The 67357-nt window shown below is 41.3% G+C and overlaps 1 protein-coding gene and 1 long non-coding RNA gene across 2 annotated transcripts; one reads left to right on the top strand and one right to left on the bottom strand.

The window, feature by feature from the left end:
* Nucleotides 1–40220: 40220 nt before the first annotated feature.
* On the top strand, nucleotides 40221–41402 carry LOC135706700 (NADH-quinone oxidoreductase subunit B 2-like). Its single transcript, XM_065228353.1, has 2 exons — nucleotides 40221–40307; nucleotides 40373–41402. The coding sequence occupies exon 2, from the start codon at nucleotides 40382–40384 to the stop codon at nucleotides 41012–41014; it is 633 nt and encodes a 210-aa protein (XP_065084425.1). The 5' UTR covers nucleotides 40221–40307; nucleotides 40373–40381; the 3' UTR covers nucleotides 41015–41402.
* Nucleotides 41308–60739, bottom strand: LOC135706701 (uncharacterized). The gene is made up of 3 exons (XR_010518183.1): nucleotides 60700–60739; nucleotides 60274–60645; nucleotides 41308–41396 (listed from the first exon to the last, which is right to left on the bottom strand). It is a non-coding gene; the product is annotated as an uncharacterized LOC135706701 (long non-coding RNA).
* Between the last annotated feature and the right edge of the window lie 6618 nt (nucleotides 60740–67357).

The following is a 67357-nucleotide window of genomic DNA, read 5'->3' on the forward strand; positions in this document are numbered from 1 at the left end:
GCTATTATTCAACGTTTGATCAACTCAGGTGTTTTATAAGAGCTCCCAATGGTTTGTTTTGATGCGTTTATTCCACATCCTGTATGGCTCCTGTCAAACAGTTTAACCGAACGTAAACAATCATTTAAGAGTGCTCCAAGCAGCTTTTGAAGCGTTTAACCAAAAAGGCAATACAACTACATTCTTGTACAACTCTGGAAGCTATTATTCAACGTTTGATCAACTCAGGTGTTGTATAAGAGCTCCCAATGGTTTGTTTTGATGCGTTTATTCCACATACTATATGGCTCCTGTCAAACAGTTTAACCGAACGTAAACAATCATTTAAGAGTGCTCCAAGCAGCTTTTGAAGCGTTTAACCAAAAAGGCAATACAACTACATTCTTGTACAACTCTGGAAGCTATTATTCAACGTTTGATCAACTCAGGTGTTTTATAAGAGCTCCCAATGGTTTGTTTTGATGCGTTTATTCCACATCCTGTATGGCTCCTGTCAAACAGTTTAACCGAACGTAAACAATCATTTAAGAGTGCTCCAAGCAGCTTTTGAAGCGTTTAACCAAAAAGGCAATACAACTACATTCTTGTACAACTCTGGAAGCTATTATTCAACGTTTGATCAACTCAGGTGTTGTATAAGAGCTCCCAATGGTTTGTTTTGATGCGTTTATTCCACATACTATATGGCTCCTGTCAAACAGTTTAACCGAACGTAAACAATCATTTAAGAGTGCTCCAAGCAGCTTTTGAAGCGTTTAACCAAAAAGGCAATACAACTACATTCTTGTACAACTCTGGAAGCTATTATTCAACGTTTGATCAACTCAGGTGTTGTATAAGAGCTCCCAATAGTTTGTTTTGATGCGTTTATTCCACATACTATATGGCTCCTGTCAAACAGTTTAACCGAACGTAAACAATCATTTAAGAGTGCTCCAAGCAGCTTTTGAAGCGTTTAACCAAAAAGGCAATACAACTACATTCTTGTACAACTCTGGAAGCTATTATTCAACGTTTGATCAACTCAGGTGTTTTATAAGAGCTCCCAATGGTTTGTTTTGATGCGTTTATTCCACATCCTGTATGGCTCCTGTCAAACAGTTTAACCGAACGTAAACAATCATTTAAGAGTGCTCCAAGCAGCTTTTGAAGCGTTTAACCAAAAAGGCAATACAACTACATTCTTGTACAACTCTGGAAGCTATTATTCAACGTTTGATCAACTCAGGTGTTTTATAAGAGCTCCCAATGGTTTGTTTTGATGCGTTTATTCCACATCCTGTATGGCTCCTGTCAAACAGTTTAACCGAACGTAAACAATCATTTAAGAGTGCTCCAAGCAGCTTTTGAAGCGTTTAACCAAAAAGGCAATACAACTACATTCTTGTACAACTCTGGAAGCTATTATTCAACGTTTGATCAACTCAGGTGTTTTATAAGAGCTCCCAATGGTTTGTTTTGATGCGTTTATTCCACGTTCTGTATAGCTCTTGTGAATCAGTTTAACTAAGGTGCTATAAAAGTTAGACCTACGATAACTATAAAGCATATAGTTAAACCGAACGTAAACAATCATTTAAGAGTGCTCCAACAGCTTTTAAAACTTTTAATCAAATGGCAATACAACTACATTCTTGTTCAACTCTGGAAGCTATTATTCAACGTTTGATCAACTCAGGTGTTTTATAAGAGCTCTCAATTGTTTGTTGGGTTAAGCATTAACTTTAACTTTAACATAACGTTAAGATAACCTAAACTTAACTTAAACTTATCTTAAACTTAACTTAAACTTAACTTAACTTAAATTTAACTTAAACTTAACTTAAACTTAACTTAACTTTAACTAAACTTTAACTTAACTTTAAATAAACTTTAACATAACCTTAACTTTATTTTGACTTAAATTTAACATAACTTAAATTTTAACATAACTTTAACCGAACATTAACTTAACCTTAAATTTTAACTTAAATTTAACATAACTTTAACATTAACATAACTTTAACTCAAACCGAACATTAACTTAACATAACTTTAACTTAACTTTAACTAAACGTAATTTTAACTTAAATTTAACATAACTTTATCCTAAAATTTACTGAACTTTAACTTAACTTTAAGCATCAACTTTAACTTTAACATAACGTTAACTAAACTTAACTTAAATTTAACTTAACTTTAACTTACCTATAGCATAACTTTAACTTAAATTTACTGGAACATAATTTTAGCAAAACTTCACCTTAAATTGAAACAAATTCAACATAAATTTAATTTATTTTTAGCATAACTTTAACTTTAAATTTAAATTAATTATAACTTTATAATGTTAACTTTAACATAACTCATACATAAATTTGAATAAACTTCACCTTAACATAATTTTAACTTACCATTAACTTAACGTTAACTTAAATTTTACTTAACTTTAACTTAACGTTAACTTAACTTCAACATAACTTTAACTTACCTTTAACTTAACTTTATCTTAAACATAAAGTAACTTAACTTTATCTTAACATAAACATAACTGTAACTTACCTTTAACTTAACTTAAACATAACCTTAACTTAACTCTAGCTTAACTTTAACGTAACATTAACTAAATTTTAACTTTTGTTTTAACAAATGTTTATCTTACTATTAACAGAACTTTAAATTTAACATAACATTAACTTAACTTTTACTTTACTTTAACATAATTGTAGCATGAAATTAACATAACTCTAACTTAATTAGCCGAACTTTAACTTAACTTCAACATAATTTTAACTTTAATTTAGTTGTTACATACTTAATTTAACTTAACATTGAAATAACTTTAACTTTTACTTAATTTTAATAAAAATTTAACTTAACTTTACCTTAAACATAAACATCGGGATCCGGCATCGGCATGCGTTGCATCTGTAAAGATGCTTAACTCAGCCGGATTCCTCCAGCGGATCAGTGGAAGCAGCCGGCTGAAAAAAAGTATTTTAAAAAATCATCAAATTTTTTATCTGTCTGTTAGAATTTGTAATTACTTTCCAATATTGATCCGTTGGAGGAATCCGGTTGAGTTATGTATCCTAACTGATGCAACGCATCAATAAGGATGCTCAACTCAGCCGGATTCCTCCAGCGGATCAATTTTGAAAAACAATTACATCAAAATTGATCCGCCGGAGGAATCCGGATGAATTAAACATCCTTATTGATGCGTTGCATCAGTAAGAATGCTTAACTTAGCCGGATTCCTCCAGCGGATCAATTTTCAAAAATATGTCAATTAATAACACAAACAGTTTAATACTTACCCTATTCAACTTCTTGTCGCCAGCTCTACCTCCGATAATCCGGAATTGTACTGGATCTGGCTGGAAAAAAAATGTCAATATCAATTATCATGCACAATTTGCATGCAGAATATTTACCATATTTACCTTCCATATTCCATTAGCTGCTCTCCCAAGATGGCCATCGGAGGCCATTTTCGTGGCGCGGATAAAAAAAAAACACTTCTCCACTCGCACGATATGAAAAGATGACTGACAGCCGCCGCGAAAAAAAATCACAAAAAAATGGCTAAGTTCCATCCGCTATTTGGTAGCCCGGCGCATGAAATTACTCTAGCGGGGCGAGTCGCCTTTTGTCCGGATCCCGGAGCGCCATTTGGTCGCCCGGCGGATGAAATTACACTAGCGGGGCGAGTCGCCTTTCGTTCGGTTCCCGGAGCGCCATTTGGTCGCCCGGCGGATGAAATTACTCTAGCGGGGCGAGTCGCCCTTCGTCCGCATTCCGAACAAAGGGCGAACGATCAGTCTTCAAGTCGCTCAATGTCAAATGACGTCACTTTTTCGCCGGCAATTCGTGTGGGGTAGAGTCGGTGTATAATGAGTCACGCCAAGAGAAAAACAGTTGAACTCACATCACGGTTTTCTAAAGATTCCCTTTCTTTCAACTTGGCAACAGAGGACTTCTGCATCAACTTCAAATGACTTCTAGCGAGGAAAAAAATTAACGGCTGTAGTAAATCATTATATCAGCGATTTTGTCGAATTATCTTAAGGAAAAATAGTAGAAATTGTCATTACTGATCATTACAAAACGTATCCCATGACAAATGTAATGCTCACTGCGTGTATATGATCATTTCTTCGGTTATATTTAATATTTAATTGCAATACCTTTCGTGGACCTTTCATAGCATCGTAATGCTTGTTTACTTTGCACGATAGGTAGCCGATTTGACAGTTCAATAGGTAGACTTGGCTTCACTCTTGGCGTGACTCATTATACACCGACTCTAGTGTGGGGTAGTTTGCATTTAAGCACGGCAAAAAAAATTACCCATCGCTAAGTTATTTTCAATTTTTTCTACCCAAAATTAAGTTCAATTAACTCAAATTTGGGTATATCGCATATTACTCAATTTTGGCTTCTCGTACGGAACTAGACGGTTGAGTCGAATCTTTCGTTCTATTTTTGACAACAATAGCGAGAGGAAATGAAACGGGCAGAGGTCAAATAACTCAAATTTGAGTTTAAAAAACCCAAGCGGTGGGTAGTTTTGTTTTTCTGTGTACGTTATTATGACATTTTGTATTTTTAAGTTACAAGAGGACGTTGCAAGGGATGAGTTTGACGTATGAAACCTGTGCATTTAGTTTTCAGAGAGTCGTAATCAGCGAATTATTCATTAAATCACTTATGGCTGTAAGCTCCAATCGGTATTATCCTCGGATTAAATCCCGATCAAGAATGTCCGGCTGCTTTGATGTCGACATCAGAGTTATTCAACACGATGCGATGCAAACAATTCGCAGATCATCCAAACAGGGACGGTATTAAAAGTTAATCCGAGTTGGAGCTTACCGCCATTATTGCGGCTAAATGGTTTAAAAATGGAACCTAAATCCAAAATTTCATAAATTTTGGTTCACATGAACTATGATAAATCAGTGTTATTACATTTGCAAACATCACCATTTTAGCGGCCCTCGCCATAGAGCGAACTGTCATTCAAAAGGATATTAATGTCATCTAATGCAATTTATCGACAATTTAAATCTTGGTTTACAAATCGAGATGAATGTCTATGGGAACGATAAAAATATATTTGTGCTCAGAAAACGAAGCTCGTTCAGATGATGTATAAAAATTTGTTTGTTTTTCGAAATTATACAACCCAATTCCAGGTTTTCCACACGAAACGAAAACTAATGGATACGTATTCGGTTTCCCCATAGGGATACGTATTCGGTTTCCCCATCAGGATCCGTATTCGGTTTCCCCATCGGGATTCGTATTCGGTTTCCCCATCAGGATCCATATTCGGTTTCCCCATCAGGATTCGTATTCGGTTTCCCCATCAGGATCCGTATTCGGTTTCCCCATCGGGATCCGTCTACGGAATCCCCATCGGGATCCGTATTCGGTTTCCCCACTGGGATCCGTATTCGGTTTTCCCATCGGGATCCGTATTCGGTTTCCCATCGGGATCCGTATTCGGTTTTCCTATCGGGATCCGTATTCGGTTTCCCCATCGGGATCCGTCTACGGAATACCCATCGGGATCCGTCTACGGAATACCCATCGGGATCCGTATTCGGTTTCCCCATTGGGACCCGTATTCGGTTTTTCCATCGGGATCCGTATTCGGTTTCCCCATTGGGACCCGTATTCGGTTTTCCCATCGGGATCCGTATTCGGTTTCCCCATCGGGATCCGTATTCGGTTTCCCCATTGGGACCCGTATTCGGTTTTCCCATCGGGATCCATATTCGGTTTCCCCATCGGGATCCGTATTCGGTTTTCCCATCGGAATCCGTATTCGGTTTCCCCGTCGGGATCCGTCTACGGAATCCTCATCGGGATCCATCTACGGAATCCCCATCGGGATCCGTATTCGGTTTTCCCACTGGGACCCGTATTTGGTTTTCCCATCGGGATCCGTATTCGGTTTTCCCATCGGGATCCATATTCGGTTTCCCCATTGGGATCTGTCTACGGAATCCCCATCGGGATCCGTCTACGGAATCCCCATCGGGATCCGTATTCGGTTTCCCCATTGGGACCCGTATTCGGTTTTCCCATCGGGATCCGTATTCGGTTTCCCCATCAGGATACGTATTCGGTTTCCTCATTGGGCCCCGTATTCGGTTTTCACATCGGGATACGTATTCGGTTACTCCATGGGGATCCGTATTCGGTTTTCACATCGGGATACGTATTCGGTTTCCCCATCGGGATCCGTATTCGGTTTTCCCATCGGAATCCGTATTCGGTTTCCCCGTCGGGATCCGTCTACGGAATCCCCATCGGGATCCGTATTCGGTTTCCCCATTGGGATCCGTATTCGGTTTTCCCACCGGGATCCGTATTCGGTTTTCCCATCGGGATCCGTATTCGGTTTCCCCATCGGGATCCGTATTCGGTTTCCCCGTCGGGATCCGTCTACGGAATCCCCATCGGGATCCGTATTCGGTTTCCCCATTGGGACCCGTATTCGGTTTCCCCATTGGGATCCGTATTCGGTTTCCCCATTGGGATCCGTATTCGGTTTTCCCATCGGGATCCGTATTCGGTTTCCCCATCGGGATCCGTATTCGGTTTCCCCGTCGGGATCCGTCTACGGAATCCCCATCGGGATCCGTATTCGGTTTCCCCATTGGGACCCGTATTCGGTTTCCCCATTGGGATCCGTATTCGGTTTTCCCATCGGGATCCGTATTCGGTTTCCCCATCGGGATCCGTATTCGGTTTCCCCATCGGGATCCGTATTCGGTTTCCCCATCGGGATCCGTATTCGGTTTCCCCATTGGGACCCGTATTCGGTTTTCCCATCGGGATTCGTATTCGGTTTCCCCATCGGGATCCGTATTCGGTTTCCCCATTGGGACCCGTATTTGGTTTTCCCATTGGGATCCGTATTCGGTTTTCCCATCGGGATCCGTATTCGGTTTCCCCATTGGGACCCGTATTTGGTTTTCCCATTGGGATCCGTATTCGGTTTTCCCATCGGGATCCGTATTCGGTTTCCCCGTCGGGATCCGTATTCGGTTTTCCCCGTCGGGATCCGTCTACGGAATCCCCATCAGGATACGTATTCGGTTTCCTCATTGGGACCCGTATTCGGTTTTCCCATCGGGATACATATTCGGTTACTCCATGGGGATCCGTGTTCGGTTTCCCCATTGGGATCCGTATTCGGTTTCCCATCGGGATCCGTATTCGGTTTTCCCATCGGGATCCGTATTCGGTTTCCCCATCGGGATCCGTATTCGGTTTCCCCGTCGGGATTCGTCTACGGAATCCCCATCGGGATCCGTATTCGGTTTCCCCATCGGGATCCGTATTCGGTTTCCCCGTCGGGATCCGTCTACGGAATCCCCATCGGGATCCGTATTCGGTTTCCCCATTGGGACCCGTATTCGGTTTCCCCATTGGGATCCGTATTCGGTTTTCCCATCGGGATCCGTATTCGGTTTCCCCATCGGGATCCGTATTCGGTTTCCCCATCGGGATCCGTATTCGGTTTCCCCATCGGGATCCGTATTCGGTTTCCCCATTGGGACCCGTATTCGGTTTTCCCATCGGGATTCGTATTCGGTTTCCCCATCGGGATCCGTATTCGGTTTCCCCATTGGGACCCGTATTTGGTTTTCCCATTGGGATCCGTATTCGGTTTTCCCATCGGGATCCGTATTCGGTTTCCCCATTGGGACCCGTATTTGGTTTTCCCATTGGGATCCGTATTCGGTTTTCCCATCGGGATCCGTATTCGGTTTCCCCATCGGGATCCGTATTCGGTTTCCCCATCGGGATCCGTATTCGGTTTCCCCATTGGGACCCGTATTCGGTTTTCCCATCGGGATTCGTATTCGGTTTCCCCATCGGGATCCGTCTACGGAATCCCCATCGGGATCCGTATTCGGTTTCCCCATTGGGACCCGTATTCGGTTTTCCCATCGGGATCCGTCTACGGAATCCCCATCGGGCTCCGTTTACGGAACCCGTCATCGGGCTTGTAGCTTTTAGTAAATACACTGACTAACCTGCAAAGAGATCTGGCTGCAAACTCCCCGCCCGGGATCCAGCTTCGGTTTCCCTACCGGGATTCGGCTTGCTGGTACACTTTCCTAAAAAAAAAAAACATAATTACATTACATTAAATTAATAAATTCACATTTACTTACCAGAAAAACATTGCATCGCAACCAAAACTCGCGACGGACACATTCACGGACAGAAAATTGTTTGCATTGAACCAAACAAAACTTTAGTTGTATTTAAACAAACAATTCCGGTTGAAATTATATTGCATTTTGTTGTTTCAATAATACTTATTCATATAAATTCAAAGTAGGATTTTTTTTGTTTTAATAAGCCACTTTTCAACTGCAACTATTGTAAAAATAACTATATTCTATTATTAATCCAACAATAGTTCATTTTAATTTAGCATTTATTTGCTGTGTCCATTCCCCGGGCCATGAATGCAAAAATAACTACCAACCATTCCCTCGTTTTCACCCGGACAAAAGTGTAAACAATAACAAAACTTGTGAATTTCGGGAAATAAGTGCAAAATTTCCGAAAATCTTGAGACTTGAGGTAAGTAAGTATGCTGCAGTTCAAGCTGCAGTTGCTAAATATAATCAATTTTCTGTTTTTTTTCCTTGATTTTTTTTTCGTCGATCTTGTTTTCCGTACTGAGTACCAATGCTCCTGACGCCAGGAAGGCAGCTCCCACACCTGGACCGTACATATCGACCCATCAACTAATTAACCGGGGACCAACGGCTTTACTTCCTACGGATGATCAGTGAAAAAGATAACAAAACATAAAAAAATGCCATATTATTTCCGGAGTGATTTGAGATTTGGGCGTAATTGCATTTGTAAACAAATACGTCAATCACCGATTTCTCGCGAATAAAAGCTCAATCTCGAAAAGTATTAACACTATGCGGTAGAGGAATGATTCCTCTATCATTTGGTATAGTTTGTTTGTGAGATTGAGCTTTTATTCAAAAGAAATCAGTGATTGACGTGTTTGTTTTCAAAAGCAATTACACCCAAATCTCAAATCACCCCGGATTTTTGAATCAATCATCATGTTTTTATTTCTACTGCGTGAATTTTCAGACTTCATAAAATAAATATGATTGAATCAACAAGAAATCTCTTTTAAAAACAAACATATTTTTATTGTTGACCCAGCTGCCAAATTTGACAGCTTACGTCAAAACCATGAAAGCTCTTGTAAATTCGAAAAGATTTTCTTTTTGATTTAACAATCCATGGGTTTTGAGGAACAAAAATACTGGATTGTTGAAACAATAATGATTTCTTTTTGCAGCCAAAACAAAATGAAATTCTTATTGATTTTACGTCAAATATTATTACGTTTAATATATTTTTTTCTGCGTGTTATTGGCACTTTCCCGGGCTAATTCGTAAACAAATCAAACTTTTCCCACTGCGAAAAAAAACTGTACACGGCCAATGAGATCAACGCAAATTTGAGTACAGTGTACTCAATATCGAAAAAAGTGCAGGATGAGTAAATTTGCCGCATGTTTTCCTGTGGAAAACCTCAAAAATCTGCCCTAAAATAAGGAAAATTTACGAGAATCCAGAGAATCCAATCTTTGCTTTTCTCATATTCGGAACATGAGGGAAATTAATTCAAAACTGAGTTCCTGCACTTTTTGCGATTTATGAGTGAACTAACCTCAAATTTGGTTCGTTCTCATTCGCCGTGTAGTGCTGACTCAGGACAAAACAAACTTTGCATGCGGCGAGAGACCGAGGGACAACAATTTACATCGTGATGAACTTTGATTCTAATGTAACGTTTGGTTCTGTTGTCATTGGATGTATTCTGATGTTTTATGCGTGCAACAAATTACATCGTGATGATGTTTGATTCTAATGTAACGTTAAGTTCTGTTGTCATTGGATGTATTCTGATGTTTTATGCGTGCAACAAATTACATCGTGATGAAGTTTGATTCTAATGTAACGTTAGGTTCTGTTGTCATTGGATGTATTCTGATGTTTTATGCGTGCAACAAATTACATCGTGATGAACTTTGATTCTAATGTAACGTTAGGTTCTGTTGTCATTGGATGTATTCTGATGTTTTATGCGTGCAACAAATTACATCGTGGTGATGTTTGATTCTAATGTAACGTTAGGTTCTGTTGTCATTGGATGTATTCTGATGTCAAATTTTACATCGTCAAGACGTTTGATTCTGATGTAACGTTTGAGGCTAATGTATTTTTATGTACTTGGACGTCACACTGAAGTCTGAATACATTAAGGTTACAGCAATACACGTTAAAATATAATGTATTGAAGATGTCTGCTGATGTTTCCTACATTACAATTTCTATTCGGGTGTTCTACTCCTAATTAATTTAAATCGTAATCATACATCGTATCACTCACGACAACCAATTCATAGATCTATCGAAAAGAATAGCATCCTTTCCATTGAAATTAGAGCGATGGAGAGGTAACGTTGGTCTAATGTTAAACAACTACGAATGAATTAATCATTCTCACATCTTCTTGAATTAGCTAGAGTTACGGCTGGAAGCGCTGATAGGTTTTCAGATTCAAGCTTTTATTGCTTATTTAGCTGCTCATATGATGTATCTAGGATAGCTCAGATGGCAAGGCAAGCGGCTGGTGATCGGAAGGTTATGGTTCGAATCCCATATAATGACATGTGTGTGTATGTATGTATATGTAATAAATTCGACAGAAATAATGACACAACAATCACTAACGAGAACAACCCTGCTCTGTGCCGTTCTTATTTTCGGATTAATTATCCCGTAGTTGAATAATCGTTTAATAAATGTATAATAGCGTCTAATTAAACATTATTTCACATGAGATTCAAGCGTCTATACACCTTTATACCATCGCTGTTTAAGGAAGTAAAGATGGTCTAATAAACGCTGAATAATCAAAAATTTGATCGAATAAGCTCTGTTTACAACTCTTGTAAGTCAAATAAAAGCCTCTCGACATACCTTATTCAACACCAAATATTTCGATGTTGTGGTTGAATAAATTCTCCAGATTTGTGTGAACAAAGCCTGAACAGAAGTTATTATTAAAAATAGTACAAGTATTATTAAGCATGAAGTGGAATAAAATCGTCAAGAAGTCGTTTCTTCAATAGGCAATTGTTTGTTGGGCAGTCACTTTCGAATATATGGGAATGGTAGAAAACCATTTGGAAATGCATGAACATTTTCAGTTTTTATTCATTATCGTCTTTATGAGCAGTTTGGCAGTTGTCACAAATGACATCAAGATGCCTAGCCGGAGTAAATTTTGTTCTGAATAGTTTTCAATCCGACAAGTAGGCTTACTCAGATTGGGCTTTTCCGCTTTTCGCGCTGCCGTTCCGCTTCCGCTGTAATTGCGTAATAAATAATAAAGCGGAATGAAACGATGCAAAATGGAAAGCAGAATCAAAACAAAACCGCAAATAAGGCTACCAGAAACTCAAATTTCTAATGGTCATAGGGTTACAAGAAGTTCAAAATAAAAATAAACCCTGTTAATATGCACGAAGTGTCATTCAGATAAGCGGGGGTCCACAGTATTGTACACGGACAGAAAATCGTTTGCATTGAACCAAACAAAACTTTAGTTGTATTTAAACAAACAATTCCGGTTGAAATTATACTGCAATTTGTTGTTTCAATAATACTTATTCATATAAATTCAAAATAGGATTCTTTTTGTTTTAATAAGCCACTTTTCAACTGCAACTATTGTAAAAATAACAATATTCTATTATTAATCCAACAATAGTTCATTTTAATTTAGCATTTATATGCTGTGTCCATTCCCCGGGCCATGAATGCAAAAATAACTACCAACCATTCCCTCGTTTTCACCCGGACAAAAATGTAAACAATAACAAAACTTGTGAATTTCGGGAAATAAGTGCAAAATTTCCGAAAACCTTGAGACTTGAGGTAAGTAAGTATGCTGCAGTTCGAGCTGCAGTTGCTAAACATAATCAATTTTCTGTTTTTTTACTTGATTTTTTTTTCCGTCGATCTTGTTTTCCGTACTGAGCACCAATGCTTCTGACGCCAGGAAGGCAGCTCCCACACCTGGACCCTACATATAACCCATCAACTAATTAACCGGGTACCAACGGCTTTACTTCTTTTCCGAATGATGATCAGTGGAAAAGAAAACAAAACAAAAAAATTGGCCATATTATTTCCGGACTGATTTGAGATTTGGGCGAAATTGCATTTGTAAACAAATACGTCAATCACTGATTTCTCGCGAATAAAAGCTCAATATCGAAAAGTAATAACACTATGAGGTAGAGGAATGATTCCTCTATCATTTGGTATAGTTTGTTTGTGAGATTGAGCTTTTATTCAAGAGAAATCAGTGATTGATGTGTTTGTTTTTAAAAGCAATTACACCCAAATCTCAAATCACTCCGGATTTTTGAATCAATGAACATATTTTTATTTCTACTGCGTGAATTGTCAGACTTCATATAATAAATATAATTGTATCAACAAGAAATCTCTTTTAAAAACAAACATATTTTTGTTGTTGACCCAGCTGCCAAATTTGACAGCTTACGTCAAAACCATGAAAGCTCTTGTAAATTCGAAAAGATTTTCTTTTTGATTTAACAATCCATAGGTTTTGAGGAACAAAAATAATGGATTGTTGAAACAATAATGATTTCTTTTCGCAGCCAAAACAAAATGAAATTCTTATTGATTTTACGTCAAATAATATTACGTTTAAAATATTTTTTTCTGCGTGTACACACTAAGATTTTTTTACAGTATACTGTAATTTTTTACCGAATATGGAACAGCTGAACATTCGGTAATCCATTCGGTAATTATTTTTTTACAATCCGTTCTGTAAATTTTCTTCGCTTGTGGGCTGTCAAAATTAACTGACCTGGACTGTAAATTTTACTGAAAGATCGGTAAAGTTTACCATGGCGTTCAGTATAATTTTTACCAAGTTTTCTGTACTTTATTTTCAGAATAAATCATAAATTTTGTAATTTCTATTGATTAATTAACTGTTTTTTTCTTTCACCAAACCAAAATATTCATCCCTTTTAACCATATATTTTTGAAGAGGCATTTTCATCTTGCGTTGGTACAGAAAATTATTAAAACAAAATAAGTGAAGAACCCGGACGAGGTTATTGACTCAGTAGCAAACCGTGCTAAAATACAGTTTCTGCGGTAGAGGAGGACATTGAGTTGCCTAAAACGTCCATGGCGTCTGAAAGAAATTGGCCCAGAAATGAAAACTAATTATATTTTCAGCATAAATTGCACGGAATCTAGTAAAAAAGTAAAGTATTTACGTACCACAACGTAGAACTGAAGGACACTCAATATCGAATTGGCAGCCAATGTTCAGTTTGAGAGTACGAAATTTTACAGAATTCGGTACTTTATTGCTGCTTGTTTTTGTAAAAGATTATTTTTACAGTACATTCGTCACAATGTTTACAGAATTGCGGATTCGCAGCCTTTTACAGTTTCGATCTGCAAATTTTATTTGCAGTTTTCGGTAAAATTATGCAAATTACGGAAATTCAGCAGTTCTGATTGCGGAAAATTGGTAAAATAATATGTTTTACAAAGCATTCGGTAAAAATTACATTTTACCGATCAAATCCAGCAAAAAAAGTACCGAACAAGATTTAAGAAATTTGGTGTGTAGGATATTTGGACACCGCAAAAATCTCCCTTTTATACCTGCACCATTCTAAACATGCGATTATAAACATTTCCCCAGAATTTGGGTACATTTTACTCATCGTAATAAAACTGCTTTACTCAGATTCTGCCAACTCCTTACTGCACATAAGAATGGGTACCGTCTACCCAGTCTCAGAGTACACAGAAAATGAAACCTACCCAAAGCTTGAGTTTAAACAACTCAAATTTAAGTAAAACCGCAGTAAACTCAGCACGGAAAACACGATCGACGGAAAACAATCAAGAAAAAAAATCTCTGTTAAATCTATATAGTATTTCGTACTTACGACCACTTTAAATTTCCGACGATTGCACATAAAAACTCTCCATAGTATAGTCCACAACACTCAATTTTATCGTTTTTGTTTTGAGTTATGAAGGTTTTGACGTATGATAGAGAAAGCTAGTAAGTAGAGAAACATGTAAAAAAAGCCTATTTACCAAATGTAAACAATAACTTTGAACGATTTCTCATGGGTATTGACTCAATCTGGCAAACTGACACCAACATCTGAGAGATAACTTACTCTATCAGATGATATAGTTAGTTTGAGTGGGCATGTTGCAATTCGGGAACAACCGACGTTTAAATGCATTGCATACATTTGGCTTGTACGCCTTTGCACATGTTGCTGCATGGAGAACGAGGTACTCAACACGCTAACTTGAAAGTACCCATTTATAAGTAAAAAAAGGTCAATTTTGAAGAAAAGTGACTAAACTAGTTTTAGTAGTTTTTTACCCATTAATGAGTAACTGTTATCCATTAATGGGTAACAGATACTCATTAATGGGTAAAAATTGCTAATTTAATGGTAAGTCACTTATCTTTAAAATTTATATTTTTCACCCAATAATGGGTACTTTAAAGTTAGTTAAAAATTGAGTTCACTTTCACTCATCATGTGGCTTTCATGAGGCTAGCTTAAATTAAATAAATTATGAAAACTAAATTTTGAGAAATCCTCATCAATAATCCATTCAGTGAAAATAACCTACACGGATAGAAATCTCCTTATACTTTTTGACAAATTTCCATTGCTGATTATTCATAAAATGTATAAGTCAACTAATAAGCAGACGCCTTGCAAAAAGTTAATAAAGATCATGTGTCAAATGAAATGTATAAGCGGTCACACATACCTTTTATGCATTCTAATAGGACCTATGTGGTTTGTCTTATGGAATGTATAAGGCTGATGCTTTGGCAAAAATGTATAAGTGAAACACATGAATTAAATAATTGATTTTCGTTTCGTGTAACCATCAATTGGGTTCTTTAGGGGTATTGAGGTAATTGCATATTCGTAATCTGCATTACAAATGGAATCGAAATCCAAAATTTCATCAATTTTGGAGCACTGGAACTAATTTAAATAAGTGTGATTACATAAGCAAAAATCAACATCTTAGCGCCCCTAGTTCCCGTACTTCGTATGGGAACGAGCTGTCAGTTTATAAGTTTAGTGTCAAGCAGTGAAGTGATTATTTTGCTTTTAATCTTGATTTAAAAATTGAGATGGAAGTAAATGGGATCGAAAAAAAATATCATTGTGCTCAGAAAACGACTCCCTTTCAGATGATGTATGAAAACCAACATATTTTTCAAAATTAAAGAACCCAATTGAATGCAATTGGCGCACACAGCGACTCTGTAGCTCTTTACTCCTATGTTAAAATCTATAAATAAACTTCAGACTGTGCGTGAAACATGGTGGACTTCGTGATAGTACGAATAGTACCGGTGGAAACTAACGATTTTAAATTGATTCACTACTTGAATTGCCTATTGGTCCCAAGCAAATCGATTAACGTACCCTATTCTTGTCAAAATTCTAATACTACACTATGTTTGTTTTGATTCTGTATGGAAGTTTGACAGATAAAACGAGGGGTTCGTTTCGAGGAGTGCATCGATTAGCTTGGGACCGAAGATAGTACCAGAACTGAGCCAAAAAGTTGAGCACATTTTTTCGGGACCTTCTGGTCTTAGAATTACCTCTATGGTACTATCCTTTCACTTAACTGAAAAATCCCTTAAGAAACTGTCAATCATTTCTAGAAGAGACCTGAGTGGTGCGGAGAAACACGAAATGGTTGTCAAAAAGAATCCAACTGGAGCTGTCAAAAAGAATCCAACAATCTAGAGCTGCTAAAAGTGATACTTTTCTCATACAAACTCGTCGGCAGAGAAAGTATTGTGGTCAATGTTGAAAATATTGTCATTTCGGCATTTTTTTACTAATATTCTTCAACAAAAAACTTGCTCAAATACTCGGATGTAAACAATGTAACGAACGAACGAACCTGCACGAACTGCTGAAGGAAGAATGCAAACAAACTTTATAAGAGTCATGTGGGTAGGTGCACTCCCAACACCATGTACACGTTATTTATGGAGCAAAGGGTGAACTTTCGACAGCATGTATATGCAAATTGTGAGCAGTGCATTAGCAAAACAATTTGTGATATCGGAAAATTTTCAAGTTGTTTCCTGCTGACTTGCAAAACAAAAACGGCTGTGTTCGCAGTACCCAGGAAGAGACCATTTTTCGACGGTGCCGTCAACGCCAATAAACAAACATAGTGTAGTAATAGAATTTCAACTAGAATAGGGTACGTTAATCGTTTGCTTGGGACCAATAGGCTACTAAAGTGGTGAGCCAATTTAAAATCGTTAGTTTCGTATTGATTGTTGGTAGTAGTGTTGCCATGTGGTACAATCTAGTAGTAGTGGTGTTGCCATGTGGTACACTGAAAAATTGCAATAGCAGGTTAGTCACCAAAGTTTTCGAGCCGCTCCGTCTGTCACTTCGTTTGTGCTACTACTAGATTGAACTAGCATTTTAACCGAATGTACTAGAATGTTTTGGTTCTATCTCTTTCACTCTACTCAAAACTGAAATGCATAAAAAAATGACAAAATGATACGCACTCTTTGCACACTGTCAAAGAATCATTGTACACAAAATCAACTTTGTTCAAATCAAAACAAAAAAACTAACCCATCTGGTGGATGATGGCACAAGCTTCCAAGAAAATTCTATTACAGTGAACCACATTATTTTAATGGATTTCTTCGCCAGTAAGTCGTCTGTCACTTCGTTTGTGCTGTAAACCATGAAAAAGCAGCCTGTTTGTGAGTTTTTGTCTCTTTTGAAGTAAGGAGTTATCATAAAATTACAAATCGCCAGCTGATATTTCCGGCGACTTCACAAAAGAATACAATCAAGCAAAATTATCATGCAAAAATAACTAGGATTTGTTTTACTTCGTATTTCGCAAATTTGCTTTCGAGCGTTATGACCACAAACGAAGTGACAGACGGAGCGGCTCGAAAATTTTGTTGACTAACCTGCTATTGCAATTTTTCAGTGTACCACATGGCTACCCCACTACTAGCAACAATCAATACGAAACTAACGATTTTAAATTGGCTCACCACTTTAGTAGCCTATTGGTCCCAAGCAAACGATTAACGTACCCTATTCTAGTCGAAATTCTAGTACTACGCAATGTTTGTTTTGATTCGCTATGAAAGTTTGACAGATAAAATGAGGGGTTATTGGTTTTACCTATGTTTCGAGGGGTGATTCGACAAGCTTGGGACCGAAGATAGTACCAGAGGTGAGCCAAAAAGTTGAGCACGTTTCTTCGGGACCTACTTGTCTTAGAGTTACCTCTATGCTACTAGTGGATTGTACCACATGGCAACACTACTACTGGATTGAACTAGCATTTTCACCGAATGTACTAGAATGTTTTGGTTCTATCTCTTTCACTCTACTCAAAACTGGAATGCATAAAAAAATGGCAAAATGATATACACTCTTTGCACACTGTCAAAGAATCATTGTACACAAAATCAACTTCGTGCAAAACCAAAACAAAAATACTATCCCATCTGGTGGATGATGGCACAAGCTTCTAAGAAAATTCTATTACAGCGAACCACATTATTTTAATTGATTTCTTCGCCAGTAAGTCGTCTGTCACTTCGTTTGTGGTTATGACGTCGTCACCATCGTCTCCCGCAAAGTTTACATTTTTTCCTCTTCCAACACAAACGTCAGGGCTAGATCTCCACACCTTGTATAGACCAGGTTGGTTTGCTCCTCCGTTTTTGACAACATTAAAAGGAGAAAAGGAGACAAACTAGTCAAAAGTAGAGTCGGTGTATAATGAGTCACGCCAAGAGTGAAGCCAAGTCTACCTATTGAACTGTCAAACCGGCTACCTATCGCGCAAAGTACACAAACATTACGATGCTATGAAAGATCCACGAAAGGTATTGCAATAAAATATAAAATATAATCGAAGAAATGATCATAAACACGCAGTGAGCAATAAATTGTCATGGGATACGTTTGGTAATGATCACTTATGAGAATTTCTACTATTTTTGGTAAAGATAATTTCAGTGCTAACATTTGAAAACGGCGCAAAAGCCATTTGTAAACAAATGGTTTGTGGGCCCTTTACTCGCTACCCGAAGAACGCCCACGCAAACCAACAGCATCGTCAGGAAGGGGAAAATTTCCCCTACCCGATGTTGCTGTTGTGTCGCGTGGGTGTACTTCAAGTAGTGAGTAAAGGGCCCACAAACCATTTGTTTACAAATGGCTTTTGTGCCGTTTTCAAATGTTAGCACTGATTTGACTAAATCACTGATATAATGATTTACTAAAGCAGCTATATTTTTTTCTCACTGGAAGTCATTTGAAGTTGATGTAGAAGTCCTCTGTTGCAAAGTGAAAAGAAAGGGAATCTTTCGAAAACCGTGATGCGAGTTCAACTGTTTTTCTCTTGGCGTGACTCATTATACACCGACTCTAGTCAAAAGTAGGTAAAAGTGAACTTTCCGTTGGTTCGGGAACTTTTTTCTTACCGTGTAGATGTTGTCCATTTAGAATTCTCGCGTAACTTTAAAAAAGGTCTCAAGTAATAAATGTAAACAAATCGAGTTAATCGATACAAACTATTGCTCTTCTAACATTGTTAATATGTCAGTGCCAACATTTCAAAGGGGCGTAATTGCATTTGTAAACAATGGCTTTAGCCTTCGATTTCTCATGAATAAAAGCTCACTCATGAAAGTTATTTACACCACCAAGTAGGGGAACGTTTCCTCTACCATCTAGCATTATTAATTTGAAGAGGTGAGCTTTCAGTTGCGAGAAATCGACAGCTAAAGCCATTGTTTACAAAAGCAATTACGCCCCTTTGAAATGTTGGCACTGATGTGATGCAAAAACACCCATCCAAATTTACTTTAATTAATTCTAGATAAACATTTCAAAAGGTCCTATCTGACATTTGTAAACAAATCGAGTTTAATACCACAGACAGACATACAAATTATTACCGTTCTACCATGGAGGTAAAGGCCCAAACGCAATGTGGGCGGAAGCGGAACGGAAACGGAAAGTTTGACAGTTGTCACTAATGACATCAAGATGCCTAACCGCAGTCGATTTGGATTTAACTAGTTTTCAATCCGACAAGTAGGCTTACTCAGATCGGGCTTTTCCGCTGCCGTTGCCGTTCCGCTTCCGCCGTCATTGCGCTTGGGCCTTTAAGGTCGGCGCACAATGCATACGTTTTCGGGTTTTTTGGCAGATAATGCATGTGCTAACTGTCAAAAAACCTGAAAACGTATCTATTGTGCGCCAGCCTTAACTCTAATACCTTGTACAGACATACAAAGTACACTGCTGTACTACCACCGGTTGGAAACTAACGATTTTAAATTGGTTCACTACTTGACTAGCCTATTGGTCCCGAGGGTGAATTGGCCTTTTCGGGGTAGGTGGATTCTACAAATAAACACTGGTCATAATTGTCTCTATTAAGGCTGTGAACCATTTGCCGAGATAAATTTAACTCGTGGTTAAAAGTGACATTTCGAAAGTTATTTTCTATGTTCGAAAATCCCCGTGCTGTCGATCGACCGGTTTTCGAGCCACGGTTGTCAAAATTTAACTTCTTGTCTGTCAGAAATAACCATGCTCGGATAGCAGGGTTAATCGATAACTTTTCATCTGTCAAATTTTAACCAAAAGTTAAAATAATCCACCAAATGGTTCAGAGCCTAAATAGTTTGAACTCTACATCTTTCTTCTTCTCCGGGAAAAATATACAGCAGATATTTGTAAAACTGATTTTATTTCTATTACTGATGTCATGTGGAAAACAAATCCAAACAAAAAGAACAGCAGAGGCACCCCTACACGTATCTTGCTGGGACCTTCTTTTCTCGTTTCTGTCCGTGCAGTATGGTCAACCGGTCAACACCCGTGTTTATTTCAGTTACACGATTTTCATTCGAATAATTGACAAATCCATGTTTCAATCGACCACCGTGACGCTCCAATCGCAGGGGTGATAAGTCCGAAATAATGTGTCAAACTGAAAACATTTTTGAAATTTCAACCAAAAAACTATTATTTTCTAGCGAGTTTCTGTGGAAGTCAAAACCGAGGTCAAAACATGATCCGAGTAAAAAAGTACCCGACCAACCATTTCGTTAATTTTCTTTAATTTTCTATACATCGATCTTCAAAGCCATTCATAAGAAAAATCGATAGCGATCGTCACCATTTCATGAATAATTGTAAAGATGCTAAAAGTCTAATCGTGAATCGTTTATAAAGATCTTTTTCAAAATATTGCTACCAATCGTTACCAATATTAAAATATCGATTGTGTTGCCAGCTCAAAATATCGATTTCTGTTGTAAAATCAAAATATCGATACACAGCTGCAGATTTTATTTGCGATTTTTTATCTGCATAATTTCTAGTTTCGATCCCATGCCATCTGGGGTACTGATTTCGTTGTTGGTTGCTAATCCTCGGGTCCACGGCTACTGTTGATGAGCTTATCAACGACAGACAAACACACTCTAGTATGTGGTTTATTGAAATTTCTGTAAATCTTTTCATACATGAATTCAATATTTATTTGTCATAACCATCAACCAGTCAGCCATGTAGGTGTAATAGAGGTCAAAAAGGTATCAATTTTCCTCATTGCTTTCCAAATGCCGAGAATCCCACCACGCATGCTATCATGGGTTATTAAATATATAGATGTAAACTTGAAGAACTACAATGGTAAACATTTGCTGCGTCGCGCAGGAGTTTAAGTTGGATTTCAAAATTGAGAAATCCAACTTAAACTCCTGCGTGCCTGGTGGCAGGAATAAGCACTAACCGACGGTGATAAGTCTGTGACAGCCCTTGACAATTTCATTGATTGTTTGCAAAATTGTTTAATTTCAATGTAATTTCATGCAAATTTCTTGTCAGCATGGATGAACCTTGTACAAAATGCATAAAATTATTTTGTAATGCATTGTTCCTAAATAAAAAGCTACTTCAAGACAGTTAAATTACAGAAAACATGTTAAGGTTTGAAATCATCTGCTGATTAAACAGCAGACAAAGTTGGCCGACTAAATCCATCGACGAAAAACTATTAAATAGGAAGATTGCTCGGTGTAGCACCAGACGAAAAACGATTTAATCTGCTGATTAATACACCGACTGAAATTAATTGGGAAATTGATTTTGGGTGAATTTAACCCATATTTGGGTGTTTTTTTTTTCATTTATGCTTTTGAACATTTATCGAATTAATAAAAAATACAAAAATAAATTGCATCAACTTATATTTAAATCAAATGCAATCTCGTCACCAATAAATCCAAGCCAATGTACTGGTACTTAACTAGATCCAGCTTTAGCAGGAATAGAATTTGCGCCACAACGCTAGTCGCCGTGAGGGTATTACCTTCCGGTTGAATACTGTCGGCAAGGGTAGTGGCATCATTCAGAATTTCATCCTTTTCGCTCTGACTTTTGCCGGCCAAGAAAGTTCCTCAGCTCAATGTCCTCATTCTCATCTTATTCCTCCTGTTCGTCCATATCTTCGTCGGATGCACACAGTTTCTCCGGCTGTGAAAACAAAGGGAAAGTATCTTCCAAAATACTTACCAATAATGTGATTCTGAGCCGGGTTCGAGGGCGGCAACTCTATCTACGATGCAGGAAAAACTGTGTTTTGCTGTGGTTAGCTGCACGCACGCTGAGTAGATATGAAGAAGATTGATGACGATTTTGAAGATTTCTTGCAAAAAGATGATGCGCGATGCAAATGGATGCGAGAAACTAAAGATTTTTTGAAGTTTGATTCGCTACCCGAATAGAAATTGTAATGTAGGAAACATCAGCAGACATCTTCAATACATTAAATTTTAATGTGTATTGCTGTACCCTTAATGTATTCAGACTTCAGTGTGACATCCAAGTACATAAAAATACATTAGCCTCAAACGTTACATCAGAATCAAACGTCTTGACGATGTAAAATTTGACATCAGAATACATCCAATGACAACAGAACCAAACGTTACATAAGAATCAAACTTCATCACGATGTAATTTGTTGCACGCATAAAACATCAGAATACATCCAATTACAACAGAACCTAACGTTACATTAGAATCAAACTTCATCACGATGTAAATTGTTGTCCTTCGGTCCCTCGCCGCATGCAAAGTTTGTTTTGTCCTGAGTCAGCACTACACGGCGAATGAGAACACCCAAATTTGAGTTTAGTTCACTCATAAATCGCAAAAAGTACAGGAACTCAGTTTTGAGTTAATTTCCCTCTGTTTTTCCAGGTTTTCTAGGTTTTCCAGTAAAATTTTTTCGAATATAAGAAAAGTAAAGATTGGATTCTGTGGATTTTCGTCAATCCTAATTTTCCGGAAGATTTTTGAAGTTTTCCACCGGAAAACATGAGGCAAATCTCGAGGCAAATTTACTCATCGCTGCGTTCCTGCATTTTTTGCGATTTTGAGTACACTGTATTCAAATTTGGGTTGATCACATTGACCGTGTACAGTTTTTTTTTCGCGGTGTCCGTCGCGAGTTTTGGTGGCGATTCGGTGTCCGACGTTGCGACAAATCCTTTGGTTTGTTTTTTTCCGTCGATCTTGCTTTCCGTGCTGAGCACCAATGCTACCGACGTGCCAGGAAGGCAGCTCCCACACCTGGACCCCCGCCAGTTTCGAAGATTGCGAGTCCCGCGATCGCCCTTGGAAAAGGAAGGCTGTTTTTCAGGTAAGTAAAATTTAAAATTTTAAATTAATGTACTGTAATTATGTTTTTTTTTAGGAAAGTGCACCAGTGCGAAGCCGGATCCCGGTAGGGAGTCCGAAGCTGGATCCCGGCGGGGAATTCGAAGCCGGATCTCTTGCAGGTTAGTGAATGTGTTTATTGTTATTTTTTTTATTTGATTGACGAATAAATAAATAAATAGGGGGAAGAGGGGCATAGTGAGCATCCCGCAGTTTGGCTTTGGATCTCCAGCTGCATGAAACAAATCAACTGGTAGTAGGTTCAATATCATTATGATATTGATCCTACCACCAACCATTTTTTTTCCGAACAGCCGGAAGTTCAAGCTGGATGCTCACTATGCCCCACCTGTTCACTATGCCCCTCTTACCCCTACTAAAAGCTAAAATAAAGTGGAAAATGACGGGTTCCGTAGGCGGATCCCGATGACGGGTTCCGTAGACGGATCCCGATGACGGGTTCCATCGACAGATCCCGATGGGGAAACCGAATACGGGTCCCGATGGGGATTTCCGTAGACGGATCCCGATGGGGATTTCGTAGACGGATTCCGATGGGGAAACCGAATACGAATCCCGATGGGGAAACCGAATACGAATCCCGATGGGGAAACCGAATACGGATCCCGATGGGGAAACCGAATACGGATCCCGATGGGGAAACCGAGTACGGGTCCCAATGGGGAAACCGAATACGGATCCCGATGGGGATACCGAATACGGAGCCCGATGGGGAAAACGAATACGGTTCCCAATGGGGAAACCGAATACGGATCCCGATGGGGAAACCAAATACGGATCCCGATGGGGAAACCGAATACGGATCCCGATGGGGAACCGAATACGCATCCAGATGGGGATTCCGTAGACGGATCCCGATGGGGATTTCGTAGACGGATTCCGATGGGGAAACCGAATACGAATCCCGATGGGGAAACCGAGTACGGGTCCCAATGGGGAAACCGAATACGGATCCCGATGGGGAAACCGAATACGGATCCCGATGGGGAAACCGAATACGGATCCCGATGGGGAAACCGAATACGAATCCCGATGGGGAAATCGAGTACGGGTCCCAATGGGGAAACCGAATACGGATCCCGATGGGGAAACCGAATACGGATCCCGATGGGGAAACCGAATACGGATCCCGATGGGGAAACCGAATACGGATCCCGATGGGAAAACCGAGTACGGGTCCCAATGGGGAAACCGAATACGGATCCCGATGGGGAAACCGAATACGGATCCCGATGGGGAAACCGAGTACGGGTCCCAATGGGGAAACCGAATACGGATCCCGATGGGCAAACCGAATACGGATCCCGATGGGGATACCGAATACGGAGCCCGATGGGGAAACCGAATACGGATACCGATGGGGAAACCGAATACGGATCCCGATGGGGAAACCTAATACGGATCCCGATTGGGAAACCGAATACGCATCCCAATAGGGATTCCGTAGACGGATCCCGATGGGGAAACCGAATACGAATCCCGATGGGGAAACCGAATACGGATCCCGATGGGGAAACCGAATACGGATCCCGATGGGGAAACTGAGTACGGGTCCCAATGGGGAAACCGAATACGGATCCCGATGGGGAAACCGAATACGAATCCCGATGGGGAAACCGAATACGCATCCCAATAGGGATTCCGTAGACGGATCCCGATGGGGAAACCGAATACGAATCCCGATGGGGAAACCGAATACGGATCCCGATGGGGAAACCGAATACGGATCCCGATGGGGAAACCGAATACGGATCCCGATGGGGAAACCGAGTACGGGTCCCAATGGGGAAACCGAATACGGATCCCGATGGGGAAACCGAATACGGATCCCGATGGGGAAACCGAGTACGGGTCCCAATGGGGAAACCGAATACGGATCCCGATGGGGAAACCGAATACGGATCCCGATGGGCAAACCGAATACGGATCCCGATGGGGAAACCGAGTACGGGTCCCAATGGCGAAACCGAATACGGATCCTGATGGGCAAACCGAATACGGATCCCGATGGGGATACCGAATACGGAGCCCGATGGGAAACCGAATACGGATACCGATGGGGAAACCGAATACGGATCCCGATGGGGAAACCGAATACGGATCCCGATTGGGAAACCGAATACGCATCCCAATAGGGATTCCGTAGACGGATCCCGATGGGGAAACCGAATACGAATCCCGATGGGGAAACCGAATACGGATCCCGATGGGGAAACCGAATATGGATCCCGATGGGGAAACCGAATACGGATCCCGATGGGGAAACCGAATACGGATCCCAATGGGGAAACCGAATACGGATCCCGATGGGGAAACCGAATACGGATCCCGATGGGGAAACCGAATACGCATCCCAATAGGGATTCCGTAGACGGATCCCGATGGGGAAACCGAATACGGATCCCGATGGGGAAACCGAATACGGATCCCGATGGGGAAACCGAATACGGATCCCGATAACTCAAATCTTCTAAATATTAATTTCTTTAAATTAAATCAAGAACTTTATTATTCTCTTCCGCAATCGTGGGGATGGGAGTGATAGGGCTGCAGATAGCAGTGGTGGGGGACTTGGTGACTAATCCGATGAAACTGTTACTTCTTGATGCTAATCTTTTTCGTATTTCTTTCATTCTCTTTTCGCACTTTGCATATGACACCATCTATGTACAATGATGTGTGGAGAGCTCATTCCGAATGATCAGTGGACCAGCCTCATCCCAGATGACCATGGCAATGCAAGAAAATTAGATTGAAGGAAGTATCACAACACAGGTAACTGCTATTAAATATTTTTGCAGACAATGACAGATGGTGAACATGACGATCCAGTTATGCTGTTATATAGTACTATACGTACATTTAAAATTAACCATCAATCGCAGAAACTATACGAATTATCGCGTATCTCTGTTGTTCATTACATACCAAGTGAAAACCTAATCATATATTGTCGTGGAATGTTGGCAAACGTATAAGATACTTACTTTACTTTTGCTGGTCCGACGTCCCTCAAGATTTGACCTGTATAACAAAGTTGCGCCAACTAACTCGGTCCCTGACTGCTTGTCTCCAATTTCTCGAGCATCCCACACTTCCTACATCTTGCTCCACTTGGTCTAACCACCTAGCACGCTGTACTTTTCTTTGTCTTGTACCGGCCGGATTTGAGGAAAACACCATTTTTGCGGGATTGTTGTCCGGCATTCCTAAGCACGCGTCGTTCGAAAACTCCCAGTGTTCCTCGAGCATTGTACATTGTCATATTTTTCATGCACAATAATTTTGTTTATTATATATTTGCAGTTCGTCAATTAGGTAGTTTGCTAAAAAAATGCTACAACAATCGTCAAGCTCGCTGTAATGTCACCAAGTGCCTCGTCACCTACAAATTGGCGCCTATGTCAGTGGTCTAGTAACTCTTAGCGCGCTAATGGCATAGTTCCCCTGCCGCATAGAGAGTTGCCGCAATGATATTTGGTTAGCTAAGGTCAGTTATCTGACTGGTGGGAAACGGGAGCTTCCGCATTGACTATTATGTACGCATTTTTAGTCTAGTCTAGTCTAGTCTACACATACACAGCCAGTACTTGAAAGAATCCTGGAAAATGATACATCTATCATTTTTCTTGTCATTATTAATGCCTGCTGCACATCAAGGATGTGAAACAAACAATAAAGCGGCCAGGCCTACTGTGTAGCGTTTAGTTAATTTTTGTGGAAGTGAATGTTTACCATGTCTACTTAATAAGTATAGACAGTGGTTAACATTTAATCCACAGGTAATCAAAGAGCGGGGACATACCGTACCAACCGCTCCGTATGCAGGATTTGAAAATAGGCTATATAAATCGTTGGGAGTGACAGAGCTAAGAAAGTTAATGTACACTCCTTGGTTGTCCGATCTCCTGGGATGGAACACACGTATTTACCCCTTGTGTTCGAGCGTACAGTCCTCCCTCCGTACAAGCGTGGACGGCACCGCCAACCCACTGCCATCCCTCAATCGATCCAGCCGACCTCAGTCGAAGGACAACAGAGAGCGGTGTGCGGACGTAACCTATACGGAGGGAATGCTGTATTCGCCTAGGTTATAGCGCCCTTGCTCGCTACCATTTTCTTCTAGCGGTTGGGACCTGAGCACTAACTCTTGTCCTAGCCCTATATGGCATATGGTTATAGCGCCATTACTCGCTTTCTGAAAAGAGAAGAAGGGAAGGGAAGGAGAGGAAAAGGACTTGGGAAAAGGAAATGCGGAATTCCTTTCCTCATTAGTATTTGTATCGTCAACTTTTATGAAAATTATATAAATCATTATTCCTTGGTCAGAGGTATTATTACGACATTTTAATAAGATTGTCTTATCATTTGTTATTCATAATTTAATGTTATAATGATCAACATAGCTTTGGATTATCCAATATATTTCATGATTTAAAAAAAAAAACATTTTTTTTTAGCTGAAATGAGTATTTGCAACCTTGTCATACAGATCTGAAAATTAAATCAGTAGCTTGCTTCTCTGCATCAGACATGCTTAGACGGCTTAGACTGACTCCACAAATCAATGGTTGCTACTCCGTGATTGGCCAGAATCAGTGAAATTGCACAGTGAATGGGGTTAGGAGTGACCGAAAATTCTCATTGTAGGGGAAATGGCTCTAATGTTGGCCTATGGTTTTAAGATTAGGCCCATAGCTAAAAATCTGCTTTTTATCAGTTTTATCTAGATGAACGCGTCATTGGGACGGTACTAATGGATATTTTTGATCGCTATTGAAAATTTAATCGATTGCTGAATTTATGTATGGGCCCAAATTAGGGTCATTTTTGCCGACATTGCATCCATTTCCCCTAAAAGTTTCAGTGACTCCTTATATTAAAGATCAATGATGACGCCGGCCACGTCTTTGCAACCAGGTGGGAGATGGGAAAGAAAGTTAAAGTGACCTTTGTTGTTATGGGGGCCGTGTTTACCTCTGCGTCCTCACAAAGGTCACAGGAGGGAGGTTTTGTTAGTAAGGTGGGGTTCTTTGGACCAGGATTCACCTTGATAAGTGATGTGATGATTGCTTTGATACAATCGCAGTTTGATAAATACACGAATGCGGAGCTATGAGAAAACGAACCAATATTATCAACTCTTTATTGTAAAGATGTCTGGGATTGAACCCATGATTTTCTGCTCAGTAAGCATAGTAAAATCACTATGAACGACGATCGTTTTTGAATAAACGGATATTGAAATAACGGTTGATTATTTGAAATATACGTATGGTTCAACCAACACTATCAGCGGCGCCGGTGGTGTAGTGGTAAGCGTGATTACCTCTCACCCCAGAAGGCCTGGGTTCAATCCCAGTCGGCGCCGCCGGGATGTTCTGAGGCATAACATCTCTGATCACGCCTTCCTTCGGGAAGTAAAGCCGTTGGTCCCCGGTTCATGAGTTGATGGATCGATAGGTAGGATCCAGGCGTGGTAGCTGCCTCCCTGGCGTCGGTAGCATTGGTGCTCAGCACGGAAAACAAGATCGACGCAATCAAGGAAAAAAAAAACCTACACTATCACGAAGACGACGGCGATGACGACAACAGTGATTTTGGATCTCACTTTTTGTCTAGGATATAACACCTTTGCCTGTACTGCCGCTTGGAAAGCGAGAAAATAATACTCTTTGCCATTTCGAAGAACCAATATTCCAACACCATTCGAACTTTTACTGGACGATACCCATTTTGCTTCGCGATCGCGAAACACGAAACTAAAAATTCTGTAAATTTGCAAACATTAAAACATTTAGAGATAGGTCTTTGCTCGTCGATTACGTTGCCCGTACTCGAAGGAAATCCAATGTATAAATACATAGGCGAGAGCAAAACGGCCCCACGTGGCTCCTCGCCGCACTCTCACTACCAGTTCCGGGATTCCACGTGGCAGAATTCACCCCAGGGCGCGTCCTAGACCATCCTACCCTACCTAAGTATATGGCAAAAAAAATATTAAACTGGAACGAACTCACCAATTTAGTTGACTGTCCGTAAACTGGGTTCTTCTGCCGCTCTCGAGATGGCATCCATGTTTCCGTTGGTCGGCTGCTTCCCGATGTGAAAGGGTTCTCAGGCCGAAATTGTTCGCAACGTCACAAATTGTCGGAATGGAAGAGGTCTCGGAAAAATACCGGCCTTACCTGAGCCATAACCGTTGGTTCCGTTACCACTTCTCGAAAACTAAACTGGGGATTGTTCTTCATTAAATGCACTTCAGAACGGGGAATCACGAGAAAACATCTTGACAGCAAAAACGAACGCGTCCGTTCGCCCTGACTATTATGTACGCATTTTTATGATGTAATCTAACAACAAGCGTGTGTAGTGTTTACACGATCATGTTTCTAATTCTAATGTGTTTTAAATATAATTGAAAGCATTTGAAAAGTAAGATTCTAGTGTTTTGTATATCTAAAAACATTAGTAAACATCTACATTTGAAAACATTCAAACAACGTTTACTTTAAACGTTTTGTACATCTGAAAACATCAGAGAACAACAAACACGAAGTACAATTGAAAACATCCGAACAACGTTTAGATCTAACGTTGTGTACATCCGAAAACATCCAAAAAATGTTTGGTTCTAGCATCGGGAAACATCTACGTTAGAAAACATCAGAATACATTTACATATAAAAACATCCGAACAACGTTTAGTTCTAACGTTTTTTACATCCGAAAACAATCGAAAAACGTTTGGTTCTAACATCAGGAAACATCTACATTAGAAAACATCAGAAAACGTTTACATTTAAAAGCATCCGAACAACGTTTAGTTCTAAAGTTTTTTACATCTGAAAACATCCTTAAAACGTTTGATTCTAATGTCAATAGATTGAAATTTTTGACGTCAGACCGACATTAGAATGGCAAAATTTTGTTCCAAAATTTCTGATGTATACACCATGTTACGTTGCTTAAATACAACTAAATCATAATGTTTTCTAATGTTTGACATTAGGCATACATTTGATTTCGATGCTGATGTAGACATCAAAATCAAACGTTGGGCTAATGTAAATTTCTATTCGGGATAGTGTGTGATTTGTTGAGCATCTAGAATTGAGATTTAAATGTGTCGCACCCCTCGGCCGGGTTACAGTTTTGCAGATGGGATGATAGCAGCAGCAACACACGAACGGCAGCAGCAGACATACACAACCAATGCTGGAAGCCACGCGGTTTTGACAGTGTTTGTTTTTTCATCCAAATATGAGTAAAGTGCAATTACCCATATATAGGTAAAGTTAGTTTACTCATAATGTGAGTGAATTCCACTGATTTTTATCAGTATCATTCACCCATATTGTAAGTATTGTATCAGCAACCCAAATATGGGTGAATCAACTACCTATTTATGGCTGAACTGAACTAAGCGTGTACTTTGTAGTCATTATTGGGTATTTTGCGGTTACCGTGTATAGCGCCGAGATGAGTGAAAAGAACTTATTATTTTGGGTACTTTTTTCTTGCCGTGTACATTACACGCTTATTCTGGTCAATTCAAAATTTAGTCGAATGTACTCATCTCTGGGGCAAGTATGGCTACTCAAATTTGATTAGCTTTATGTTGACTCACTTTTGAGAATACGACGATCTCACGTAGACGGAGTCAAATCCACTCGGCGGTATTTTCAGTTGCGGGGAGGGTTTTTGTTTTGATTTTTATTCAAGGAAATGGAAATTGCCTGCTCCGGATTCATTCTACCGGAGCAGAAACTGGTTCAACACTGTTTCCCTAAGCTATTCGTACTTACCTGAAGGCATTTCAGCCGTTTTTGAGTAAAATTTCCTATGAGGTTTCCTCCGACATGACTGGCATTTTTTCGAAGTCCAGAATTTTGCTGACTGAGTGGCTTTTACTCAGTTTGACATTTCTCGTTAACTCAATTTTTGACAACTCGATACATCGGACAAAAGTGTACACGCTATTTTAAAACTACCCAAATTTGGGTAGAATCCACCCAGATCTGTCAAAACTGAACCTACCCAAAAATGGGTAAACTATGTTGGGAGTGACAAGTTGACAAATTAACAACGTCGATCGGATTCATGTCGATGTTGTTCATTTGTCAACTTGTAACTCCCAATACAGTTTACCCATTTTTGGGTAGGTTCAGTTTTGACCGATCTTGGTGGATTCTACCCAAATTTGGGTAGTTTTAAAATAGCGTGTACGATCGACTCACCTTCACGGTGTTTCGTGAAAACCCATTAATGGGTAAAAAAATACACATTTTAAAACCATGTATGCAGCTGTCAAAAAATGGGCTAATTTTGAAATCATAAAATGGGTGAAAAAATACCCATTTAAAGAATCAGTTCACGGTTGAATAATGGGTATATTTTTTACCCATTAATGGGTGAAAAAACACTTCGAAATTTTATCGTCTCATTTCCGTCGCCGGCTCATTGGGAATGCAAACCTTTCGCGAAACTCCGTGTGTGGTGAGTAACAGGTGCTATATACACGCTACTTCAAAACTACCCAAATTTGGGTAAAATCCACCCAGATTGGTCAAAACCGAACCTACACAGAAATTCAAAACGACCCAAAATTAAGTTCTTTTCACTCATCTCCCATGTTCCGTACGATAAGCCAAATTTGGGTAATGCCTTGTTCAGACTGGAGAGTTATAACATGTTATAACGGTTGTCAAATAATTGCAACACAGAGACCATCATCAAGATAGCGCTATAACATGTTATAACTCTGTAGTCTGAACGTACTATAAACCGGCTCAAAGTAGTTTGCATTTAAGCACGGCAAAAAAAAAAACCCATCGCTAAGTTATTTTCAATTTTTTCTACCCAAAATTAAGTTCAATTAACTCAAATTTGGGTATATCGCATATTACTCAATTTTGGCTTCTCGTACGGAACTAGACGGTTGAGTCGAATCTTTCGTTCTATTTTTGACAACAATAGCGAGAGGAAATGAAACGGGCAGAGGTCAAATAACTCAAATTTGAGTTTAAAAACCCAAGCGGTGGGTAGTTTTGTTTTTCTGTGTATACTCAAAATTAGAAATACTCAGAGGGAGAGATGGGCGGAGAGAATGTTTTGAGCCAAATGAAATGTCAAAATCTGAGCCAATCGATCATTCCAATTAGAATTTTTCTGAGGATTTCTTATTCTTACTAGAATAAATTTGAGAGTATTGCAATCGAACAGAAATTCAATCACCTATATGTTTTGTGTGCTTCTCAAATTCAACTAGTTTTTGGAACCAAAAGCAATATTCTAACTCTATTGATTAATTGATCTTCGTTGGTTAATGAATGGCAACAAGAAATGTGCAAAATATTGCGATGCAATCAATTATTATTTTGCACGTATATCGAATCAAAAATAAAAGTCATTTGAAATATTAGCTTCTATAGCATGGGTTGCAAGATAATTTAGGAACAAATCCCTGCTGCCGAATTGTGTTTTGTTTTCTCCACCTATCTCTCCCTCTGAGTATTTCTACTCAAAATGGGTGAACTATGTTGGGGAGTGGCAAGTTCAGGCATAACATTTGATAACGGCACAAAAGCATTTGTAAACAAACTTTCTAAGGCACTTTACATGCGAACAAAAGTACGCTCACGCAAACCAATACTTATTAGAGAGATTTTTAGCCGTTGGCTAGTTCATCTCTAAATGATAAAATAATGATAAGTTATAATTAATTTAAAATTAAAGTACTGTTCAAGTTAAGTTAAAATTTAGTTAAAGTTAAGTAAAATCTAAGTTTATGTTTAGTTAAATTATGTAAAGTTAAAGTTTATTCAAACTAAAGTATAAGTTATGTTTAAATTAAAGTTATTATAAATTTAAAGTTAAGTAAATGTTGTGATAACGTTAAGTTATAATCAATTCAATATTAAAGTTAAGTTAAAGTTATGTTAAAGTAAAAGTTATGTTAAAATTAAACTGAAATTAAGTGAAAGCTAAAATTAAGCTAAGAGTATGTTAAATTAAAGTTCAAGTTAAGTTAAAGTTATGTTAACGTTAAAGTTAAGTTATAATTAAGTTTAACTTATGTTAAATTAAAGTAAAAGTTAAGTTAAAGGTTTGTTAAATTTATGTTGAAGTTAAGTTAAAATAAGTTTAAAGTTATGTTAAAGATAAAGTTATGTTATAGTTACATTAAAGGTAAGACGAAGTTATGTTAAAATTAAGTTAAAGTTATGTTATAGTTAAAATTAAGCTGAAATTAAGTGAAAGCTAAAATTAAGATAAGAGTATGTTAAAATAAATTTCAAGTTAAGTTAAACTTATGTTAAAGTTAAACTTATGTTAAAGTTAAACTTATGTTAAAGTTAAACTTATGTTAAAGTTAAACTTATGTTAAAGTTAAACTTATGTTAAAGTTAAACTTATGTTAAAGTTAAACTTATGTTAAAGTTAAACTTATGTTAAAGTAAAGTAAAATTTAAGTTAAAGGTTTGTTAAATTTATGTTAGGACTATCTAGCAGGCTTGCAATTGCTCATTACAGCTAAAATGCTATTTTTCGTAATTATGAAACAATGAGATACTATAATGATAATTTTTATTTGTAAGATGCAAGAAGAGGTAGTAAAGTTTGTGTATGACATATAAAATTTGTCAATTTTGCTTTCAGAAGGTCACAACTAGCGATTAGCTGTAACGATGAGCAACGCGATGAGCGAGCAATCAGCGTTTTCTGAAGGACATTGAGATCCCTGTGCTCACTCATATTGCCATGCTAATGCCATGCAACATTTTTAGACATAGCTGAAGAGCGTCGGTCACCAGCCTCGTCGTTGCATTTAGAGAAGCCACATACACGCAGAAAACAAATATTTTAAACGTAATAATATTTGACGTAAAATCAATAAGAATTTCATTTTGTTTTGGTTGCAAAACAGAAATCATTATTGTTTCAACAATCCAGTATTTTTATTGCTCAAAACCCATGGATTGTTCCCTCCCCTTGGCTAGTTTTTGCACCTTGCTGTTAGTGGGTGGGCTTAATTTCATGCTTTATAGTGGAGTGTTGGAGACGGTAGGTTTATGGTCGGCGTTGCTAGCTCATGCCGTGATAGAATGGCGTCATGGGCAGGCAATGGGGATTACTAAGCTTCCCCTCTCTGATAAACCACTGCATGAGAGAACCAAAGATCTAGTCCAGCAGTGATAGTATCACACTTGTTACTCCTTTAATTGAGAGCCGCGTCGTAGTACGCTTACGTATAGGTACTGACGTTGGGTGTGATACTGGCGGGTTTTGCCGCAAATCACTCTTATTTTATTTATTTTTACGCAGATAGATTTATTTGGGTTTGCAAGGGAATTATACTATTGAAATATTTCAGAAAGTGCCCAACCGTGCTCCTTCTATTTGCGTGACAAGCTTTCATTGTTGTTTTCATTGAAGTATTACTCAGGAAACAATGTTAAACATCATTTTTGTGCATGCTTCATTTTGATTTGGGATAAGTGTTTGAACTATGGCTCGGGATTTCCACTGTGCTTCTATAGTGACATACCCATACGTATTTTTGTGGCGTGACATAGTGGAAGCGTGTGAGCACAGTTGGAGCATATACCCTATATAATTTAAAAATCAGCTAGGAAACTAACTTCAAAATGAAGCATTTTAGTCACATGAAGGTGTTACCTGGGTCGAACTAAGATATGATAAATAGGTATAGGCTTAAATCAAAAGTACTTGAAACACGTTTAATTTTAGATTACAAGCACAAGTGCAGGTACTTAATAAAGCATGTGTTATGATTGATTAGGTGAATTAGAGCTATTAATAGTTTATTAAATTAGACCAATGAGATATCATAATCATCAAATGAACTTAAATAAGAAACTTCTGAAAGTCTAATGAATAGTAACAGTAGATTAACAAAAGAATTAGGATGCGGGGGTCCACTTAGGGAGGCAACTAACCTTTAAAGTTGTAGAATAAATCTTCTTATTTAGTCTTGAACTTTAAAAAGAAGCATTAAGCAGATTAAGAAGTTGAAGAGGAATAGTTTAGGAAATAAGTAAAAGTAGAGGTATGTGACAATTAATAGCTTTTAAACTTTTGGAGGTATTGTATTCCCCTGAGTTTGTTGTACTCGATTACTATATTATTCTCTCAATACGCGAAATCTCTTATATATGAGATTAAAGCATTTGAGTTAACTTATTTCTTAGTGTTCAAGTACTTACATTTGTAAACAGCAGTCAATGTTAATCTATGAACTAAACCCTACGTAAAATCGATCTTTCCTTATGTGGTATTGATGCATGTTTAACTTTTCAGGGCTGTCGGAATCAACGCGCCTACGTCTACGGAGCTTATGCAGAAGTGATTCGCAATGCAGTAGAGCTCACCAAAAGTTTTTTTGAGCTTCTATAGTATAGAATTTGTTCGGTACGGTCGCGAAATCTTGAAATGATTGATACGGTAAAATAACTAAATTGAAACAAAGCTCAACAGTAAAATAAGTAGAATATTTAGGGAGGAAACCAAAATTAATCAACTTGCCAACATAGGCTATCACATTTATTTTGGTGGCACTCTTTAAGTGATAATAAGCTGTTTTTTTCTCTACGGTTGTTTCGCGTGGCGTTCACAATTTGCGCGATTTTCGTATCTTACGTAATTTAGATGTTTAGCTCTAAACGGTTTTACTGACTCGAGGTCGTTCCTTAAGCGGTGTTCGTATACAGGTTAAACCTTTGCCGACTGTCGGATTCAACGCGCCTACGTCTACGGAGTCTACGCAGAAGTGATACGCAATTCGGTAGAGCTTGTCAAACGCTTTTGAGCTTATGTAGTATAGAATTTGTTCAGTGCGGTCGCGAAATCTTGATATGATTGATACGTTCTTTAAATTAACTAATTTGATACAAAGCTCAGTAGTAAATAAGTAGAATATCTAGGGAGGAAACCAAAATTAATCAACTTGCCAACATAGGCTATCACATTTATTTTGGTGGCACTCTTTAAATGATAATAAGCCTTTTTCACGCTTCGGTTGTCTCGCACGGCTTTCGGAATTCGCGCGGTTTTCGTAACTTACATAATTTAGATATTTCGTCCGAAACGGATTTACTTATTCAATCGGTTTACTACGCGGATGTATCTACGCCTAGATCTACGCACACACGTCACAGCATTTTTTCTATAACTATCTTGAAAAAATACATACGGAATCCAGTGTTCAAGCGGCCAACGTAGGCTAGTCCTTCTGCTGTATTGTCAAAGATAGAAGCAACATTTATTCAAATGGGTCAAGTCTTGAAAACTAAGCTGTCACGCAGCTCCAGCTTGATACCCAAAAAAAACAATCCAGTATTTTTATTCCTCAAAACCCATGGATTGTTAAATCAAAAAGAAAATCTTTTCGAATTTACAAGAGCTTTCATGGTTTTGACGTAAGCTGTCAAATTTGGCAGCTGGGTCAACAACAAAAATATATTTATTGAGAGATTTCTTGTTGATTCAATCATATTTATTTTATGAAATCTGACAATTCACGCAGTAGAAATAAAAATATGTTTATTGATTCAAAAATCCGGAGTGATTTGAGATTTGGGCGTAATTGCTTTTGAAAACAAACACGTCAATCACTGATTTCTCTTGAATAAAAGCTCAATCTCACAAACAAACAAACAATTACGCCCAAATCTCAAATCACTCCGGAAATAATATGGCCAATTTTTTTTTTTATGTTTTGTTTTCTTTTTCACTGATCATCCTTCGGAAGGGAAGTAAAGCCGTTGGTCCCCGGTTAATTAGTTCATGGGTCGATATGTACACGAAACGAAAATCAATTATTTAATTCATGTGTTTCACTTATACATTTTTGCCAAAGCATCAGCCTTATACATTCCATAAAACAAACCACATAGGTCCTATTAGAATGCATAAAAGGTATGTGTGACCGCTTATACATTTCATTTGACACATGATCTTTATTAACTTTTTGCAAGGCGTCTTCATATTAGTTGACTTATACATTTTATGAATAATCAGCAATGGAAATTTGCCAAAAGGTATAAGGAGTTTTCTATCCGTGTAGGGTCCAGGTGTGGGAGCTGCCTTCCTGGCGTCGGTGTTGAGCGTGCACTGTTTCACTGCTCCACATCAGCGAACCCCTCGGTGGGTAGTCGAGCGCAGCCCTATTGCGCTCGCGCAGCTCTATCGCGCAGCCCTATCGATCGCGCCAAAACAACAACAAGAGTGTTGACTGTACTTTTTGCATTCCAAGCATTTCCATCGCCGCGTACACAACGTGTTTATTTTATTCGTTTAATAAAGTTAATTTTCTACCGAAAGTATTTCCGCGAGTTCATTCTTTTCGTACTTCCTATCCCGGAACCACGATACGCTGGTTTTTGTGCTGCCGTTGTCCCTGATCCGCCGTCAGTCGGGAGCATTGCCCGCATAAAAGCGAACCATAACTTGACATTACCGAAAATGGTTAAAAATGGTTTATAATCCCTGCTAAACTTTAACTGAAATGGTCATGGAACTTTACATGAACGCTTGTGTGATAAAGTTTTAACCTTATGTATTATGGTTCTTTGGAAGTGAACCTTACAAATAATGGGTTGTTAAGAACCATTACCATTTCAAATTCTTGTTTGGTCCCCGGTTAATTAGTTCATGGGTCGATATGTAGGGTCCAGGTGTGGGAGCTGCCTTCCTGGCGTCGGGAGCATTGCCCGCATAAAAGTGAACCATAACTTGACATTACCGAAAATGGTTGAAAATTGTTTATAATCCCTGCTAAACTTTAACTGAAATGGTCATAGAACTTTACATGAACGCTTGTGTGATAAATTTTTAACCTTATGTATTATGGTTCTTTGGAAGTGAACCTTACAAATAATGGGTTGTTAAGAACTATTACCACAAACGAAGTGACAGACGGAGCGGCTCGAAAACTTTGGTGACTAACCTGCTATTGCAATTTTTCAGTGTACCACATGGCAACACCACTACTACTGGATTGTACCACATGGCAACACTACTACTAGATTGAACTAGCATTTTAACCGAATGTACTAGAATGTTTTGGTTCTATCATAGAGGTAACTCTAAGACCACTGGGTCCCGAAGAAAATCATTATTATTTTTGGGTCACTCAGTACCAGAACAACGGTCCCAAGCAGTCCCAAGCTATTTCACTAACCCCTGCATGTTCTGCATGAATCCACACACCCCTGATGTTATCTGTCAAACTTTCATAGCGAATCAAAACAAACATAGTGTAGTAATAGAATGTCAACTAGAATAGGGTACGTTAATCGTTTGCTTGGGACCAATAGGCTACTAAAGTGGTGAGCCAATTTAAAATCGTTAGTTTCGTATTTATTGTTGGTTCTATCTCTTTCACTCTACTAAAAACTGAAATGCATAAAAAAATGACAAAATGATACGCACTCTTTGCACACTGTCAAAGAATCATTGTACACAAAATCAACTTTGTTCAAATCAAAACAAAAAAACTAACCCATCTGGTGGATGATGGCACAAGCTTCCAAGAAAATTCTATTACAGTGAACCACATTATTTTAATGGATTTCTTCGCCAGTAAGTCGTCTGTCACTTCGTTTGTGCTTTGCACACTGTCAAAGAATCATTGTACACAAAATCAACTTTGTTCAAATCAAAACAAAAAAACTAACCCATCTGGTGGATGATGGCACAAGCTTCCAAGAAAATTCTATCACAGTGAACCACATTATTTTAATGGATTTCTTCGCCAGTAAGTCGTCTGTCACTTCGTTTGTGTCAGAACTGAGTACAAGTTACTCTGATTTCGACAAATGCTAGTATTACTCAAAAGTCAGTAACTATACACTCAAAGATAAATTAAATAAAAAAAGCTTAAAAAGTATGCAGATTCCCGCTTCACCTTATTGAGTCCGAGCCATGATTACTTCGGCAGTAAACATGCATGATTAAATTCGAAATAATCTTTCCAGTATTAAATGTTATTCTTATTCAATACTGATATATAATCAAAAAAGATTAAAATTCAATCAAAAAATATTAAAATAGATTCAAAAATGGTTAAAATTTATTCAAAAAAAGATAATCTACAATCTAATCATCCATGATTAAACTGGGATTAATATCAGATGCTTAATTTTTAGAAAGAGAGGATTAATTTTTAATCATTCGATATGTATTCATTGTATATATATTCAAATTGACTAAATTTCAAGCAAAATAGGAATAGTTAAATTTATCAGTGTAGGTTTACTCACTTTAGAGTAGTTCCACTATTACCGAAGAGAGTAAATTTTTACTCACTTTTGAGGAACTTTGAAGGACTACACCCTAAAAATAATTATTATTCCGGTGTACGGCAGTGTCACAGAAAAACAAAACTACTCACCGCTTGGGTTTTTTAAACTCGAATTTGAGTTATTTGACCTCTGCCCGTTTCATTTCCTCTCGCTATTGTTGTCAAAAATAGAACGAAAGATTCGACTCAACCGTCTAGTTCCGTACGAGAAGCCAAAATTGAGTAATATGCGAAATACCCAAATTTGAGTTAATTGAACTTAATGTTGGGTAGAAAAAAATTGAAAATAACTTAGCGATGGGTAATTTTTTTTGCCGTCCTTAAATGCAAACTACTTTGAGCCGGTTTACCCAAATTTGGCTTACACGCTATTTCAAAACTACCCAAATTTGGGTAGAATCCACCCAGATCCGTCAAAACTGAACCTACCCAAAAATGGGTAAACTGTGTTGGGAGTGACAAGTTGACAAATGAACAACATTGACATCAATCCGATCGACGTTGTCCATTTGTCAACTTGTCACTCCCAACACAGTTTACCCATTTTTGGGTAGGTTCAGTTTTGACGGATCTGGGTGGATTCTACCCAAATTTGGGTAGTTTTGAAATAGCGTGTATCGTACGGAACATGGGAGATGAGTGAAAAGAACTTAATTTTGGGTTGTTTTGAATTTCTGTGAGCACCGGTAGCTACACCGCAAAAACGAAAATGACATTACAAGCTGAACATTGCATTAGGTCCTCAGTAACATTGACAGATTCTCTTCGACGACTTACTCTTTCCATCCTCACGGCCATTTTAAGACATTCCCAGCTATTTTCAGCTCACAGATCGATGAAAGAAGACTTCTTAGAAAACTTAGTTATTATCTATCTTCTTATACGACAAGTTTAGAAGTTACTCAAGTTATTAATAAAAAAGAAAATCGATGAAGAGAATCGATCAATGTTACTTAGGACCTAATGCTATGTACAGCTTGGTTACATAAACCTTCCTAATTGAACAAACGAAATTGTGCAAAATAGTGGTAACATTATCTTTAATTGTTGTTATATATACTAAATTTTAGTTCATAGTGTCTTTTTCTCGTAGCAGTGCAAAATGATGCGTTCAGCGATTACCCCTACTCTTCTGAATTACTGGAAATTGATCATCCCGAAGGGTGCAGCAAATGTGAGCCTTCGCGAAAAAAGTACTCTTCCTGTAGTTGAAAGTGATAAGCCGGAAAAGTTGCCTTATTCGCCATTTGGAACAAAACAATCTAATTGGGCTGACTGGACTGTTGCTCGTTTGGACGATATTCTGAACTGGGGTCGCAAAGGTTCTATTTGGCCATTGACTTTCGGTTTGGCATGTTGTGCTGTCGAGATGATGCATATTGCAGCCCCTCGTTACGATATGGACCGTTTCGGAGTTGTATTCCGAGCTTCCCCGAGACAAGCTGATGTTATCATAGTAGCTGGTACCCTCACTAATAAAATGGCCCCAGCTTTGAGAAAAGTTTATGATCAAATGCCTGAGCCCAGGTGGGTCATTTCGATGGGAAGCTGTGCCAACGGAGGAGGATACTACCATTACTCTTATTCTGTTGTCAGAGGTTGTGATCGAATCATCCCAGTGGATATATATGTTCCTGGATGCCCACCGACTGCGGAGGCACTTCTTTATGGAATTCTTCAATTGCAAAAGAAGGTCAAGAGAATGAAAACCCTCCAAATGTGGTACAGAAAGTAAATCTACTAAAGAGCTGTGTAATCGATAGGCGCAATAAATATCTGTAAATAAACCAGGATTTTCGGATTGATTACATGATGACTGGGATAAACTTTATTTTTTTTATTTTGTGTGTGCAATGTTTGAGAAAAGTTATAGTGATATGAACTACGATTAGCACACCCACACATATAAATACTTAGAACATTTTGGTTTTATCATAAATATTATTAAAAGAAATCTTCGATTTGATCATATTGATTTTAGCTTGAAATCCTTCCAGTTGGGAAAATCCAGGCCATAGACAAGCAATCATTGTTATTAAGTAAATAAGCAATAAGTTGTTCATACTTGCTCCGATCCATGCTAAACCCAACAACGTTCCGCTAACATTCAATAAATGCTGAAAGTTAATATAAAAAGTTATTTATTTTGTCACAAATTTAAAATAATAAATTAAAGGAAAACACATTAGTTTAAAAAACAAAAGCTGTTGCAGAGCCACTCTAATAAACGGGTGCCATACATGAAACATATGCAATCATTTCTCATAAGATATAGAGATTTTCACGTCTGGTTGTATTGGTGCGATATATGAGAGCGTGTTAGTGAATATCCGAGGAAAATACATAATAAATCGATGTCAAACTCATTTTGACAGATCTACTTTCATACATTTTTTAGGTTAGCCAGAGGAAAATAATAAACAACTTTACACGGCGTTGCCCCCGCTAGTGTGCGTGCGTTAAACGTCACTAATCTCTACACGGTGTTTCGCGAAAACCCATTAATGGGTATAAAAATACCCATTTCCGCTAAAAGTGCCCCTCCTCATTTAATGGGTAAACTATGGTTTACTCATAAATGGGTAAATGGGTGGTCTGTCAATAAATGGGTGTTTTTTCACCCATTTTCTTATATTGTGTTTACCGTAAAATGGGTGAAAAAATACCCATTTTTACAAATGGAGGATGCAAGCGCTCGTTGATGTAAAAATGTTTTTAAAACATTGAAAATAAATGCAGGTGTTCCGCTCAAATTTTTCACGAAACATTATAATACAAATTATCCATTGTATTGACTTATCCGTAAGCCTCTCCAACGTTTTGGATTCTAATATTTTCCGGAGATCGTTGCTGCGGACAGTAACTGTTTGCATCGTGGTTTGCATTCCCAATGACGGAAATGAGACGATAAAATTTCGAAGTGTTTTTTCACCCATTATTGGGTAAAAAATATACCCATTATTCAACCGTGAACTGATTCTTTAAATGGGTATTTTTTCACCCATTTTATGATTTCAAAATTCCCCCATTTTTTGACAGCTGCATACATGGTTTTTTTTTTTTAATAATTCGTTTATTTTTCCAGGCTCATTTGCTTTGCGGAGCCGATATTCATTGTTTAGATAACAAAATTACTTAAAACTAACGTTAGTAAAGCGGGGGCCGATTACTCGCGGCTATCTCGAGGTTAGGGGTAACAAATTGTAACAAATGGATGGCAGGGTAGGGATTGTGAACACAAGGTTTGGAGAGCAATGTGCTCTTGATCTCGAACTAGGCGACACTCTGATGAAAAAGACAAACATGGGGGTACACCGATGGGTAGCTAACAACTTGGGAGAACACAAGATGACACTAACTTCTAAATCCTCAAATCTATCCGTTTTAAAAACACATAAATTAAATTCAAATAGTCAAGGTCTCGGCTCGCCAAGACATCTCTAACGGGTATCGCGGGTTGTTTTCCTCGGGCCCTGAGGGATGTGGATAACTCAGATCTGGCAACACGGTGTAAGGTACACGACCAAACAACATGCTCGATATCGTGATAACCACTGCCACACGCACATAAATTGCTGCCTGAGAGCCCAATTCGATAGAAGTGCGAGTCTAACGAGCAGTGATTGGACATAAGCCTTGATATAACGCGTATAAAGTCGCGGCTCATGTCCAACCCTTTGAACCATGGTTTGTTCGACACCTGTGGGAGAATAGAATGTAACCATCTTCCCAATTCACCATCATTCCATTTTTGTTGCCAACTGATGAGAACTTGCTGGCGAGCAATGGAGAAAAATTCGTTGAAGGCGATTTGTCGCTCAAAAATATCGCCTTCCATAGCGCCCACCTTAGCCAATGAGTCCGCTTTCTCATTACCCGGAATTGAGCAATGAGATGGGACCCAAGCTAAGGTGATAGTATAGGAGCAGTTAGATAAAGCACTCAGTTTAGATCGTATTTCAGGCAGGAAATACGAGGAGTGCTTCATCGGCCTCATTGAACGAATAGCCTCCAATGAGCTAAGACTATCCGTAAAAATGAAATAATGGTCAGAAGGTAGTGAGGCAATTCGCTCTACTGCGTAAAATATAGCTGCGAGTTCCGCAACGTATACGGAGCATGGTTTCTGCAGTTTATAGGAGGCGCTATGAAATTGATTAAATACACCAAATCCAGTGGAAGCATTTATGGTTGACCCATCTGTGAAAAATCTTTTATCGTTACTTACATGGTGGTACTTGATTGCAAAAATTGAGGGAACAACCATCGACCGATGGTGATCTGGTATTCCATGGATTTCTTGCATCATGGTCAGATCAAAATTTACAGAGGAACTATAGAAGGCTTGGAAGCAATCACGATTGGAGATTAATGAAGAAGGACCAACCTCCAGCGTCATGTACTCATAGTACAAACTCATGAATCTTGTTTGAGGATTTTGGTCGAGCAGCTTCTCAAAGTGTTCTATTACCAAAGGATTCAATACTTCACAACGGATGAGGAACCGGAAAGACAGCTCAGCGAAACGATCTGTCAGTGGGAGAACACCCGCGAGTACTTCGAGGCTCATCGTATGCGTCGAGTGCATGCAGCCAAGCGCGGTTCGGAGGCAACGGTATTGAACTCGTTGCAGCTTCAAGATATGTGTTTTCGCCGCGGATTGAAAGCAGAAGCTACCGTACTCTAGAACCGACAAGATGGTTGTTCGATACAACCTGATAAGATCTTCCGGGTGTGCTCCCCACCAAGTTCCGGTGATTGTACGAAGAAAATTGATTCTTTGTTGGCATTTTTGTTTTAGATACGCAATATGTTTTCCCCATGTGCATTTGGAATCGAACCAGACACCTAAATACTTGAAAGATATACTTTGAGTGATTGTTCTACCCTTTAGTTGAAGCTGTAACTGTGCAGGATGATGCTTCCTAGAAAAAACAACCAACTCAGTTTTCTCCGGAGAGAATTCGATACCCAGCTTCATAGCCCAAGTAGACAAATTGTCTAAGGTATCTTGCAATGGTCCTTGCAGGTCCGGTGCACTTGGCCCTATAACGGACACAACGCCGTCATCTGCAAGCTGCCTTAGCGAGCAATTTTCATCAAGACAACCATCAATGTCTTTAACGTAAAAATTATAAAGAAGGGGGCTTAAACATGAGCCCTGGGGGAGACCCATGTAACTAATTCGTGAAGTTGTCGAGTTTCCATGAGAAAAGCTCATATATTTCTCAGACAACAAGTTGCTCAAATAGTTGTTCATAATTGGTGAAAGCCCACTATCGTGGAGTTTATCCGAAAGGACATCGATACAAACAGAATCAAAAGCCCCCTTAATATCCAAGAAAACTGAACCCATTTGCTGTTTTTGCGCATAGGCCAGTTGAATTTCAGTTGAAAGCAACGCAAGACAGTCGCTCGTTCCTTTGCCTCTCCGAAATCCAAATTGCGTATCTGAAAGTAAACCATTCGACTGGACCCATTTGTCTAGACGAAAAAGAATCATTTTCTCCAACAATTTCCGTATACAGGACAGCATCGCGATGGGACGGTACGAGTTATAATCCGACGCGGGTTTACCGGGTTTTCGAATGGCGATAACTCTTACTTGCCTCCAATCATCCGGAACAATGTTGTGCTCCAGAAATTGATTGAATAAGTTCAACAAGCGTCTCTTCGCGACGTCTGGGAGATTTTTGAGCAAGTTGAACTTGATTCTATCCATTCCTGGAGCTGAGTTGTTACATGAGAGGAGAGCAAGTGAGAATTCCACCATCGAAAACGGAGAATCTATTTTGTTACTACCCGACGGACTATCACGAACGTTGGTTTGAACCGACACCGAATCCGGGCAAACTTTCTGCGCGAAGCTGAATATCCAACTGTCTGAGTACTCCTTGTCTTCGTTGACCGGTGATGACGCGTTGCGCATTCTCCTGCCGACATTCCAGAGTGTTCTCATCGAAGTCTCTCTCGACAAACCATCGACGAACCGACGCCAGTAACCGCGTTTTTTGGCTTTAATCAAGCTCTTAAAAGTTTTCTCGAGGTCGGTGTACCGCTCGAAATCCTCGACCTTACCGTGTTTGCGGAAGCGTTTAAACGCGGCGGACTTCTCGCTGTTCGCGTCGGTGCAATCCTTATCCCACCACGGAGTGAGAGGTCGTTTGCGAACGAAGACACCCGGAACGCGTTTCGTCTGTGCTTGAAGAGTGCAGTCAACGATAAGTCGCGATAAAAAGGAGTACTCATCCAGCGGAGGGAGTATCTCAACCGAATCAGTACCACCGAGAACCGCGGACGCAAATTTTTGCCAGTCGATGTTTTTCGTGAGGTCGTACGCGATGTCAACCGAGCGAGTGGAAGATGAACCATTGGTAATAGAAATTTTGATTGGCAAGTGGTCACTACCGTAGGGATCTTGAATTACTTTCCACGAGCAATCCAACGATAGTGAACTCGAACTGAGGGAGAGGTCTAATCTACTTTCTCTTGCTGGAGGTTTGGCCACTCGTGTTACTTCCCCAGTGTTTAGAATTGTCATATTGAAGTTATCGCAAAGGTCGTATATCAGGGTTGAGCGGTTGTCATCGTACAGTTCCCCCCAGCCTGTACCGTGGGAGTTAAAATCTCCTAATATCAACCGAGGCTCAGATAAAGCTGAGCAGATATCTGAGAGACCTTGGCGAGAAATCGCAGTTCTTGGAGGAAGATATACTGAGGCAATACTGAGGCTTTTACCTCGAATATTTACCTGACATGCGACAACTTCAATGCCTGTCACGGAAGGCAGATCGATTCTATGAAAGGAATGGAGCTTATGAATCCCGAGAAGCACCCCTCCATACGAATCTGCTCGATCAAGGCGAATAATGTTAAAATCGTGGAAAGGGAGATCGGTGTCTGAAGAAAGCCATGTTTCACAAAGAGCAAATGCATCACAAAGTGAGTTGTGAACTAAAAATTTGAATGTGTCAAGTTTCGGTATAAGACTTCTACAGTTCCACTGAAGAACAGAGATCATATCCCCGACCTCATTCGGAAAATTATCCATCAAAGGATATGATCGATGCAAGGAAGGACCACCTAGAAGCTAGTTGCTTCAAAAGAGTTTTCACGAATGGAAGCACTAAATTAATAATGTTCCGAGTTGAGTCAGAGACGTTGAATATATTGAAGATGCTCTCCACAATTTCAGAAAACGTGAACATGGCATCATGTTCTTGCTGATTATTCAGCTGTTTTTCTGGCTGAAAAACTGGGATATCTGGGGTTTTAGATGATCCCGGAAGTGGCGGAAAGTCCTTGTTAAAATTACAAGATTTAAATCCCGGTGGTGGGGGTTTCGGTACATTTCCGCTACCTCTTAAATTTGTCAAGGTAGGTTGGTAGTCCATACGAGAGGCCTTACGAGGTTTTTGGGTGACGTTTATTTTGGACCGCTTCCTCGTGTTGCCATTAAAGACAAAAGGACTACTCTCACCCACCTCTGAGTCAGAGCCCTGATCATCATCTGGCAGGAGGTAGAATGTGTTGTTGCTTTTTGGGGTGGTTTGGGAAGATGAAGCGGTCGTTTTTAAAATTTCTGCTAACGAGCGCTTAGAGCGAGCTTGCAAAGACCGCTTTAGTTTTTCTCCCTGCTGTTTGTACTTCGGGCAATCACTCAGAGCATGCGGAGCATCCTTACAGTAAACGCATTTGGGGTAGCATGACAAGGACCCTCCGTATGCTCCTCCCCACATTGATCGCACCGCGGTTTGTTGGAACAAAAGTCCGCGGTGTGACCTAGTTGTTTGCATTTCAAGCAATTCATTACCCTCGGTACAAACAAGCGTACAGGTAGTCGAACCTTCCCAATTGTGACGTAGTCAGGTAATGCCGATCCTGAAAAGGTCACACGAAACGAATCTGAGAGGGTATACTTTTTTTGTGCCTATGTGCGACACTGACTGCAGTTGAATGCAGTCCAGTATCTTGACTTTCGGGAGGGCACGGTTTTTGAAAATGCCGAAAGATTCGACTTGCAGGAAATCCTCACAAGTCAGACTCGATTCGGTGACCACTCCTTCAATTTCTACGTCACAACTGGGGACGTAGACTCGATATTCGATCGAAAAAAGCTCACAGGCAACAATCCGGTTTGCCTGTTTCAGGTCATCAACGGTAACGCGCAGTTTGTTTGACGTTACCTTAAAGATATCGGTTACGGCCGAAAAATGTTTTGTCAGATCCTTCGAAATCCGAGAAATATTCAAAGGTTTTTGTTTGGGCCGGAAAAAAACAACCCACGGACCTTTTGAGTCGCTTGGGTAAGCTTTATGGCGGGGGGTCGCAGAAATTTTTAAGGGAACGGTTGGAGTAGGGGGAACAGGTGGACGAGGGGGCGATGGTGGAGAAGGGGGGGCAGGGGGTGAAGGAGGTTGTTGTTTAGACATCACCTTTGGGTAAGCTCCAGTGCTCGTTTTGGGGTCCGAAGTAGAATCCCCTGAGGTATCCATTTCCTCTTCAGTGAGAAGCAGATTTTCGAATGATGGAGATTTAACAGACTCATCATCGGAGATATCTGCTAGCGAAATACCCTCGCCATCATTGGTTTCGTCCATTGCGGGGTCTTAAGTACCTCCGCAACAGATTTCGACATAAAAAAGGAAATATATATATATATATATATATATACCTATATATATATAAGCGTTGAGAAAAAAAAAATAAATAAAAAAATAATAATAACTAAAAAAAAAAAAAAAAATAAGAAAAACAATAAACTTATCCAAAAAATATAACGGTAAAAATAATACTTAATCCAACAAAGCAAGAAAAAAATAAAAAAAAACCTTTAAAATGGAAAAAAAAAAGTGCCAGGAAAGTTAATCAACACTATAGGGAGATTAATCAACTTGCAAAAAAAAACTAAATGAAAAAAAAAGAGAAAAAAAATGAAAACTTTTTCAGGAAAAAACAAAAAGGTGTCAGAAAAGTTAATCAACACTGTATGGAGATTAATCAGGTTGCGGAGAACGGAAGATAACCGTTTGTTACTTAACTCTCCACACAAGCGCACGGAGTGTGGCTGATGACGATGATCTATCCTGATGTGAGAATGATGGTGATGATCGTTCTATTGTTGCCCTCGAGTGTTTGCAACAAAGCACCGGCTGGCTCGCCGGCTGGTGAACTCGATGACCTTGATTTTGCCGTTTCGTGATGCGATGAAACTTGTTGGTTAGAGATGTACAGCTCATCTGCCGGACTCGGCCGAAAATGACTGCTTCCTTTCTCGAACGATTGAGCGGCAATTACAATTCCGCGATGCTCACTACACTGTTGTATACTACAACACCACTCAGTATGAAAGCGGATTGAAAAAAAAAAACCTCAATAGGGGAAAAAAACTAGTACCGATTACGGAGTGCAAGCAATACTTGACCGAAACAGTCGAGCGTTCGATGATTCGAGCATACATGGTTTGAAAATGGGTATTTTTTTTACCCATTAATGGGTTTTCACGAAACACCGTGATGGGAAAAGATGGTTAAACGATTTCCACACCATGACAGCTCAGTTGGTGTGTTTGTGTGTGTTTTTTTTTTTTTTTTTTTTTTTTGGCAAGGAGGAAACCTTCAAAAAGGCCATCGTGCCACCGCTGACGACTGGGCGCACAGTCGCGGTGACACGGTGTGTGGGATTCTTACCGCACTAAAACCTCCTTAGACGCCTTGCCCTTTTCCCCCGGAACCACTTGTCGTATTACTTCGGAGGGGGCCGTGCATTACGCACCTCACTTTACCTCAGCTAATTGGCGCTTCCAGTTCGCTGATCGTCTCTCCAATTTGTGAGCCATTTAGCTCCCAGCGTCACGTTCTACTCGGTTATCCCTGGTTGTGGATACAGCCTACTCTGACGGAGAGTTCTCCCGGCTTCGGCTTTCAGTTCGCACTTGTGTGAGCACGTTACTACTTTCTAGTTGGTCTTCCCGCCATTTTCGCTGCAGCGCTGACATGATCTGCGTTACTGCTCTGCTGACGGTGTTAAAGGTGCCCTCCTCTCGACACATTTCTTCGACGATATTCTCCGTGCTAAGGGCGAGCATATCCTCTCGCACATCATCAAATCTAGGACATTCGAAGACCACGTGCTCTGGTGATTCTTCCACATTCCCACACTCCGGACAGAAGGGTGACGTTGTGTGTCCGAACCGATGCAGGTACTTCCTGAAGCAGCCATGACCAGACAGGAACTGCGTCAAGTGGAAGTTGACTTCTCCATGCTTCCTGTTCACCCAGGTCGAAAGAGTCGGTATTAGCCTGTGTGTCCATCTACCGTTCTCTGCTGCATCCCACTCCTGCTGCCACTTAGCCATCGACTCCGTTCTCACCATTTTTCGTACTCCTCTGGTTTCTCTCGTCATATAGCACTCGTAGTCCTCCGCCAAGGTGATGCCGATTGGGATCATACCGGCGATAACGCATACTGCGTCCATCGAAATGGTTCTGTACGCACTCACGACTCGCATGGCCATGAGCCGGAACGTACTGCTCAATTTCCTTTGGTTCTGCTTCGTTTTCAGCGCTTCAATCCAGGCTGGACCTCCGTACCTTAGTATTGATGAGGACACACTAGCCAGAAGACGTCTCTTGCTGCTGCTTGGACCAGAATTGTTCGGCATGATTCTGGCTATTGCGTTGATAACCTTTGTCGCCTTCTCGCAAGCATATTCGATGTGGCTATTAAAGTTTAGCCGGTCGTCGATCATCACTCCCAGATACTTTAGCATGCGCTTCGAAGCAATGGTGTGCTCTCCAACGGTAATTTCTGCCCGCTGCATTGCTTTGCAGTTACTGACCAACATCACTTCTGTTTTGTGGTGGGCTATCTGCAGCTTCGCTCCTTGCATCCAGTTACCAATCGTATCTATCGCCTCGGCCGCCAACATTTCCACTTCTTCCAGCGTCTCACCGGTTACCGTCAAAACGACATCGTCCGCAAAGCCAACGATCTCAACTCCTTTGGGCAGCTTGAGCGTCAGCACGCCATTGTACATTCCGTTCCACAGCGTGGGACCTAGAATGGAGCCTTGGGGAACCCCCGCCGTGATTCTAAGCGATTTCTGCCCCGTGTCTGTCACGTAGACCAGGACCCGGTTCTGGAAGTAACTACTTAGAATCCTGCAGAGGTAGTCTGGAACCCTCATTCTATGGAGCGCCTTGGCGATGGCCTCCCAGCTGGCGCTATTGAATGCATTCTTCACATCAATCGTAATCACGGCGCAGTATCGATTTCCTCTCCGCTTCTGTTTGGAAGCTTTCTCGGCTCTGTCAATCACTGTCCGAATTGCATCCACCGTCGATCTTCCTTTCCGGAATCCAAACTGTCTCTCCGACAATCCGTGTTCACTCTCCGTGCATTTCGTCAGCCTGTTGAGGATGATCCTCTCCAATAGCTTTCCTACAGTATCCAGCAAGCATATTGGCCTATACGATGCAGGATCCCCCGGCGGTTTTCCGGGCTTCGGCAACAGCACAAGCTTTTGTACCTTCCACCTATCAGGGAACTGACCCTCGTCCAGACATTTCTGCAGCACCATCCTGAACATGTCCGGGAACGTCTGGATCGCCGCCTTCAACGCCACGTTGGGAATTCCATCCGGGCCGGGAGCTTTATTCGCTTTCAGCCCTTTCGCTGCTGCTATGAGTTCCTCGTTGGAGACTTGTTCAACGTTGTCTTCATCTACCTCGCCATATGGTGTAGGTGGCCAGTTCGTTGGGTCATGCTGTGGGAAAAGTCCCTCCACGATGACTTTCAGCTTGTTGTGACACATTTCAACCGGCATCGTTGGGCCTCTGATCTTCGCCATCGCAACTCGGTATGCGTTGCCCCAGGGGTTGGCATCGGCATCGCGGCACAACTCCTTGAAACTATTTGACTTGCTCAGCTTTATATTTCGTTTCAGTGCAGCCCTGGCCTCTCGGAACACCACCCTGCGCTCCTCTCTGTCTGCTTCTGTTCTTGCTCTCTGAGCACGCCTTCTGGCTAGAAGACAAGTAGCACGGAGGGTGCTAATTTCCTCGTTCCACCAGTAGGCTGGACGCCGCCTGTTCGTTGGCTCCAGTTTTCTCGGCATAGTTGTGTCACATGCCCTTGCTAATGATTCGGTCAACTCGTTCGCGCTTAGGCCCGGGACGCTGTTGTCTACCCTTAGAGCTTCGATGAAGAGATCCTTATTGAATGCCTTCGTCTTCCACTTCCGCTCGCTTACTTTCGTCCTCCGCATTTCCACCGGTGTCCGTTCGCCGATACTGTACCGGACCGCCTGATGGTCACTATGGGTGTACTCCTCGCACACTGTCCAGTTCATATTTGCCATTAGCGACGTACTGCAGAAAGTGACGTCGATAATGGATTCCCTACCATCTTTGCGGAAGGTGCTGATGGTTCCTTCGTTGGCCAGACTGACGTTCAACTTTGCCAGAGCTTCCAGCAGGCTATACCCTCTTGCGTTGGTACATCTGCTCCCCCAATCCACTGCCCAAGCATTGAAGTCTCCTGCGATGACGACTGGTCTCCGTCCAATGAGCTCTTCGGTGAGCCTATCTAGCATCTGATGGAACTGCTCAATTGTCCATCTCGGGGGTGCGTAGCAACTACATACATAGATTCCATTGATTTTGGCGATCACGAAACCTTCATATGAGCTTGCCACCACTTGTTGTATGGGATACCTGCCCATGACTTGTATGGCCGCCATTCCTGCTCTATCCGCCACCCAGTTACCATTATCGAGAGGGACTCGGTATGGCTCTGCAATGATTGCAACGTCGCACTTTGTTTCCGTTGTTGACTGCCACAACAGTTGCTGTGCTGTGTTACAATGATTGAGATTTATTTGGGTTACCTTCATTATTGCTGGCCCACCATCGCCTTCTTGAACTCAGGGCACCTGAAACTTCCCGTCACATGGCCATTTCCGTCCTCCTTTTTGCAGAGCATGCACCTCGGTTGCTTTGTACAGTCTTTTGCAACGTGCCCCTTCTCTCCGGATTTCCTGCACAGATCAGATCTGTCAGGGCCTTTGCAGTGTCTCGCCTGGTGACCGAAGCCCATGCATTTGTAGCATCTCTCCATTTTCTTAGATACCCGAGGAATAGCTTTCAACGGGCACACTGACCACCCAACCTTGATTCGGCCAGTCTTCAGCAGCTCGTTAGCTGCGTCCGAAGAAAGTCGTATCGACGCCGTCTGCGTGCCACCATACGCCTTTCTCAACCGAATTGCCATCGGTACGTCTCCCAGGTTGCATTGCACCTTCAGCGCACTTTTCAACTCGTCTTCTGTTGTGACCTCGTCCAGATCCCTGCACTCTACCACTGTCTCCTGGGATAAGGCTCTTACGTTCGCCGTCTCGCCAAGAGATTTTTCGACGAGCTCCTTAAAAGCTGCGCTCTTAACCGTAGGGTCCCTTTTCAGCTCGAATAGCATCTCGCCTTTCTGGGTTCGCCTGGTTTTCACCACGTTCTCGCCTAGTTGTTTCAACTCCGGATCCTCTCTCACTTTCCGGAGGAGTGCTGCGTAGGACGTTTTGTCCTTCGCCTCAACAACCAGAGCGTCACCCTTGCTTCTCTCCCTACGAGGCCTAGGCTTCTCCTTATTCTTCCTGTCTTCCTTCTTCTTCTCTTCCTTCTTCCTCGCTTCCTCTTCCTTCTTCCTCACTTCATCTTCCTTCTGTTTTTTCTTCCTCTCCTTCTGGTTCTCGACTTTACGCCACGCACCATTTTCTCCCATCTCCTTGATACCTTCCTCGTCGTCCCTGCGTTTTTTGGGCTCCTCCTCATCTCCTGGCGTGTCCCTATCTCTCTTTTCAGGACGTGGATTTGTGGGTCCCTTCGGCGTCTCATGTGCTTGAGCCAGTCTTATGCTCTCCTTGGCCTCCAGCAGAGCCTTTTCGGCATTTTCGGCTCTTTTTCTCCACTCTTGACATTCCCGATCTGCCACTGTTATGCCGGATTTGATACCGGTCACAAGTTGCTTGATCTCTTTGTGTACGTTGTTTTTATCCTTCACGAACACATAGAGATCATCGATCTTCCTCCTGACCTCCGTCATTTTGGTTCTCCCGAGCTGCAGTTCTTGGGATTTGCTACTACTGGATATTGGTGTGAATATCTGGCTTAGCCCAACGCCTGGCTGCTCTTCTTGAAACTTATTGCTGCTGCTGGAATTTGCAGTGACCCCCAGGTTCGACACTGGTGATCTCTGCAATATCCCACTCCTTGCGAACACGTTTGCTCCTCCGTTTGGTGTGTGTGTGTGTGTGTGTGTGTGTGTGTGTGTGTATGTGTGTGTGTGTGTGTGCGTGCGTGTGTGTGTGCGTGTGTGTGTGTGCGTGTGTGTGTGTGTGTGTGTGTGTGTGTGTGTGTGTGTCTGTGTGTGAGTGTGTGTGTGTATATGTGTGTGTGTGTCTGTGTGTGAGTGTGTGTGTGTGTGTGTGTGTGTGTGTGTGTGTGTGTGTGTGTGTGTGTCTGTGTGTAAGTGTGTGCGTGTGTGTGTGTGTGTGTGCGTGTGTGTATATATGTTTGTGTGTGTGTGTATGTGTGTGCATGTGTGTGTGTGTGTGTGCGTGTGTGTATATATGTTTGTGTGTGTGTGTGTGCGTGTGTGTGCGTGTGTGTGTGTGTCTGTGTGTGTGTGTGTGAGTGTGTGTGCGTCTGTGTGTGTGTGTGTGTGCATGTGCGTGTGTGAGTGTGTGTGTGTGCGTCTGTGTGTGTGTCTGCATGTGTGTGTGTGTGTCTGCATGTGTGTGTGTGTGTCTGCATGTGTGTGTGTGAGTGTGTGTGTGTGTGAGTGTGTGTGTGTGTGTGTGTGTGTGTGTGTGTATTTTTTTTTTTTTTTTTTTATAGTAAGGTTTAGGAAAGCTTCAAGAAGCCTGGCCTGTAGTGAAGGTGGCACGGTGTGGTATCCACTAGTTGCCTAGTGCAGCTCCACTAAAACCCATTCCTTACTCTATCCTCTGCCTGGATCCCCCCGGGACCACTGTGAAGCGACTACTTCGGGGGTTGGCTGTGCTCATGCACTTGTCGTACTCTCAGCGCTAGCTGGCGTTGCTAGATCGCTGCTCTTCTCTCCATTTACGCTGCAGCTCTGACATAATCTGTGTGACTGCCCTGCTGACGGCATTCCAAGAGTCCTCCTCTCGACACATTTCATCAACGACATTCTCCACGTTAAGGACGGGCATCTCCGTTCGCACTGCCTCGAACCTTGGACAGTCAAAGACCACATGCTCCGGCGTTTCATCGACGTTGCCACACTCCGGACAGAGGGGTGACGCTGCGTGTCCGAACCGATGCAGGTATTTCCTGAAGCAGCCGTGGCCAGACAGGAACTGCGTTAGGTGGAAATTGACTTCTCCGTGTTTTCTGTTCACCCAGGTCGAAAGAATCGGTATTAGTCTATGTGTCCATCTACCGTTCTCCGTCGTGTTCCACTCCTGTTGCCACTTAGCCAATGACTCCACTCTCACAACTTTCCGTACTCTTCCGGCTTCTCTCTGCCTGTAGCACTCACTGTCCTCCGCCAGGGTGATGCCGATAGGGATCATACCGGCGATAACGCATACTGCTTCCGACGAGATGGTTCTGTACGCACTCACGACTCGCATGGCCATGAGCCGGAACGTACTGCTCAGTTTCCTTTGGTTCTGCTTCGTTTCCAGCGCTGGAACCCAGGCTGGACCTCCATATCTCAGTATCGATGATGACACGCTGGCCAGAAGACGCCTCTTGCTACTGCTGGGACCAGCGTTGTTCGGCATGATTCTAGCTATCGCGTTGATGGCCTTCGAAGCCTTCTCACAGGCATATTCGACGTGGCTGTTGAAGTTTAGCCGGTCATCGATCATCACTCCCAGGTATTTTAACACACGCTTCGAGGCTATGGTGTGCTCCCCGACGGTGATTTCCGCCCGCTGTACCGCTTTACAGTTACTGACCAATAACACTTCCGTTTTGTGGTGGGCTATTTGCAGCTTCGCTCCTTTCATCCAGTTACCAATCATGTCGATTGCCTCGGTTGACAACACTTCCACCTCTTCCAGCGTCTCGCCTGTTACCGTCAAGACGACGTCGTCCGCAAAGCCAACGATCTCAACTCCTTTGGGCAGTTTCAGCGTTAGCACGCCGTTGTACATCCCGTTCCAGAGCGTTGGACCAAGGATGGAGCCTTGTGGAACTCCCGCTGTGATCCTAATCGATCTCTGTCCCATGTCTGTCTCGTAGACCAGAACCCGGTTCTGGAAATAACTCCTCAGGATCCTGCACAGGTAGTCAGGGACCCTCATTCTATGCAGTGCTTCGGCGATGGCCTCCCAGCTGGCGCTGTTGAACGCATTCTTGACGTCGATCGTTATGACGGCGCAATATCGATCTCCTCTCCGCTTCTGTTTGGACGCCTTTTCAGCTCTCTCGACCACTGTCCGAATTGCATCCACCGTCGATCTCCCTTTCCGGAATCCGAACTGCCTCTCCGACAATCCGTGCTCACTCTCCGTGTATTTCGTCAGCCTGTTTAGGATGATCCTCTCCAAGAGTTTTCCGAGTGTATCCAGCAGGCATATAGGCCTGTATGATGTTGGATCCCCCGGCGGTTTTCCTGGTTTCGGCAGCAACACTAGCTTCTGTATCTTCCACCTGTCAGGGAAGTGACCCTCGTTCAGGCATTTCTGCAGCACCATCCTGAACATGTCCGGGGATGACTGGATCGCCGCTTTCAACGCTACGTTGGGGATTCCATCCGGACCGGGAGCTTTCTTCACCTTCAATCCTTTCGCCACTACTACGAGCTCCTCGTTGGTGATTTCGACGCTATCTCCCTCTCTTTCTCCGTACGGTGTAGGTGGCCAGGTTGTTGGGTCGTGCTTCGGGAAAAGTCCTTCCACGATGACTTTCAGCTTCTCTGGGCACATTTCAGCGGGCATCGTTGGACCTCTGATCTTCGCCATCACGACTCGGTATGCGTCGCCCCAGGGGTTGGCATCAGCGTCTTGACACAGCTCCTTAAAACAGTTCGACTTGCTCTGCTTAATCACTCGTTTAAAAGCGGCCCTGGCCGCTCGAAACACTTCTCTTCGTTCCTCTCTGTCTGCTTCCGTTCTTGCTCTCTGAACACGTCTTCTGGCTCTGAGACAACTAGCGCGGAGAGTACTAAGTGCCTCGTTCCACCAGTAGACTGGACGCCGTCTGTTATTTGGCTCCAGTTTCCTCGGCATGGTCGTGTCACATGCTCTCACTAACGTTTCTGTCAGCTCGTCCGCATTTAGATCTACGGGACTCCCGTCCACACGAAGTGCCTCAACGAACAAATCCTTGTCGAAAGCTTTCGTCTTCCACTTTCGGTCACAAGTTCTCGTCCTCCGTACTGCCACAGTATTCCGTTGACCGATGCCATATCGTATCGCCTGATGGTCGCTATGGGTATATCCTTCGCACACTCTCCAATCCATGTTTGCCATCAGCGACGGACTGCAGAAAGTAACGTCGATAATGGATTCTCGGCCATCTCTGCGAAAAGTGCTGCTGGTGCTTTTATTGGCCAGCATAACTTCCAGTTTTGCCAGAGCTTCCAGCAGACTGTGCCCTCTTGCATTGGAACACCTGCTTCCCCACTCCACTGCCCAAGCATTGAAGTCTCCTCCGATGACTACCGGTCGTCGTCCGACCAGCTCTTCGGTAAGTCCATCAAGCATCTCGTAGAACTTCTCAATCGTCCATCTGGGGGGTGCGTAACAACTACACATGAAGATTCCGTTGATTTTGGCGATGACGAAGCCTTCGTATGAGCTCGCAACCACTTCTTGAATGGGGTATCTGCCCATAACTTGTATAGCTGCCATCCCAGCTCTATCCGCAACCCAGTTACCGTTATCGGGAGGGACTCGATACGGTTCCGCAATGATTGCAACGTCGCACTTTGTTTCTGTTGTCGACTGCCACAACAGTTGCTGAGCAATGTCGCAATGATTGAGGTTTATTTGGGTTACCTCCATTACTGTTGGCCTGCCATCGCCTTTTTGTATGCTAGGCATTTGAAGCCTCCCGTCGTATGATCGTTACCGTCCTCTTTTTTGCAGAGCATACACCTCGGATGCTTCGTGCAGCCTCTTGCAATATGGCCTTTCTCTCCGCATTTCCTGCACAGATCAGATCTGTCAGGGCCATTGCAGTTCCTCGCCTGGTGACCGAATCCCATGCACTTGAAGCATCGCTCCAATTGCTTGGTAACCCGAGGAGTGGCTTTCAGCGAGCACAATGACCAGCCAACCTTGACCTTGCCCGTCTCCAACAGCTTATTCGCTGCAGCTGTTGAAAGCCGTATAACCGCCGTTTGCATGCCGCCGTACGCCTTCCTCATGCGGATTGACATCGGGACATCTCCCAGATCGCAGTGCACTCTCAACGCACTTCTTAGCTCCTCTTCTGTGGTGATCTCGTCCAGGTCCCTGCACTCGACCACTGTCTCCTGGGATAGAGCTCTTACGCTCGCCCCTTCGCCAAGAGACTTTTCGACGAGCTCCTTGAAGGCTGAGCTCTTGATAGCAGGATCCTTCTTCAGCTCAAAGAGGATCTCGCCTTTCTGGGTTCGCCTGGTTTTCACCACGTTCTCTCCTAGTTGCTTCAACTCCGGATCCTCTCGTACCTTCCGGAGGAGTGCTGCATACGACGTTTTGTCCTTAGCTTCGACGATCAGAGCATCGCCCTTACTTCGCTCCCGACGAGTCCTGGGTATCACCTTCTTCTGTTCAGCTTTCTTCTTCATGTCTTTTTCCTTCCGTTTTTTCCACTTCTCCTTTGGCTTCTCGACGGTACGCCAGCCTTCCTCCTTGTTGTCTTCTTTGTCGTTCTTGACTTTTTTCAACTCCTCTTCCTCTCCTGGAGTTTCCCTTTTCCTCTTCTCCGAGCGTGGATTTCGAGGTCCCTTTGGCGTCTCCTGTATTTCAGCTGCTGCTTTCTCCTTGGCCTCGATCAGTGCCCTTTCGGCAGTTACGGACCTCGTCCTCAGCGCATCCTGTTCACGTTCGGCAGCAATAATGGCGGATTTGATGCCCGTCACCATTTCCTTTATTGCCTTGTGGACGTTGCTCTTATCCTTGATGAAGTCATGGAGTTCATTGATCCTCCTCCTGACCTCCATCAATTTGGTCTTCCCAAGCTGCAATCCTTCTTGGGGTGTGCTACTGCTGGATTTCGGTGTGAACACCTGGCTTAGCATAAGACCTAGCTCTCCTTGGTGTCCTTGCTGCTCACCTTGGGGCTTACTGCTGCTGTTGGAACTCGCTGTTGCCTCCAGGTTCAACACTGGTGATCTCTGCAATATCCCGCTCCTTGCGAACACGTTCGCTCCTCCGTTTTCAATTTCTGGCGTCTTGCCGTCGTCCTTCATATTTTTTGGGTTTTCTCATTTTCTTCTTTTTTGTTTTTTTCTCCGTTTTTCTTGTGTGTGTGTGTGTGTGTGTGTGTGTGTGTATATATTCCCTCTAAACTGCACCAAATTAGACTCCTGTGCAATAAACAATTTATCATTTTGTTCGACCATTTTCCACAGAGATGGCGCTGTTCCGCTCGTAGGAAGTGATAAAAATCCCCATATAGAAATTGAGAGAAGTGGAAATAATTCGCTTTCGGTGCAAACAAAGTGAACGACAACCTAAAGAAATTAGTTAGGGGCTTTGTCGTTCAGTTTTTTCCCGGAAATTAATGCTAAACAAGCTACAATTAAATAAAAATGATTTTTCCCCATACAATTTTACCTGCTTCACTACCAGTCCCCAGAGAGCCAAAAAATTCAAATTTGAGAGAGAAATTCTCTCTCACGAGCTCAATCTCTCAACATGCCATGTATTTTGTATTACAAAATAGAGTACCTGACACTACAAAACATATCTGATACCTAACATTTGAAGTCCCTCCTTTTTTACATATTCTGCGCAAAAGATAATTTATGCCCCGCCCCATACATAAAATTCGGCTGGAAATTCTGTGAGGGATACAAACGTAACGTCATCATTTAAGAACGACATGCATCTGTAAATTATTATTTTTCCTGGTTTACTTGCCACCCTGAAAGTCGATCGAATTCATGTCAATGTCAACTTGTCACTGCCAACATAGTTTACCCATTTTTGGGTAGGTTCAGTTTTGACCGATCTGGGTGGAATCAAATTTGGGTAGTTTTGGAATAGCGAATTTGCTTGCGCCTAAGAGAAGAGGTGACAATACGGGGGCGAAAATGAACCACTTTTCTGTCAAACTTGAACCAGCTCCTGATTGGCCGATTTCATGTGCGTAGGATAGAGATAGAAATAGAAGAGGAAGAAACCAATTGTCACCTCTTCCTCTTGCGCGAACAAAATAATATAATGTTGCATTTGCTCGCGCACTTGCATGCAAGTTGTCCCCATTCTGGTGGTAATGTACAATTGACCACTTTGTCAAGCAGTTTTGGCGTGACTTTCTACCAGCGATTTCACAAAACTGGACAAACTAATTTCTATTTTTTTATGAAACGCATCAATTTTGACTACTTTTCTCGAGGTTCTAGAAGAAAAAATCTCAAAATAATGTTTTATTTCAAAGTTCGAGTGGTAGTAAACGTCATTTTAGCTGCTCGAATGAAGTGGTTATTTAACAGCAGTATTATTTGTAAGGTCCACTTCCAAAAAAAAAACCATCATATACAATGTTAAATCTTTATCGCACAAACGTTCATGTAAAGTTCCACAACCATTTGAGTTAAAGTTTAGCAGGGATTATCCACAATTTTTAACCATGTTCTGTAAGGTTTGCATTTATGCGGGAAGGCAAGGAATAAGTGCACCGAACGCCAAGACGATTACACGGGAACTACTCGCACTTTTATTACACTTTTCGATAAGGGTAAACGCGGGTATTTGTAGAGTTCTATGAGAAATGCGCAATAATTGGGCTTTTAAATAGGTGCTAAACTTACCGCCATTGTCTTGTTATTTTTGTCCCAGAAAACAGTGTTCCAAAATTCAGTAGCAGATTCGCTTAAATCCAAAATCGTAATAATAACTATCTCCAGTTGTTTCTCCTGAATTCCTGTCCATTTTTCGGGTTTGAAGAAAACTATCGCGATAGTCGGATAAAAAAAGTTGATAAGAATCCACAATAGTAGAAGAATAGAAAATTGGGTAATGATGGTCAAGTCAAGCCACCACAGAAGTAGATAAAACACGGAAATAGTACTGCCTAATATAACCGGGCTGTAAGGAAGTTTCCACTGAGATAAATCATAGAGAATCAATAGTATCTCTCTCCAGTTTTCCAAATCGTCCTTCAACTTGTTCAAGCCCTTCCTCTAAAATAAAATAATGATTTAGTTTGGCAAGTATAAAAATATCAACAATATTACTTTTGACTCCAGCATTTTTCGCCCAGCAGCACAAGACAAGATACTTCTGTGAATTCGGCACCCAGTTTCTCCAGCACCCTTTTTTGACCACCTTTTTTCAGCACCCTTTTTTTCAGCTGCGGGTAGATTAGAACACCGCAGCGCCACCAAGTGGAAACTAGTGGCAACTTTCAGAAAGCTGTGAACTCAGCACCCTTTTTTTCAAAGTGTGAATAGGCTCTTGGGGGTTTTGAAACAAAAAATCGATGTTGTCGAATCGATTCTAAAACTGACTATAAAATCGATCCTCTAAAATATCGAAAGAAAAAAAATCGATTCGAGTAAAATCGATTTTTTTTTAATATTTGAATTATGCTTTATAATCTTCTATTACACAGCAAAAAAAAATGTAATATCGATCAACGTAATTCAAGCTGATGTATGAAATAATGATGTAATAGCAAAAAGCAGATACAATATTACATCAATGGATGTAATTTTGTTCGCAAAGTCGATGTACATCGTATAATGTGATATTACACAACCGATGGATTGACCTGGTTGCAGCAGTTTCGATGTAATATTCAACAACTTTTTTTGCTGTGTAGACGAAATATTCCTCTTCCTGTTGTTTTAGTGTATGTGTGTGAGCATTTATTTGTATAAAAAAAATTCACAAAAGCAATTGCACTCTATTTAAATCTCGATTTAAATATTGAACCGAATTATTAAGAAATATTGCAAATATTTCGCTTCACGGTTTTTTTTTTTTTTTTTATATATAATGCGTTTATTTTTCCAGGCTCATTTGCTATAGCTTTGCGGAGCCAATATTCATTGATTAGATTACAAAATTACTTAAAACTATCGTTAGTAAAGCGGGGCCGATTACTCGCGGCTGTCTCGAGGTTAGGGGTGACAAATTGTAACAAATGGATGGCAGGGTAGGGATTGTGAACACAAGGTTTGGAGAGCAATGTGCTCTTGATCTCGAACTAAGCGACACTCTGATGAAAAAGACAAACATGGGGGTACACCGATGGGCAGCTAACAACTTGGGAGAACACAAGATGACACTAACTTCTAAATCCTCAAATCTATCCGTTTTAAAAACACATAAATTAAATTCAAATAGTCAAGGTCTCGGCTCGCCAAGACATCTCTAACGGGTATCGCGGGTTGTTTTCCTCGGGCCCTGAGGGATGTGGATAAATCAGATCTGGCAACACGGTGTAGGGTACACGACCAAACAACATGCTCGATATCGTGATAACCACTGCCACACGCACATAAATTGCTGTCTGAGAGCCCAATTCGATAGAAGTGCGAGTCTAACGAGCAGTGATTGGACATAAGCCTTGATATAACGCGTATAAAGTCGCGGCTCATGTCCAACCCTTTGAACCATGGTTTGTTCGACACCTGTGGGAGAATAGAATGTAACCATCTTCCCAATTCACCATCATTCCATTTGTGTTGCCAACTGATGAGGACTTGCTGACGAGCAATGGAGAAAAATTCGTTGAAGGCGATTTGTCGCTCAAAAATATCGCCTTCCATAGCGCCCACCTTAGCCAACGAGTCCGCTTTCTCATTACCCGGAATTGAGCAATGAGATGGGACCCAAGCTAAGGTGATAGTATAGGAGCAGTTAGATAAAGCACTCAGTTTAGATCGTATTTCAGGCAGGAAATACAAGGAGTGCTTCATCGGCCTCATTGAACGAATAGCCTCCAATGAGCTAAGACTATCCGTAAAAATGAAATAATGGTCAGAAGGTAGTGAGGCAATTCGCTCTACTGCGTAAAATATAGCTGCGGGTTCCGCAACGTATACTGAGCATGGTTTCTGCAGTTTAAAAGAGGCGCTATGAAATTGATTAAATACACCAAATCCAGTGGAAGCATTTATGGTTGACCCATCTGTGAAAAATCTTTTATCGTTACTTACATGGTGGTACTTGATTGCAAAAATTGAGGGAACAACCATCGACCGATGGTGATCTGGTATTCCATGGATTTCTTGCATCATGGTCAGATCAAAATTTACAGAGGAACTATAGAAGGCTTGAAAGCAATCCCGATTGGAGATTAATGAAGAAGGGCCAACCTCCAGCGTCATGTACTCATAGTACAAACTCATGAATCTTGTTTGAGGATTTCGGTCGAGCAGCTTCTCAAAGTTTTATATTATCAATTGGTTCATTACTTCACAACGGATAAGAAACCGGAAGGACAGTTCCGCGAAACGATCTGTCAGTGGGAGAACACCCGCGAGTACTTCGAGGCTCATCGTATGCGTCGAGTGCATACAGCCAAGTGCGATTCGGAGGCAACGGTATTGAACCCGTTGTAGCTTCAGGATGTGTGTTTTTGCCGCGGATTGAAAACAGAAGCTACCGTACTCTAGGACCGACAAGATGGTTGTTCGATACAACCTGATCAGATCTTCCGGGTGTGCTCCCCACCAAGTTCCAGTAATTGTACGAAGAAAATTGATTCTTTGTTGGCATTTTTGTTTCACATACGCAATATGTTTTCCCCACGTGCTTTTGGAATCGAACCAGACACCTAAATACTTGAAAGATATACTTTGAGTGATTTTTCTACCCTTTAGTTGAAGCTGTAACTGTGCAGGATGATGCTTCCTAGAAAAAAACAACCAACTCAGTTTTCTCCGGAGAGAATTCGTTACCCAGCTTCATAGCCCAAGTAGACAAATTGTCTAAGGTACATTCTCCGGAGAGAATTCGTTACCCAGCTTCATAGCCCAAGTAGACAAATTGTCTAAGGTATCTTGCAATGGTCCTTGCAGGTCCGGTGCACTTGGTCCTATAACGGACACAACGCCGTCATCTGCAAGCTGCCTTAGCGAGCAATTTTCATCAAGACAACCATCAATGTCTTTTCCATAAAAATTATAAAGAAGGGGGCTTAAACATGAGCCCTGGGGGAGACCCATGTAACTAATTCGTGAAGTTGTCGAGTTTCCATGAGAAAAGCTCATATATTTCTCAGACAACAAGTTGCTCAAATAGTTGTTCATAATTGGTGAAAGCCCACTATCGTGGAGTTTATCCGAAAGGACATCGATACAAACAGAATCAAAAGCCCCCTTAATATCCAAGAAAACTGAACCCATTTGCTGTTTTTGCGCATAGGCCAGTTGAATTTCAGTTGAAAGCAACGCAAGACAGTCGCTCGTTCCTTTGCCTCTTCGAAATCCAAATTGCGTATCTGAAAGTAAACCATTCGACTGGACCCATTGGTCTAGTCGAAAATGAATCATTTTCTCCAACAATTTCCGTATACAGGACAGCATCGCGATGGGACGGTACGAGTTATAATCCGACGCGGGTTTACCGGGTTTTCGAATGGCGATAACTCTTACTTGCCTCCAATCATCCGGAACAATGTTGTGCTCCAGAAATTGATTGAATAAGTTCAACAAGCGTCTCTTCGCGACGTCTGGGAGATTTTTGAGCAAGTTGAACTTGATTCTATCCATTCCTGGAGCTGAGTTGTTACATGAGAGGAGAGCAAGTGAGAATTCCACCATCGAAAACGGGGAATCTATTTCATTACTACCCGACGGACGATCACGAACGTTGGTTTGAACCGACACCGAATCCGGGCAAACTTTCCGCGCGAAGCTGAATATCCAACTGTCTGAGTACTCCTTGTCTTCGTTGACCGGTGATGACGCGTTTCGCATTCTCCTGCCGACATTCCAGAGCGTTCTCATGGAAGTCTCGCGCGACAAACCATCGACGAACCGACGCCAGTAACCGCGTTTTTTGGCTTTAATCAAGCCGTTAAAAGTGTTCTCGAGGTCGGTGTACCGCTCGAAATCCTCAACCTTACCGTGTTTGCGGAAGCGTTTAAACGCGACGGACTTCTCGCTGTTCGCGTCGGTGCAATCCTTATCCCACCACGGAGTGAGAGGTCGTTTGCGAACGAAAACACCCGGAACGCGTTTCGTCTGTGCTTGAAGAGCACAGTCAACGATAAGTCGCGATAAAAAGGAGTACTCATCCAGCGGAGGGAGTATCTCAACCGAATCAGTACCACCAACAATCAATACGAAACTAACGATTTTAAATTGGCTCACCACTTTAGTAGCCTATTGGTCCCAAGCAAACGATTAACGTACCCTATTCTAGATGAAATTCTATTACTACACTATGTTTGTTTTGATTCGCTATGAAAGTTTGACAAATAACATCAGGGGTATGTGGATTCATGCAGAATGCAGGGGTGAGTGAAATAGCTTGGGACCACAAACGAAGTGACAGACGACTAACTGGCGAAGAAATCCATTAAAATAATGTGGTTCAGTGTAATAGAATTTTCTTGAAAGCTTGTGCCATCATCCACCAGATGGGTTAGTTTTTTTGTTTTGATTTGAACAAAGTTGATTTTGTGTACAATGATTCTTTGACAGAGTGCAAAGAGTGTTTCATTTTGTAATTTTTTTATGCATTTCAGTTTTGAGTAGAGTGAAAGAGATAGAACCAAAACATTCCAATACATTTGGTGAAAATGCTAGTACAATCCAATAGTAGTGTTGCCATGTGGTACAATCCAGTAGTAGTGGTGTTTCCATGTGGTACACTGAAAAATTGAAATAGCAGGTTAGTCACCAAAGTTTTCGAGCCGCTCCGTCTGTCACTTCGTTTGTGTTGGGACTGCTTGGGACCGTTGTTCTGGTACTGAGTGAGCCAAAAATAATAATGATTTTCTTCGGGACCCAGCGGTCTTAGAGTTACCTCTATGGTACCACCGAGAACCGCGAACGCAAATTTTTGCCAGTCGATGTTTTTCGTGAGGTCGTACGCGATGTCAACCGAGCGAGTGGAAGATGAACCATTGGTAATAGAAATTTTGATTGGCAAGTGGTCACTACCGTAGGGATCTTGAATTACTTTCCACGAGCAATCCAACGATAGTGAACTCGAACTGAGGGAGAGGTCTAATCTACTTTCTCTTGCTGGAGGTTTGGCCACTCGTGTTACTTCCCCAGTGTTTAGAATTGTCATATTGAAGTTATCGCAAAGGTCGTATATCAGGGTTGAGCGGTTGTCGTCGTACAGTTCCCCCAGCCTGTACCGTGGGAGTTAAAATCTCCTAAGATCAACCGAGGCTAAGATAAAGCTGAGCAGATATCAGAGAAACCTTGGCGAGAAATCGCAGCTCTTGGAGGAAGATATACTGAGGCAATACTGAGGCTTTTACCTCGAATATTTACCTGACATGCGACAACTTCAATGCCTGTCACGGAAGGCAGATCGATTCTATAAAAGGAATGGAGCTTATTAATCCCGAGAAGCACCCCTCCATACGAATCTGCTCGATCAAGGCGAATAATGTTAAAATCGTGGAAACGGAGATCGGTGTCTGAAGAAAGCCATGTTTCACAAAGAGCAAATGCATCACAAAGTGAGTTGTGAAGTAAAAATTTGAATGTGTCAAGTTTCGGTATAAGACTTCTACAGTTCCACTGAAGAACAGAGATCATATCCCCGACCTCATTCGGAAAATTATCCATCAAAGGATATGATCGACGCAAGGAAGGACCACCTCGAAGCTAGTTGCTTCAAAAGAGTTTTCACAAATGGAAGCACTAAATTAATAATGTTCCTAGTTGAGTCAGAGAGGTTGAATATATTGAAGATGCTCTCCACAATTCCAGAAAACGTGAACATGGCATCATGTTCTTGCTGGTTATTCAATTGTTTTTCTGGCTGAAAAAACTGGGATATCTGGGGTTTTAGATGATCCCGGAAGTGGCGTAAAGTCTTTGTTAAAATTACAAACTTTAAATCCCGGTGGTGGGGGTTTTGCTACATTTCCGCTACCTCTTAAATTTGACAAGGTAGGTTGAGAGTCCGTACGAGAGGCCTTACGAGGTTTTTGGGTGACGTTTGTTTTGGACCGCTTCCTCGTGTTGCCATTAAAGACAAAAGGACTACTCTCACCCACCTCTGAGTCAGAGCCCTGATCATCATCTGGCAGGAGGTGGAATGTGTTGTTGTTTTTTGGGGTGGTTTGGGAAGATGAAGCAGTCGCTTTTAAAATTTCTGCTAACGAGCGCTTAGAGCGAGCTTGCAAAGACCGCTTTAGTTTTTCTCCCTGCTGTTTGTACTTCGGGCAATCACTCAGAGCATGCGGAGCATCCTTACAGTAAACGCATTTTGGGGTAGCATGACAAGGACCCTCCGTATGCTCCTCCCCACATTGATCGCACCGCGGTTTATTGGAACAAAAGTCCGCGGTGTGACCTAGTTGTTTGCATTTTAAGCAATTCATTACCCTCGGTACAAACAAGCGTACAGGTAGTCGAACCTTCCCAATTGTGACGTAGTCAGGTAATGCCGATCCTGAAAAGGTCAGATCCTTCGAAATGCGAGAAATATTCAAAGGTTTTTGTTTGGGCCGGAAAAAAACAACCCACGGACCTTTTGAGTCGCTTGGGTAAGCTTTATGGCGGGGGGTCGCAGAAATTTTTAAGGGAACGGTTGGAGTAGGGGGAACAGGTGGACGAGGGGGCGATGGTGGAGAAGGGGGGGCAGGGGGTGAAGGAGGTTGTTGTTTAGACATCACCTTTGGGTAAGCTCCAGTGCTCGTTTTGGGGTCCGAAGTAGAATCCCCTGAGGTATCCATTTCCTCTTCAGTGAGAA

This window comes from Ochlerotatus camptorhynchus, unplaced genomic scaffold (assembly GCF_037179485.1).
Source record: "Ochlerotatus camptorhynchus isolate MF236.1 unplaced genomic scaffold, CSIRO-AGI_Acam_v1.1 ptg000288l, whole genome shotgun sequence".
NCBI lineage: Eukaryota > Metazoa > Arthropoda > Insecta > Diptera > Culicidae > Ochlerotatus > Ochlerotatus camptorhynchus.

What these genes read in the sequence shown, in the direction of transcription:
- LOC135706700 (XM_065228353.1), top strand. Translation starts at nt 40,382, where the DNA reads ATGATGCGTTCAGCGATTACCCCTACTCTTCTGAATTACTGGAAATTG.